Source organism: Glycine max, chromosome 9 (assembly GCF_000004515.6).
Source record: "Glycine max cultivar Williams 82 chromosome 9, Glycine_max_v4.0, whole genome shotgun sequence".
In the NCBI taxonomy this organism is placed as follows: domain Eukaryota; kingdom Viridiplantae; phylum Streptophyta; class Magnoliopsida; order Fabales; family Fabaceae; genus Glycine; species Glycine max.
In genome coordinates, this window is record NC_038245.2 from 45189101 (window position 1) to 45255493 (window position 66393).

Genomic DNA, 66393 nt, shown 5'->3' on the forward strand with positions numbered 1-66393 from the left:
ACTTGAAAGTACTTAACCATTTATTCAGAAGTAAGAAAACATAGTAAAATGTCATTATCAAGAAATATTCAGAGCGGGACATACTCTAATTAATCGTCATTCTTTTTCAGGTAATTCATCAAACAGTACAAAGACATCTCCCATTAATTAAAAACATAAAGTCATAGAGCATGAAATAATTACTAGTGTGTTCAAATTTTCGGAAGTAGATAAAATCATGACTAGAAGTACTAAAGAAGAGAAATATGGCACATGAAAGCTACGCCACCAAAAAATGAAAATGAGTTGTAGAAGGATGAGAAGGCAAGTGCTTTGCTGCTTTGATTGCATACTCAATGAGAGAGAAACAAACAAAGTGGAAACGAGTGCCTGCTGTAATTTGTGAGCTATTCTTAAGATTGGCAAGAACCTAACAAGAGACTCGGTCACATTTAGGTATAACAGAGCCTATTATTATTAATTTTAAAAGATACACGTCATACAAAAGAACTTGTTTCTCTCTGATTCCTAAATTCCAACACTCACATTAACATACAACATTCCATGCAAGAGTAGTGGTTACCGAGGTGTCACCAAAGAAGGCACAAACCAATTAATCACCAAAAAAGCTTGGTGGCTACGTCAACCAAATTGAAACAGAAACTGAGCTTATCACATTCCATCTTCTTCACTCTCATATCAGACCAAAGAAAATAACAGTTCAGCATGTTTTCTTCTCCCCCAAACATTCATCCTACAAAATTTATCCTAAATAAGACAAAACTAAAAACAAAAGAAAACAATAGACTATAGACTCTATCCTTCCAGAGCAAAAAATCGTTAGTTATGACCAAGGTTTTATTAATTGTAATTGCAGTAGCAGTCCAATTGCAATCGCGAGAAATCACAGACAAATATAGCCACGACACAAATCTTAACGCTGAGGCTGATGTCACGATCCATCCTATCTGTCTTTTTAAAACCTTGGACTTGTAACTGATAAGCAGCAAATCTAAGGCTGTTGGGAAATGGCAGTAGTATCAGCAACAGACGACACAACGAAAACTCTCCTGGCAGGAGGACGAGTAGACTTTATCACATAAGATGAATTCCACTCCCCACCATCTTGAGCATAGTAATCCATGGGATAATCTCCACCAAAATCTTCTCCTCCTCCCTTTGCATCCCCACAACAAGAGCCACTCTTATTGCAACAAACCACCTCATTATTCTTCTCCCACCACCCAGGTATCACTCCCAGCGCAATATCGGCCTCAAAAGGAGTAAGCACCGGTTTCACAAAAGCCTCCCCCCAGTCGATGGACAACCTAGGACACGCAATCTGAATCCAAGCATCGATAGAATCCTCAAAGAGAGCAATCCTGGCAGGACTCATCTCCGACATCAAAACCACAGTATAATCAAAGCCTCTATCCCTCATCATCTTCTCCAACCTCTCCAAAATCCTTGGATTCCCTTGCCTCCCCAGCGTCCCCAAAACCAGACCCCAACTCCGAGCCTCCTCCCTGGCTTTAAAAATCGCATTTTTCCTGGACCTCTTCATACCCAAATGATCATATTCCTCCAGAAACAACTTCCCCATGTAAGGGTCATACCTGAATGCCCTAATCCCCGGATTCGCAATCATGAACGCCTCCAAGTGAAACCTTCCATCCGCCACAAAAACCAAAACACTACTCTCACCATCATCACCGAGCAATTTCGACGATACCTTGGGCGCAGTGCAACCCAGAACCTCGCCTGCGGAGAGCGGCTTGGACTGAGGAATCAAAACCCTAAACCCTAGTTCCTCCAATTGGGGCTTGGCGGTGCGAATTGCGGAGGCGAATTGAATGGTTCCGGCGATGACGAGCGTTTTGGCTTTGTGGAGGTTTAAGATGAGGGTATCGACGAAGTGGGGGACGTCGATTTTGATGTCGACGAAGATGTAGAGGCAGGGGATTGTGGTGGAGTCGATGGGGACGAGGCAGCTGTGGCCGTAGTGGATGAGAAGGTCGGCGCCGAGGGCGGAGGCAGCGAGGTCGTCGACGCAGCAAGCGCCGTAGGTAACGTCGCCGAGGACGTAGCAGTGGGTGACGGCGGCGAAGGAGGTGAGGATGTCGGAGAGGGGGAGCGAGTACATGAGGAGGCCCTCAGGGAACTGGAGTGCCACGCGCTTTGCTCCGCTGGAGAGTACACGCCAAACGCACTTGTGGACCTCGAAGTTGTAGTTCGAAGGGAGCACGGAGATTGCGGCGTTCAGAACAGGATCGTTAAGGATTGACTCCGGGATTTGGTTTTTCACGAAACGCTTTGGCTTTGGCTTTGGCCTATTGTTGTTGTTGTTGTCGTCGTTGTCGGGTTGTTTATGAGGGGGAAGGACCAGAACGTTCTCTGCTTCAGCTGGCTTCTCCATAGCAAACCCTTTTCTCTTCTCTTCTATGCTACTGACTTCCTTTCAACCGCCGCTGTTGTTGGGTTTATGAGGGGGAACAACACTTGCTTCCTGTCTAACTTGTTGGAAATCCTCTGTCATCGTGTTGAATTCTCATGCATAACATATTTAATATCTCTTGAAAGAGAAATTTGATTTATTTTTATTTTAAAAAGCAAAATTAGGTTATTTAGTTTGGATTTTTTTTAAATAGATCAAAGTAAATTAATAGATTTTTTTTATCCAATCCATTTATTTTGTCACCATTAATTATAGGGTGCTCTTCTCCCTAACCAACACTAATGCTGTTTGTACAGGCAAGCTATGCTGTTTGTACTAATGCTTTTGGAAATGCTCATCAAGCACATTAAATCCATTGTACTAATGCTGTTTGAATATGCTCAGGCAAGCGATACAACATTTTTATGGCTTTGTTTGGAGGAGTCCTTCCTCGTGCTTTTCATGAATGAATTAGTTGCAAAAATGTGGAGGTTGTGAAGAGATTTTTAAAAATTCGCTTGTTATTCAGCTGAACTTTATTTGAGGAAACTGCAAATTCCCATTCGAGTAGCGCATAGAAGCACAACACTGATCAGTTTTAACTTTTAAACATAGTATTTGGCAAGCTAGTACTATTGTCCACAAACAAATGTGGAGAAAGCTAACGACTATACAACACAGGTGAAAGTGAAACATTTTATACTGAACAGCTACAATTGAACGGTCAACAATACCAAATCAACATAGACTTGAAACTCGAGTTTAAAGGTCAAATTTGGGGTGATATGTAGATGAAATATCTCACTCTTTGAACCATATAAATTATGGAAACCAAACATGACGTAATTTGTTGTGTAATATATTCTTAAAACCTGAATTGGTACAAAACAGGAAATGGAAATGAAAGAAAAAGGGAGAAAAAGAATAGAGAGAACGAACACAACCAAACACAATTCAGGTTTTGTGATTTGTTCGAACTGGCGGGACTTCATTATCCCCTCCTTCCTCTCATTTCTAACTCTCTAGAACCCTTGCGTCAGTTACAGTCATGAGTTCTGCAACTCATTCCTTTATATATATGCGACTCTATATGGAACTAAGAGAGATGCTAAGGATGAGGAAACCCTTGGGAATTGATTTTATATTTGGTGGGTCCAACATAACTATTTCCATCTCCCTTCCTATTTCAGCTCTAACCAAACACATGAAATGCATCATGTACTCCTTTCAATTTAAGAATAAAATGGAAATTTCATAATTCATAATTCATAATTAAGAAGCAAATGTTGCAACCAAGACATAGCAGGCAATTTGATATATAAACATGGAACTCAAAAGAAGACATGGTATTCATTATTTAAACAAGGCAAAATCTTGAACATTTTCAGCGCACTAAACTCGATGCTCCAAGATTATCCAAAGCTTAAACCAGAGAAGAAAAAAAAAATGGGAGAAAACATGATACAGTTCCTTGTAATGAATTATTTCAGTATTCTACTCCATCAATGGACAGATAATAACACCGGGGATCTCTCATTGCTTTCAATGATGAGCCTTCTCCTGAGCTTTTTGATGAGATTTGGCTTTTGCCTGAAAGTAAAACAAACATGATAAGAGAATTAAAAACCAATGCTTACACAGCAAAAAGCAACGAAATTCTACAAAGTGCACTACAACATTAAGATATGTAGAAGCAAGGTAAAGCATCCCAAATTTCCTACATAATCAAGAAATAACAAACAAATGTTAAAATGGGAGCCATTCGGCACTATCAGACTATGAAACCAACGCATTAAAAACATAACACATGGCACATTGGCACAGCACAACAATGCATGCCATTTAATTAAACAGAGATTACAAAATTATGTATAACAAAATTCAGAACAGATTTAAACCATCAAAGCTTTAGTATATAGCACACGTTATATAAGCATTTTTTTTTCCCAACATCAGGGGACTATTTAACACTCATTTTAAAGTCGTTATGAAAATATCGGTAAACCACTCAACAACAAATTGACCTGGCAAAAGGGCTTCTAATCTATGAAGCACGGACACCCCAGCCCTTTGCTGTGTCTGGGTGTTCGACACGCACCCGCACCCGACACCGACACCCGGTACGACAGGTGTCCATGTGTCCGGCGTCCGTGTCGTGTCCGGCGTCCGTGCTTCATAGCTTCTAATTCAAGCTAAGGCTGTAGATATAGCCTAAAAGTAGAATCAGTCACGAAAGGATCGGCAAGCTGAGGCTTTGATTAACCAATCCAACTACAATAAATTTGTGTTCATCAGTCAAAGAATCAAAATCCGTAAAACATAATCCACACTACGTTGACGGAGTGAGAACCCGAATGAAAAGAAGGTTATCAATCTAGTTGTAGGATAGGTAGCGAAACCCCCCAAGAAAAGAAAGCAGTGCTAAAATCATTTCGACAATCAAAATTGAGCACCATTGCACCTAAAAACTGATTCACCCAACTCAACATGAATGTAGTGATAATTAAGGCGTGAACAGCAGCAATTCAGATCAACATTGATTTATTAATATTTTCTATAAAAAAAAACCCATCTAGATCGTTAAATTACAAGTCAGAAAAGGGAGTCAAAGATCGTATGAATAAATAAAAAAAGAGGGATTGGTTATATACAGTACCTTGAGGTACTTGAGCTTAATGGTTCCATAAACAAGGCCAAAGGAGAAAGCGGAAGCTCGAGCGACCTGTGAATGAATGGTGTGAGTACCTCGAGAAAAAAGAAAGAAAGAAACGAGAAAGGGTAATTGGGAGCGTACCAAAGCGAGGGTGCTGGTACCAGAATAAGGTCCCGGTGGTGGTGCCATTACGAGCGAGAGTAGTTGTCGGCGCAGGAAGAGAGGAAGGGAGGAAAAAATGGACGAACAAAACGGTGTGCTTCACAATTGTCGATTATCGAACCCTAGCCAGCAAGGTGGGACCGCAGTGAGAGGGTGACTCGCTAACTGCATGCACTCTGTAGTTTAATAGATTGATACTGAAGCCCAATAGGCCCACAAACACTGTCATTTGGATACAGGATTGAGATTTGTTCCCTAGAAGAAAAATTTTATTATCAAAGAAATTTAAACCCAAAAAGAATCCCAGTAATTTTATTATCTTCATCAGAAGTAATCATGTTCGAGTGGAACAGGACTTTTATGGACAACAAAAAATATTTTTCAAATATTTAATACAATTACATATTCAGAATTCTAACTTGAAAACCTGTAATTAAACTGAAACAATCAAATGTTAGTTGATCCGCGAGTTTTGTAGTTAGTTTTAAGGAAATAATAATGGCATACATTAATCTCTAATTGTATATGCAGGATACTTTGCAGGCTTTGAGTGACCGAACTAATCATGAGTTTAAATTTTTATTTTTATCTTGACAAAATCATAAGAGTTTAAATATGCATATATTGTTACAACTTATAATAAAGATTTATGCCTTCTTAATTAATTCAAAATTATTACAGTTGTGATGGTATTTATTAATTAATTATTATAAATGTTAGGAAATTTGTTACATATCTGTCAAGAAAAAAACATATTGCATGTTTACATATAAGGCCTTGAAAGCGTAAAGCCCAAAACTCTAGACCAATAACCAGGTCGATTGGCCCTTAATAATGACATGCCTGCCATATAAGGTTGTTAGAGTCTTTGTTTTTCAGTTTGAAATTTTCATATAGGTAAAAGTAGGTTTATTGAACTTTTATTTAAATAAATCACGATGTAGGGGCTTTTCTAACTTAAATAAAAGCTCATACTTCATCATGTTTACCTATTTTGCATTCTCAAAGCTCAAAAGTGCTTATTCATTATTTTAGTTTGTGGGTCCAGTCTACAACCTTATCCAACTTGAAAACGAGTTTCAATTTCACAATTCTGTATCTCTTCCAATCCGCTTTGTTGATTCCTTTCCCTCTTGTCTCACGATATGTACAAGGAGAAAGTTGACGTAGATTGTATTATGGAGTTCAGCGTTTAAATATATTTTAAAGGCCAATATTTTCCTTGCATTGATTTGGCTTATCCTTTTGCTTTGTCATTGCAGACAGCATTGTTGATTTCGCCGAAAGCTACAAAGTATATAATTGTTGTTAATACAACATTCTGCATTGATAAAAATATATTTAAAGGAAAAGGAAAAGAAAAAGAACAATTTAGGATAAGTAATGATCATGGGTGTGGGTGTGGGTGTGGTATTATACTATATTTTTTCTTGTCTAGACGCGGTTGCGCTCCACCTTCTGCGTTATCTTGGCGAGTGGCCACATTTAGGGACAAAATCCATTTTTTTTTCCCGTATGAGCAATTATAGGGCAATAAGAAACTATTTGAAGCAAAAACAAAAATCTTCGCCAGCTTGAAATTATTCAATCTTCATCTAATCCCAGTGTCTCTCAATTATAGTATTTTATTTTTTCGGATTAATTCTTTTGTTTCTTGGTATCGTAATTAAAGGGATAACTAGCTATTCAGTTACAATTCTTTCATAAGCCAAAAAAAACTATTCGTGTCTTCACTTGCTCTTATCTGTGACCGAAGAGCGAAGAGGAAGGTATCAGATTTACATAAGAATAAATTATAGTGTTACTTGACGCAACGGAATCTCAAGTCTTATCTCTCGTAAGTTGGAAATAAATATTAAAAAAACATGGAGAGGGAGAGAGAAAGAGAAGTGGCCCAAAGTGATCCAAAATCAATTTCAATAAATTCTCAACTCAAGCAAAAAAGATGTTCAGTTCACACTCAACTTAGCCAAGAAAAGTGTTAGCGACCCCCTAAAGCGAGAACTTTGATACAAATTACAAAATTATTAGTCACTTTCATCAACAAGGAGATTCCAAACATTGACATTGTTTTTTTATTCAAAGTATCAGTGCTGGCATGTTTGGTTTCTTATATGAAATTTGGTTATTTTTTCACATTTATTAAGTACTTGTCTGATATAGGACATAGAAAATTAAGTCAATAGGGAAGTTCTTCTTTATAATTTCACCTTTTTTTTTAATTGACGTGAAAATATAAAATATGTGATACAAATGAGAATTCAAACACGCTATAAAAACATAATAGTTATAATTTCTATATTCTAAATGTAATTTCTTAATTACCCTTTTCAACGACTTTGCAAACATACATTAAGAGGAGTTTCATATATTAGCCTTTAAGATTTACAGCTACGGAGCCATAAAACTGAGATTCATGCAGTATTGTTTTAATTATACAATTATTTTAATTTAAAATAAGAATAATTATCTTCTCTTTTCATAATATTTTTTTTTCTTTCTTTCAATTTTACACATATGCAAACAAATGAAAATAAATTATTCTATATCATTTTTTTCTAATTCTATCAATCCAAACAACAAAAATTTTACCAAAAACTCACTTCAATTAATATTCCTCTTTATAATTATTTTCTCTCAATTTCACTTTCTATTCAAACAAAATGTTAGTATGAGATAGAAGAAAAGATGAAAAAAAAGAAATTAGAAGATATGGGAATAAATAATATATGTGAATATTATTAATTTCTGTAGATTAGATAAAGCCCAATTTATTCAATGATCTATATATATTCAAAATTAAACACTAGATTAACTCAAAATTAAAAGTGTTGGTTGAGTTGAACATTAAGAACAGGAGCTAGAGCCTTAATATATACTTATGAGCAATGAATCATACATGGTCAAAGTGAAAAGTTTGTTGCTACATCAAAATATAATATTATTATTACTCATGAGTGGTGGCCTTGGGTTTTGTAGGGAAGAATTCAATTCATCTTAAACTCATTAAAATATCTCGAACGTCACTATAATAAGTAAATACTATATTTTAAGGAAATAATCATCCTTAATCTTATTCTCTCTCTCCCTCACACACACGTAGCAACCCTCCCCACTATCCAGTTCTCATTCACCAAGTCTCTATCCTTCCCTTTAAAAAAGTTGTCAAGCTTGTCCACGTCTAGGCAACATTTTGTCCCCGTTCATATCCAGTGACCACCACATCGATCAAAACTCAAAAGCTTGCCTGCACCATATGTTGTAAGGCTTGTGTATGTTAATCACCGCATCGAATATCGCATTCTTCATACCAAAGCTCGCAGTGCCTAACAAATACCACATTGCAATTCAACGATATTCCCACTGTCTTAGATATGATATTTGTTTCTTCCCTCTTCAACTGATCGATGCATATGGCTTCAGGAATTAGGATTAGGAAGATTTGAATAACTTAGTATATATAGTCTTTGTGTACCAATTTATATCTAGGTTCATTGTCTGCATTTCAACTAAATAAATCATGAGATTAATTAATGATTTTTTAATAAAAAGTATAAAATTTAACTAATTAAAGGAAACGACTAACATCATTTTAATCATAATTATAAAATATAATAAATATTTAATTTTGATTTCGGTTCAGTTTGATAACTTTTGAATGGTTCAGTTTTTCTTTTTTTTTTCTTTTTATAAAAGATTTAGGCTTCTAGAGATAACAAATACGTCAGCAAACGAGTTATAGATCAAATTGATTGGTCAATTTTTAGAACTATTAAATATATTTTTTACAGTCTATTAAATAAGTATACTTGAATACAAATATTAAAGTAAAAATTATATATATAGTATTAAATATTAATTACTTCTTAATATAATATAATATAATACAATATATTAAGCAAAGAAAAAGAAAATATTCCTTTATATATATATATATATATATATATATATATATATATATATTATTTTTTTTACACTCCTATATTCAATCAAATTTAGCACGTGTATTATACAGAATGAGTAATTATTCTTACAATTAAAATTTATAATAAAATATTTTAAATTTATAAATTATAATAAATAAATAGTATATAAATTATATTTTAGATATATGATAGTAATATGCTGTGATATACTGTTATTTTTAATTTTGATAATTTCTTTAAAAATATATTTAAATTTAAGTTAGATCTAAAAATATTAAAAATAATAAATTAAAAGAGATAAAAACTTAAATTATATCGTTTAGTTAATATTAAAAATAGAAAAGATATATAATACCCATGTTAAGAATATATTTGAATTTTAAAAAATATAAATATTTACTTATAGCTTATTATATACTTAACATGATAAATTTATCATATCTTATAAACACAAAAGCAACAAATTATAAGATAATTATTCTATCTATCGTATTCTAATAGATTTAAACGTAAACGTTTATATATATATATATATATATATATATATATATATATATATATATCTTTAGTTATAATTTATCATTATTAATATCTTTAGTTATAATTTATCTCTTATCTCTTTCACTTTTCTTTCTATTTGATTGATTATTGCTGCAATTAACTTAAACCTCACCATTCTCTCTCTTGCTAATTTCCTCAGAGCCCAAACTCCTCCGTGATAATGGCCTTAGCAGTAGCAGCACCCACTCTATCATCTTTCCTTTCCAAACCGTCTTCACTCCTTTTCTACACTCACCCTTTCCCCAAAACCCCCACTCTCCCTCTCCAGCTCGTTTTCTCCAAAAACCCGATTTCCGATACTGTGGGAAGCTACGACGATGATAAGCCGCGCGAGGAATGCGGCGTGGTTGGCATATACGGTGACCCGGAGGCCTCGCGGCTCTGCTACCTTGCCCTGCATGCGCTCCAGCATCGCGGCCAAGAAGGCGCCGGAATCGTAACCGTCCACAACAATGTCCTCCAACCACCCATCACTGGCATGGGCCTGGTCTCCGAAGTTTTCAACCAATCAAAGCTTGACCAGCTCCCTGGCAACCTCGCCATCGGCCACGTCCGCTACTCCACCGCCGGCCAGTCCATGCTCAAAAACGTCCAGCCCTTCGTCGCCGGCTACCGCTTCGGCTCCGTCGGCCTGGCCCACAACGGCAACCTCGTCAACTATAAGACTCTCCGAACCAACCTCGAGGACAGCGGCTCCATCTTCAACACCTCCTCCGACACCGAGGTTGTCCTCCACCTCATCGCCACCTCCAAACACGGACCCTTCATTCTGCGAGTTGTTGACGCCTGTGAAAAGCTAAAAGGGGCTTATTCTTTTGTCTTCGTCACCGAGGACAAACTTGTCGCCGTGCGCGACCCTTTCGGGTTCAGGCCTTTGGTTATGGGAAGGAGGAGAAGCAACGGTGCCGTAGTTTTCACTTCTGAAACTTGTGCTCTTGACCTAATTGAAGCGACTTATGAGAGGGAGGTTTACCCTGGTGAGGTTATCGTGGTGGATAAAAACGGTATTCAGAGTATGCAGCTCATGTCGTCTTCTCATCCGAAACAACAGTGCATATTTGAACATGTTTACTTTTCGCGGCCGAATTCAGTTGTCTTTGGGAGGTCTGTGTATGAGACTCGTAGAAAATTCGGGGAGATTTTGGCTACTGAGAGTCCCGTGGAAGAGTGTGATGTTGTGATTGCTGTGCCTGATTCTGGTGTTGTGTCAGCGATTGGTTTTGCTGCAAAAGCTGGAGTTCCCTACGAGGTGGGTTTGATTAGGTCACAAAATGTGGCGAGGACTTTCATTGCCCCATCACAGGAGATTAGGGACATTGGTGTGAAGCTGAAGCTATGGCCAGTTCGTGCAGTGCTAGAAGGTAAAAGTGTTACGGTTGTGGATGATTCCATTGTGAGAGGAACAACCTCGTCCAAGATTGTTAGGTTGTTGAGAGAGGCAGGTGCTAAGGAAGTTCACATGAGGATTGCGAGTCCTCCCATAATTGCTTCCTGTTATTATGGAGTGGATACTCCCAATTCTCAAGAGCTCATATCGAGTAAGATGAGTGTGGAGGAGATAAGAGACTTTATTGGGGCGGATTCACTTGCCTTTTTGTCCTTTGATAGCTTGAAGACCTTGTTGGGAACTCAGAGTCCCAATTTTTGTTATGCTTGTTTCTCTGGGAATTACCCTCTGGATCCTAGTGAGACTTAAGCCACCCTTCAGTGGGCTGGGGACGGGAACTTACAACAATCATTTATTCATATCGCTAATTAGTATACTTAATCAGCTGAAAATACTTACTAATAATCACCACTCAATTACTCATTTTCAATTTTATTTGTTAAATTGTTCACCATTCATGCTACTGAATACGTTTTATTGATTTTTTTTTTAATTTGGTTCGTATTTATAGAATTTATTATTTAAATTAATAAAGGAAATTTGTTTCCTTTTGCGGTGTGTAATATTTTGTTCAAAATATAGTAGTAATATGTTTTTATTTTTTTTCTGAATTAGAAACTATAAGTGTTTTCAAACCATTGAGTCTATGATCGACTACTGTTATTGGCTAAAAGAAATTGGCATAAAAAAAAATCGAAATGACAAACATTTTTTTTATCAGAGCATTCTTTTATTAATCAATGAGAAGATAATAAAATAGAAACTATTTTTTGAGGAATAAAATGAATATGCATGATCACCATATATATAATGTATTTTTTTAAAAAAAATTATTATTATTGATATATTTATTAATTATTAATGTATTAGATTAATTTATTTAATTTGATTTAACACACAATAAATTATATTATAATGGATGATTTACTTACAGTTTATTTAGATTTTTCATTTCATAACTAATTAATTTTTTTGCAAGCATTATAATTTGTTTATGATATATTGGTTAGGGATTAAAATACATCCAAGCAAGAAATCAAAAGTCATCACATACTGAGGTGTGAAACAATTGCGAATGAAGATTGCTATGGTGCAGAGAAAATCGCGATTGTAGATTGCTAGGATGTGAAGAAAAATACGAATGAAGATTGTTATGTTGCGACAGAAAAACGCGAATTGAAGATGTTTAACATGAAACTTTATTTTTATAGCATAATAGTAGTTTGTTTTATTCTTAGGTCAAAATTCACTTTTAATTAGTTGAATTACGTAGAAATAATATTAACATGCAAACATTACATGTTGATTCAGTAAAAAAAAATATTAATTTTATTTAAAATAAATGAATGTTATTATTGAAATATACCATTTTCTAATTAAGCATAAAATGTGTATGAAAGACTCAATCACCATGCAAATATCTCGTAACAGCTTCCGCAACAACAAATATATGACTTTTTTCTATGAAACTAGGTGATTTCGCAAATTTGTATATCAAACTAGGTAGTTTTAAAAATTATTTAGTATAAAATTCATTATTCTTAAAGTAAATTAAAAAATAGTTTTTTTTATGAGATGAAGATATATAATTCACATTGAAAAAAAATCCTACATGCTGGGTATCTATTTGAAAAATATGCATGAATTTTCTTGACACTCGCGGATATCTATGGGTATCTCAAAATTTAAAATAAAGAATGTTTTTCCATAGAAAAGGTTGTGGTTCGTGCTTCATGTCATGATTGAAGAAGGGAGGAACATAACATAACAAAAAGGGTGAGAGGCGTAATAAATTATAATTGGATGAGTGTGTAAACTTTTTTACACTTTTTCTCGTTTTTAATTAATGATTAAGAGTCATAATAAATGTGTTTATATTGACTAATTTTTATCTCTTAAAAGTGATCTGACTTCCATTCCATTGGAGGAAGAGGCAAATTAAAAATTATTCTAAATACATTCACATGACCAGGCTTGTTTGAGACGGCGTAAATGCCTGCAATTTCCCATTAGAAGAAATCACTACCTATATAAAGAGGAAAAATAAAAGAATTACATTTGAGGAGAAAAAGTAAAGTGATTTGAGTTGGTTTTAGTCAGCAGCCATAACTACCAAAACCTAGAACAAACATTGGTTGTGTTCCCCCGTTTTCTCAGTCACCATGGCCGCAGCAGCAGCAGCCACTCTCTCCTCTTCCTTCTCCAAACCCTCCTCTCTTCCTTTTCACACCCACTCTTACTCTTTCCCCACAACCCTACCAACAGTCCCCACTCCCCCTCGCGCCGCCGTCGTCAAAACCCCTCTCATCGTTTACTCCAAAAACCCCATTTCCGACATCGTCTCCTCCACCGAGTCACGCTCCGGAGGCGCCTGGGACGACGAGAAGCCGCGCGAGGAGTGCGGCGTGGTGGGCATATACGGCGACCCTGAGGCCTCGCGCCTTTGCTACCTCGCCCTCCACGCGCTTCAGCACCGCGGCCAGGAAGGCGCCGGAATCGTTACGGTTCACAACAACGTCCTCCAATCCATCACCGGCGTTGGTCTCGTTTCCGACGTGTTCAACCAGTCGAAGCTGGACCAGCTCCCCGGCAGCCTCGCCATCGGCCACGTCCGCTACTCCACCGCCGGCCAATCCATGCTCAAAAACGTGCAACCCTTCGTTGCCGGCTACCGCTTCGGCTCCGTCGGCGTGGCCCACAACGGCAACCTCGTCAACTACCGCACCCTCCGAACCAACCTCGAGGACAGCGGGTCCATCTTCAACACTACCTCCGACACCGAGGTTGTTCTCCACCTCATCGCCACTTCCAAACACAGACCCTTCATTTTGAGAATCGTTGACGCCTGTGAAAAGCTCGAAGGGGCTTATTCAATTGTCTTCGTCACCGAGGACAAGCTTGTCGCCGTTCGCGACCCCTTCGGATTCAGACCTTTGGTTATGGGAAGGAGAAGTAACGGGTCTGTGGTTTTCGCTTCTGAAACCTGCGCTCTTGACCTTATTGAAGCGACTTATGAGAGAGAGGTTTACCCTGGTGAGGTTCTTGTTGTGGATAAAAACGGTATTCAGAGTCTATGCCTCATGTCTCATCCTCAACCCAAACAATGCATTTTTGAACATATTTACTTTGCACTTCCCAATTCGGTTGTTTTTGGGAGGTCTGTGTATGAGTCTCGGAGACAATTTGGGGAGATTTTGGCTACTGAGAGTCCTGTGGACTGTGATGTTGTGATTGCTGTGCCTGATTCTGGTGTTGTGGCTGCGCTTGGTTATGCCGCCAAAGCTGGGGTTCCGTTTCAGCAGGGTTTGATTAGGTCACACTATGTTGGGAGGACTTTCATTGAGCCCTCTCAGAAAATTAGGGACTTTGGTGTGAAGCTGAAGCTATCGCCCGTTCGTGCCGTGCTTGAAGGTAAACGTGTTGTGGTTGTGGATGATTCCATTGTGAGAGGAACCACGTCGTCCAAGATTGTTAGGCTGCTGAAGGAGGCCGGTGCTAAGGAGGTTCACATGAGGATTGCGAGTCCTCCCATTATTGGTTCTTGTTACTATGGTGTGGATACTCCTAGCTCCGAGGAGTTGATTTCCAATAGGATGAGTGTGGAGGAGATAAGAGACTTTATCGGGTCGGATTCACTGGCCTTTTTGCCTTTTGATAGCTTGAAGAGGTTGTTGGGGGGTGAAAGTCCGAATTTTTGTTATGCTTGTTTCTCTGGGAATTACCCTGTGGAGCCCAGAGAGCTTAAGGTGAAGAGGGTTGGGGACTTTGTTGATGATGGCTTGAATGGGAGCTTGGAGTCTATTGATGGTGGTTGGGTTCAGGCAAACCAAAATCAAATCAAGCTTGGTACTGGTACTAGTACTAGTACTAGTATTTCACAATAATCCTCTATTTCTATTTCTGGTTTTTGCAGCATAAGGCATCTCTCAGTGGACAAAAATCAGATGCAGTTCTTCAGGTGTTTTTGGTGTTGTTCTTCATTTCAATTGAAGTTTTACCTTGATGATTCGCACAATAATATTGTTTTACATTATAGGTCAATATAAATTCTCGAAGTAAAACTCTAATTCTGACTCAAGAAAGTACTAGAAGTACTTAAGAAACTGTATCTAAATCTTGTCCCATTTGATAGTTTAAGCCTAACCGTACTACTACCTATGTTGTGATGTGATGATGTGATGCGGGGAGGGGAAATACTGTCAAAGCATCCAGCTCCACTGGTGAGCTTCATTGGTTCATTTGGATTCTGAAGGCCGGTGATGCTTTTGTCATCTGATATATGGAACTTTTGTTATTTAGAATTTAGAACAAACCATGGTATAAGAACTTTGGATGTTTTTCTTTACTCTTTTTTTTTAATATATATAGAGTTTTCTTCGAATACACCTTGGAATTTTCTTGGATGGCTGATCTCCATCTCCTTTTTTGTATATATTTGTTCGTGTGGGTGAAAGAAAGAGAAGTAAACATTTTAACATAAAAATGTAGAACGGTTGAAAAATAGTACCACTGCTTTACTTGAAGATCAATTAGAAGTGGTATTATGTTTTATACTCTGTAAACATTTTTATGTTGCAGTACGGTTGTTTTAATCTTGTACCTTCCTAGTTTTCTCCCTTTTAAGGATACATTGATTTGTTGCAAATTCCAACTTCTCACTTCTCAAAATAAACACGTTGTCCCTTTTTTCTATTGGTGTTGCTATAGTTTTTCTTTAATGTTAAACAAACAAAAGTGCTAACCAAAATTAGCACACTAGTACTAGTGTTGAGATTAAGGGTGTGTTTATCCTAAAAATGGGGGTGTGTTTGATTTTTATTTAAGAAATTGCTTTTAGTTTCTAAAATGCAATCACGCAAAGTTATGTAGACAGCTTGAAATTGGCGCAAGGCACAAAAGAGTGTGGAATTCGGGGGAAAAGTTGAACAAGACAAACAGAGGATGATGGGAAAGCATCTTTTAACTGCTTTTTGTTTTTGTAGTTTTTAAAAAATTGTTTTAAAATAAATTTCAAAACTTAATAGTGGTTTTTAAATGTGGAATCGATTGATAAACAGTAATGTGGAATTGTATCAGAAAACAATTATTAAAATCAGAAATTGAGAATGATTTAAACTGGGCTTGAATTTCCAATTGTCATGATAGTTGAAGGGTTTCAATCTATTGGCAAATTAAATTCTTGACGTTCTTGTGTTACATTTTTAGGCGACAATCCTTATTGGCTGTTGTTAAGAACATCTGTTATATCAAGAAATAATGTGATCAAATTTGTGGGGGGATGGATTTTGCGATGTGAGGACGCAATGCTGTGCTCGATGAAGACAACATACGAAATAAAAACAATATCTTGTTTTAGACATTCATTTCTTGACTAATTCCTAACGGTTTAAATGGTACATGGCAACAAGTTTAATTCTGTGAAAAAAATTGACTTCAAGTCTTGTAAATGAAAATAATAATAATAAACATTAAAAAGTTATGCTTCTTCTAAGTATTTTTTTAAAATTCAATTTAAAGCAATTATGAGATGTTATTCTCCAATTGACTCTTATCAGTAACTACTAACTATTATATAATGTTTTCTAAGAAAATTCAATTTATTTCAGATCCTTATTTACTCACGTTAGGAAATTTAATTTATTTCAGACCCTCATTTATTCACGCTAGGGAATTCAATGCTTCAAATTCTAATCCTAGGTCACAATCCCTTAAACCTTGACCCCTATATATAGAACTCATATCCATCTTCGTTGAACACATCCACACAACACTTCTTTGCTCTTTTACTTTCTTCCAAGTTTGAAAACACAAATCATGTGTCACATGCGTTTCTTTTTTCTTTGTCTATTGCACAATATGTCTTCCTTATCTGTCAAATAATTAGTGCACTACGATGGTCAAATCATCAAAATAGATGAAGAGGATACTTTTCAAAACCTCAACCCATTGTTCTTTGAAACAAAGCGAAGCCTCACACTTGAGGTCTTGAAAACAAAAATCCACCAACACCCCTGTCTTCAACCATTGGATCAAGTATGCAATATTTCATTCCAATACTCATAAGTAGTGGGGCGTAGAATGCTGAAATTTACAGCAGTCCAACTTGTTAACAACGAAGACATGAAAGATATGATTTTAGTTATTCACCAAACTAAGATTCTTCAGTGTTACGAATTGTATACAAACATCGAGTGCAATACAGTTTCCATCCCAAACCCTAAATTAGTACCTTATCAACCACAATATTATCCTCAGTCCCATTACTTACAATTATTTGATGCAACCCAAGACACTTTATCTTTATCTCAACAAGAACAAAATATATTTGAACCAAACGCATCTTCTTTTACCCAACTTCTTTTTGCACCATTTTTCACCAAATTTTTTTACCCACAACCATTTAATGCTACTAAGGATCATCTTCACTCATACTTCAGTACCTCTGCAGTATAGTCTTCCTCATCAACCCGGCCAAATGAGCTTGAGTTCATAGCAGAGCCAAGCTTACTTAACGAAGAACTCGATCCCTTTAGTGAGGACGAAGACAAAGTTCTTTACAATCAACCTTGGGAGGAAGATGATGAGGAAGAAGCCCGACCTGTTTCACTAATCACAATTGTACCACCCCGTTTGCAAAATTTTGAAGAATCTTATTTTCAAGAATTGGAATACAAGCATAGCTTGGATCACAAAGAAGTCAAACGTCCGGTGAGGACTTTCTTTGAAGGGATACGTTTCCTGACAAAACAAGATGTACAAAATGCTTTGCAACTGTATCACGTGAGCAAATGAGCTAAATATTAGACATAACTATCGAACCCAACAAAGCTAATCGTCATTTGTAGTGATGATAGTTGTGCTTGGAGGTGCAGGGCACCATACATCCTTGCATCCAAGCAGTGGAAAATAAGAAAGCTTCATAAAGCCAACACATGTTCAAATCCTTCAATCTCACAAGATCATGCAAAGCTCTTGTATTTGTTGATCAGTAAAAGCATCCATAACTTCATCGAAAACGATCCATCAACTTGAGTGCCAACCTTGATAGCAAACATCAAAAGTATTGAAGGATACACCACCATGTACCGCAATGCGTGGTTGGCTAAACAAAAGGTTGTTGAAGACATCTACGACAACTGGAAAATATCGTACCACGATCTACCGAGATTTTTGCAAGCAATGCAACAATATCTTCTTTGTATGTTGATGAAGAAGGAAACACTGCTAATGCCACCACAAGGAGGTCAACTGATAGAGGATTTTGTCATTTTCCATTGACTTTTTTGGAGTTTTAGACCATGTATTGATGGGTTTTAATATTGCAAGCCCATAGTTTAAGTCAATGGAACATGATTGTACAATAAGTATAGGGGGACCTTCCTTGTGACAGTTGCACAAGATGACAACAATAAAATCCTTCCAATAGTCTTTGTTGTTGTCAAGAGTGAAACAACGAGAACATGGTTGTTCGTTCTCCGAAATCTAAAAAGACATATCACCCCACAGTATGGTCTGTGTTTGATTTCAAACAAGCACAGGTCAATCAAAAGTGTCTACTCAAGACGTGATAGTGGGTGGATGACACATAATTTTGTGCATGTGTTCTATATTCGACACATTGCACAAAATTATATGAGGAGGCACAAGAACAACCTTATCAAAAAATTAATTATCAATATAGGTGAGTGTCAAACTTTTTTCTCTTCATATTAAATGTCACTTCATTTTGTATTTTTCATAATAATGAAATTGTATGTATATAACTACTCAACATATGTAAAGACGAAGTCCATGTTCAATTACTACTACAACATGATGAGGGAGGAAGCGGATGTTGATCGAGAAATTAATTGGCTCAGCAAGATTCCGCAAGAAAAATGGGCTTTTGCATGGGATAGTGGCCGACGATGGAGGCATATGACCACCAATCATGTTGAGTCAATTAATTATGTACTCAAGAAAATTGTCAATAGATGCACTAGTAAAATCTACATATGTAAGGTGTAATGGATTGTTCAACAAAAGAGAGAGAAGCCACAACAATACTTGCATCTGACCAAGTTTATACAGAAGTACTAAACAAGGTCATCGAAGACGCACTTAGAAAGGCAAATACTTACAATGTTCTTGAGTTCAATTGACACAACACACGATTCTTGATCCAAGAGACAATAAACCCAAGAGAGGTTTGGTCCGCTGCAGATTTCACGACCAGACTAGATGAAAGGTGGTGTGACTGTGGAAAATTCCAAAAGTTGCACATACCTTGTTCTCATGTTGCTGCTTGTAAGCATGCTTATCATTAATACAGAAATTACATACATTTCGTGTATACATTGGAAAGTGTCTCCAACTTATATAGATGATTGTTTAGAGAATTGTCCGACAAAGCCTATTGGCCACCTTGTCACGAGTCAATGATCTCCCCCAACCTATAATAGAAAATAAGTACTAAGAGCCATCTTGTCTCCACTCGTATCCACATCGAAATGAATATCCGAGAATTGGGTCTACCAAAGTGATGTTCCGTGTGTCGTATCGCAGGTCATAAAAAGAAAAAAAATTGTCTTCATCGTGTAAGCTTAAGCCAACAACGTTGAATGTATGTCCTATTGTTTGTATTTGTAAATTTTTGTTGTATTAATTCAAATTTAAATATTTTACTTCAATTGAATTTGTTTTTATATTTTTAATCTTCTTTTGATTGTTTGCTACATGCTTCTTTTCTTTTTATTATCATTTATATTTTTTTCACTTATTTTTAATAAGTTAAATGTTTTTATCAAACTAAAATTTTAAAATCAAATAAAATTAATTTTATCATTAACTTCATTATTTTTTCTAATTTTAAAAGTGACTTTTAAATTTTTATTCAATGTTACACTCTTCTTAGTAATTCAAAACATTTTATATGTATAAATATCATAAGTGATATCATTTCATAGAAAAAATATTTGATGAACATTCACAATGTTATTATCAAATATCTAGGGAGAAAGAAAAAAATAATTATAAAAAATATAACTTTGATATGATTTATGATATGATAACAAAATAAACATATAAAAAAATAAAATATGTTAATAAGTAGGTAAAAAAATATAGGGATTGAATTTGGTCTATAATCGATTATGGATTTTATTTTTAGTTTTAATTTAATCAATTCAAAAGTTTAACTTGTTCTATTAATCAATTTAAACATGTATTTTATATTCAAGTTTTTACATAAGTGTAGATAAATTATATTTTTTTAAATTAATATATATATATAAATTAGTAAACTAAAATAATTTAAACAAATTAAAACAAAAGAACACTCACTTTTTAAAAAAAAAAGTTGTAAAAAAATAAAAAAATTAAACAAAAACAAAATCAAACACGTAATTTTTTTTAAAAAAATATAGGGTAACAAGAAATAGAAAACTATTTTTAAAAAACTCTGAAAATAAAACTCAAATAAGTAACAAAAGAATTTTAAAAAAAGTGTTTTTTTGCTATAAAAAAATCTTACCACATCGGTTTCCTAAGAATTAATGTAGTGAGTTCTTTAGGAAAAATAAAATAAAATACCGTTAGAAACCGATCTCACAAACTAAAAAAAATGGGGGTGAGAACCAATTTCTCACTTATAAACAACTATTCATATTATAGAGATAAATAATTATTGGACTTATATTATTTCTGTAAATATTATTTTTATTTTTATTATTGGATTAGTTAAAACACCTATGCTGACAGGATAGTAAACCAATACAAGACGTGTCTATAAAAAGTTAACATGACCTGTTCCAATGAGCAACAAAGAGAGCAAGGAGAGAGGAGATGTCGGTGGAGCAGAAAGCAGCAGGGAAGGAGGAGGAGGGAAAACTGCAGAAGGGAATTGCAGAGTTCTACGACGAGTCGTCTGGCATATGGGAGAACATTTGGGGCGATCACATGCACCACGGCTTTTATGACCCGGATTCCACCGTTTCTGTTTCTGATCATCGCGCTGCTCAGATCCGAATGATCCAAGAATCTCTTCGTTTTGCCTCTCTGCTTTCTGGTATGTGCGATTCTTTGCAATTTCACTAAAATTAAATGTACTCTACTAGATTTAACTTAACAACACATATACATCAATAACAATAAAATCTTACCCCACCAGCACCACATGAAATGGACTACATGATACACCGTACGCGACCTCATTGCTATAGTTAATTACAAATCTTTAAAGAATACTATTATTATTTTGCATGAGGTCTTGACGACTTCTTCAAAACTTACTCTTTTTTCGCCTCTCTCATTCATTTTACTGAACTAAAAAAATCATACTATTTTTTTTTCTAACTTGTGCTCCTCGTGGACCTTTTTTTTTTTTGTGCGTGTACAAACCATCTATAGTTACATTAAATATTTTATAGAATAGTGTGTGTATACATACACACAAGCAGTATGGGTACACTGTCATGATTTTTTTATTTTTTTTGGATGCAGATACTGTCATGTTTTGTTAATCAATAATAATCGTTGTAAATTGAATTTTGATTTTAAGATATGAATTTGATATACTTTTTTTTAGTGATTTGAAAGTGGATGCAACTGACTAGGAGTATTTTGTTTTTGTTTGTGAATGGTCAGAGAACCCTTCTAAATGGCCCAAGAGTATAGTTGATGTTGGGTGTGGCATAGGGGGCAGCTCCAGATACCTGGCCAAGAAATTTGGAGCAACGAGCGTAGGCATTACTCTGAGTCCTGTTCAAGCTCAAAGAGCAAATTCTCTTGCTGCTGCTCAAGGATTGGCTGACAAGGTCTTCATTTCTCGAAATGCATGTTTTTCATTTCTAGTACCGAGGTTATTAATAACATGCTACAGAATCTCTGCACATGTAGCTAGTAGTACTTTAAGGTTTTTAATTTCTAGTATCTATTTTACACATGTTTTTAATTTCCAGTATTTGCTTTCATGTGTACGTACGTCTGTAATTGCAGGTTTCCTTTGAGGTTGCTGACGCCCTAAAGCAACCATTCCCTGACGGGAAGTTTGATCTGGTATGGTCCATGGAGAGTGGAGAGCATATGCCTGACAAAGCTAAGGTTTCATGAATTTTAATTTCTCTTGCAATTAATGTTAGTTGTGGTTGGCCCCCATTATTTCTATTCTCTAACACCAGATTGATTTATTCCCTTAATTTGCTTTAAACACTTATTAAGTAATTACCTTACAGTTGAAATATCTCTTTCTATGATCTGTACTATACTACTATTAATCTCACCTCAGCTTAATTTCCACTTAATGCAACCGACAGTTTGTTGGAGAATTAGCTCGGGTAGCAGCACCAGGTGGCACCATAATAATAGTAACATGGTGCCACAGGGATCTTGGCCCTGATGAACAATCCCTACTTCCATGGGAGCAAGATCTCTTGAAGAAGATTTGCGATTCATATTACCTTCCAGCTTGGTGCTCAACTTCTGATTATGTTAAGTTGCTGGAATCCCTGTCCCTTCAGGTACTTAATTAGCACAATTTTTTTTACCTATAAATATTACTTGTTAATTTATTATTTTTTTAGTAAAAAAAATTCAAACTCACCACCTCTATATATAGTTCAAGTTGTGTACGTTGCTACTATAACATGCATGGTTGCTATGTAGGACATTAAATCAGCAGATTGGTCTCCCTTTGTTGCTCCATTTTGGCCAGCAGTGATACGCACCGCCCTGACCTGGAATGGCCTCACTTCACTCTTGCGCAGTGGTAAGCTCATATTGAATTTCATCTCCTATCTCAAGTCTTGTACTGTCATTGTCGTTGATAATTACTTCCATATACACAGTAACTTTTATATAGCTAATTAAGAAGTAGTAAGAACATTACTATTTGTATTATGTTCAATGTAATAAATCAAAATACATATATGACTCATTGCGTGATGTTCACAAGAAAATTATCTTATTAGAATACAAATGGCCTGTCCAGCATAAAAAGCTTTAACCCAATTTACGTACGTACGTGAGTACGTCCATCTTAAAAGCTTCAGCCTTCAGCCCCTTACACAACTCAATTTACAATCACCACTAGGCACGTGCTATTCCTCCTAGCTATACTCACACCACTTTTCACGTTAACTACCAGTTTATTAAATATAGCACATGCACATCCACTCTGTTCATTTGACGAGGTTGGCCACCAGAACCCATAATAGACCCCTCATTAAATATGTTCTGAAGTACTGAAAAATAAAATGCCACCTACCCGTCATTAACTTTGATCCACTACTTCTGAAATTATTTGAAGAGAACTAAGACGAAAAAAGGGAAGAAGATCTGAAAAAATTTAAAAAGATCTAGCAATTATATTTGAATACACATTTTCTTTCAACACTACATTAACACTTTTATTTTATTTTTTTCTATCTTCTTATCATATCATATCACTTATAATACTTATATTTTTATCTCTTTTTAGTAATGATACGTGAACACTCATGTATTATAAATACCTATAAATAATTAACACTTTTTTCTTATCTATCTTTTCCTATCAAATTAATCATATCACCTATTATATCTATATTTCACTCTCTTTCTCTTTCAAGATATCTACTAACATATGGGTTTCCATTAATCTTTATTAATCTTTTTTATCTCTCTCAACTAAGTTTCTAGTGACACAATGAGTGGTCATGAATATTTTTCCAATTGAAAAATATCTACCATATACACTTGCTTTATCTTTTATTTCAATTTTTTACTTCTATTTTTCTTCTGATCTCTCTCATACCTTGTCATATCATTTATCACTTTTTTTTTCACTTTCTCTCTCTTTCTTAATTGTTTTTTCTGTACCTCTTTTTTCTTTTTTCTTTTCACCAATACACCCAAAAATGAAATACAGGTTTATTATTACTCTAAAAAATTTACCCTTCATTTGACGTCTATATTTCAATATGTTGACTTGTTTTTTTTTTAAAGGAAATATCAATATATTGTCTAGGCTCCATCATTGAGTAAACATAAAAAAATGCTTAATCTTCAAGTGTGAATCAATTAGTACAAAATATTTCAACTTAATTAATATTTTTGAGTTTGGATTTTAAGTATGCAGCTTCATTTTGTTATGAGAATACTTATGATATCAACGGGAAAATAAAATAAAAAATACCTAATCACAGAAAAAAAAAAACTCATGCTTCATCTTTGATGCAAGGATTGATTTCTTAAATACTGATTTCTAGCAACTTTGGAAGCTTGGAAAATTTATAAGTAGTTAGCAATTTTTGTTATATGAGTATTTTTAAAATGTAAGTGAAATATAAACAAATAAATTTTAAAAACTGTTCAATCGATGCAAAATTATTTATTGTAAAAAATAAATTAAAATAAAATATAGACATTTGAAAGTTGAAACTTCTCATTTTGAATTTTTTAATGCTTAATTTAAATTATAATGATTATTTAAAAATATAATTCTTTCTCTTCAATCAAACAAATCAAAATCAACGTTGCTGTTTGTGTTTTTTTTTTTTTTGTTATTCATCTTTTCTGTCACCCAAATATATGGTAACCCAGAAGTGTGCATGCATATATGACGTGACTAATATTATATAGAAGAAAAAGGAAAATCATTATGGTAAAAGAATAATAAAGAGCAATTATAATTATAAAAAACTATTATTTATCTCACTATATTGTTCGTATATATACTATATACAGACTATCTTTTTCATTATATATCTATCTGCTGCCAGAGGCGGACTTCGGATTTCCTTGCAGAGTTTCTTGAATGTGTTTTCATTATTATTTTTTGGCCTGACCTAGGAACTTCTTGTTGAACTGATTAGTATTTTAATTTGATACTTTTTAATTTTTTTTTTGTCCAGGACTTAAAACCATAAAGGGAGCTTTGGCTATGCCATTGATGATAAAAGGATACAAGAAGGATCTGATTAAGTTTAGCATCATTACATGTCGGAAGCCTGAATAATAAGCGGAGGCAGGACATGTTGTTTTCATAGAATCTAGCGCATGTTCTCGTGTGAATGTATAAGAGTATGTGGTTGTTTAAGTGGATTATTTATTTTAATTTTATGAGTTTTATAATTTTACAAAAAAATATTTTATATAAAAATTTATTTCAATGCTGTTAAAATAAGTGTTTAATTTAATTTTGTGAATCTTAAATTTAAATAATAATATTCATATAAGTAATTTTATGTTATTTGTTCTAATAAAAAAAGTTAAACAATATTATTTAAAGTTAAATATCTCATATAAATATTTCTAAGATGCTCTAACAAGATTCTAATATGTCATTTATTTTTTATAGTTGGATAATAAGAAAAAACAAACGAATTAACTGCGGTATAACTTATCATTTTCTCAGCAACAAATTAAAAAAAAAAACTTAAATCTATTTTTGGTTCCTATAATTTAATATTTTTTTATTTTTATTCCGATAATTTTTTGTTGTTTTAATTCTTACAAAATATGTTTATTTATTTTTTATCTTTAAAATATTTTAAATAGCTCTTGGAACAGTAAAAAAAGTGTTTTGAACATAAAAAAATATTATGTAAAATATTTTAAGGATAAAAAACAAAATAAAATGAAAAAAAATCAGGATCGAAAATAAATAAACGTTAACTTAAATGGATAAAAATGTATTTATTCAATAAAAAGAAAACATAGCGCAAATGACAGTCGTCCACATAATAAGTATTAACTACTAAAAGTAAGATTTTCTCTTGAAAGAAAATAAAAGGGGACATGCTAGGTGTACCCAGCAACATTGTTGGTGCACCCAATAATTAGATGAATAGACAAAATTGTCCTTGTGTTAAAGTTTGAAAATAAAACTAATTTTTAAAAAAATAATTCCTCTTCTGAAAAAAGAAGATTCTTCCAGTAGAACAATTTGTTCTATGGAAAGAAGGTTCTTCCGGAAGAACAAAGCTACCAGAATAAGTTTTTCTGGTAGCTTCTCCGAAAGAAGGTTCTTTCGATAGAATAAATTGTTCATCCGGAAAAACCTTCTTTCGAATAAATTACCAAAAAAACTTCTTTCAGAAGAAAAAATTATTATTTTTAAAATTAGTTTTATTTTCAAATTTTGGTACAAGGATAATTTTGTCCATTCACCTAATTACTGGGTGCACCAACAATGCTAGGTGCATGTCCCAAATAAAAGTAAGATTTTGTTTTAAGCCGGTGGATGGTCATGTAGCCCAATGAGATTGGATCTCCTCGTTCCCCATTTCCTCAGTTGGGTCTCTTACCTATATACCTTTTTCTTGGGCTGATTGTTTGCGACTCAATTTTCTTGCTGGCTTTTATTTTTGCAGAGTTCTCAGAAATATTTTGGCTATCTGAATTGGATGAATGAATGAATATCTTATTGCATTTGTTTTCTCTTCTGTTTCAGAACTTAATAGAGAAATTCTTATTGAGCATGAGACCTTGTTTTTTCGTCTGGCAAAATTTCTCCTTGTTTGAATTTTATTGTATGCTCGTTAAAATTATGTTTCAAGTTCAGGTTCAATCCGAAAATAATCCTAATTTACACTTTATTAACTATAATTATTAAAAGGGAATATTTAATTGTCATAAAGTATAAATAAGTACTCCACAAAAAAAGTATAAATAAGTTTTTTATGCTCGTTTAAAATTTTTATGTGAATACTCTTAATTTTCACCTTATTTAATAAGTTTATATATATTTGATCAATAATTAATAATATTAAAGAAAATTTATTGTTAATCTTTCTTAGACTACTGCTATTTATACATGACATGCGGATATGTTTAGAGTAGTATGATAGGAGTAGTTTATATTAATAAACTATTGCATGTTTAAAATAATTTATTTATATTCAAAATAAAAATATTCAATTATTAATTAAAAACAAAAGAAGCTTATCTAAGAAATAATCACACTGCTATTTATAGATGACATGCGGATAGGTTTACAGTAGTGCATTAACTTTACCCTTATTATTCATCTTTTTGGCAGTTGCAGTTAGAGTCTTATCAAAGATTGTCTGCTCCTTTTATAAAAAAATTTCTTATTTTTTTAACGTACAATAGAGGTGTTTTTAAACTTAGATGAAATTTCTCCTAAATTTAAATTTTCATTAAAACAAGTATAACTTCTATTAATAAAATACGTTTTTGTGGATAGATTGATTTAAATTTTACTTAAACATGTTATGATTTGTGGCTCTGTAAATGCAATTTTTTTTTATCAAGAGAGATACAGATTATTTTGATGATCTCTACAAGTTAAAAAGAATTATAGTATCCAAAACTCCATTAAGAAATATCCTTAGTGTAAACCAAAAATTTAAAATCAAGCCATCAACAAATTTTATGAAAATTAAATAAATTAGCACGCATTTATTTTTATTCGGTTATAAAACTGTCATTACGTTTTTTTATACATAAATTGTCATTATTGTTTGATACATCAGTGGCCAAATTATTGTTTGGTCCATCAGTAGCCAAAATTTTGTGCATAGATTATAGAAGTATTTTTTTTTTTTTTAAAAAAAAAGTTATTAACTTATTATAAAAATGTGTGTAGAGTGTGGCACAGCGAATAAAGTATGATGTTGTGTATTATGTTTGTGTTGAGGTTGTTCGAAGCGTGGAAGCGATAACCATATTCTTCTTTTTCGCATCTTTATAGACTATAGTATTGATTATTTTGTTTTTTGTTTTTTCTTTTTTTACCAGTCAAATATTTCTTTTTCTGAAACCCATTCTCATTCTCTCTCTTTCTCAGCCACTGTAGTGTGTCTCTTGACACAGTTCGTTAGCCGCAACCCTTTGGCTCCTCCTTCCACTCTCACTCTCACTCTGTTTTCATCGTCCTCAACCAACGCCATGTGCTCTTAGTTAGACCTCCCAGAGGTACTCTCTTTTTCTATTCTTCTACTTTCCCTTCTCTTTGTGTTTTTCGTTTCTTCTCCTTCTTCTTATTGTCATCGCTTTTTCTTTATGTATTTGCTTATGGAAAACTGGCACTGCTTTCCGATGGAACATTTCCTGATTGGGTGACGATAATGTTTTGATCTAAGGCTGGAAATGGGGGGGAAAAAGACGATAAGGGTTTAAGGAATGGAAATGGTTTAGATCTTTGTGGGAACTGCATGTTCTGTTTTTTTTTCTAATATGCCAATGTATCTAATGCTTTAATTTTAGCAGAAAATTATAATCTATTTTTTGAAGTTTAATAAGGGGAAACGGTGGCGGTGGATAGAGCCCCAAATAGGGGGAAAGGAGGGTTTTCCACTTTATAGGAGTGGGATTAATATTTTCAGATGAGGAAATATCAATATTAATGAACATATATATCATCATAACTATGGATAGGTAAATTTGTTTTTTATGGTGAATATTAGAAGGTTATAGTAATGAAAAATTTGGAATCTATTCTGTGCATGTGTGTCTTATGGAGGCAATAAGATTTTGGTAATTGTTTGTGTAGGTTCTTCGTAGACAACACAGAAGAACGATTTGTTCCGTTGTTTTAGTAGCTCTTGAAATGAAACCACAAACCAATGGGATGTCTAGAGCTCATAAGGCAAATAATAATACACAGTTTGAAGGGCCTAACTGGCTTATTTTTGCTGCTGGTGCTTTGTTGAGTACCCTATCCATTCGCCTCGGTTACAAGTTAAAGCAGGCAGTCGACTCCAAGCCGAAGCAAAATGCAACTACTGGTCAGAAAGGTCCTTATGTACTGTTTGGGGGACACCATTCTCCCCCTTCTGCGTTTAATTTTTTTATCCTAAGTGGGAAAATAAACTCAACTTAATAGTCAAAATGGTTTAGTGCCTTTGTCTATTGTGGATTCTTACTTCATATTATTTGTTACTACAGGAAATGGAAAATCCACCCACACAAAAAACTCCACAGATTGCTTTATGCAGTCTAATGGATATTCCCAAACGCAAGATAATCATGGATGCTTCAGTTGCATTTCAGGTTTACTATCTGCTTCCAAGACAATTTTTATTTGCTGAGTTTTGATGACTGGTTGTAGTATTTTTTTCTTGTACTTTTCTTTCTTCTTATTTAGAAAATTTCTTTTTCTGGCAAGATTTTGTTTCTGAATTTTGAATTATGTTGGATGTGTATTAATGTTTGCTTGTAGGATGTTATGCTGTTTTATTTTGTTATTTGTTAAGACTTGTTAACTGCATTCCTTATCATGGTCTATCTGTTCTATACTGAGTGTTACTGTGTTAGTGGAGCATCTTCCACTCATCTGTATACCTGATGTGTTATGATGTTTATTGCTCATCAAATATCTCTGTACTCATCTTTGTTTCTTTAGTGTTATTCTCATCTTATTTATTTATCGTCTCTGCTCCCAGTTCTACATTACTAGCACTACTATTGAATGCCATTGTTGCATGTGCTAATAATAATAATGTACAGAATTTCCTCGTGAAGTTGGTAATTATGAAGTGGTGAGCAGATGCAACTTATTTACCTGCACTCATAAGATAGGGTGGGAATGGACACAGCCATGTTCTAATTAAGCAGATGAGCTGAACATTCTGAATCAAATTTTAGCTCAGTGGTCTATGGCACTTGATATTTGATCTTGCCTGCTGCTGAACATTTGCAATTATGGAGATAAAACTTTTTATTTGGTATTGGCAGATTTTCTTCTCTTTACGAGAAAAGAGATGCAAACTACACAAATAGCTCAGATATTTAAAGCAAACCTGGATTTACATGTTCTTAAATGTGTACAAGTTGATGGGCTTCCATTCGAAGTTGACTGCAGTCTGAGAAATGCTGTCAACTTTGTAGATGAGTCATTTGCAAATAATTGGTGATAGTAGTTTGTGAATCTGATTCTGCATTCTCTATGATATTATTCACCTAATTTCTTTAATTTATGGCTTGTTTTACAGGGATGCTCCTGAGCCCTAAATATTGAAGCTTTTTGTTCTGTTTTGCTTTTCATCTGAGTTAGATTTTGAGTATCAATTTGACAATGTTTTGGACAGGAACTGGAGGTACCATGGAGCTAAAGTGCCCACCAAATGGCCAAATGCAGATGCTGAATGAGTTTGATGGGGCTCTCCCTTTGGTAACAGTTCCTGCTGTTGCTGAATTTAGCAAGGAAAATGGTGTTGTCTGGGCATGCTCTCCTGATCGTCTCGAACTGCCTTCAAAGCCATTCCACCATTCAAACTGCTCAGATTCACCATGCGTATCAGAATCTGGTTCTGATATTTTTAGTAAGCGGGAAGTCATACAGAAACTGCGGCAACAGTTGAAGAGAAGAGATGATATGATACTAGAAATGCAAGATCAAATGGCTGAATTGCAAAATTCACTCAATGCTCAGATGGGACTTTCTTCTCATTTGCAATTGCAGCTTGATGCTACAAACAGTGACTTATTTGACTCCGAGAGAGAGATCCAACGGCTAAGGAAAGCAATTGCAGATCACTGTGTTGGATTTGTTCACCATGACAAATCTTCCAAGGTGACAGTTTTTCCTGCTGAGATTAGAAATGACCTTTCAAATGGGCATCTTGATGGGGAGAATAATTGTGAATCCCCTGAAAAACTAAGGGATGAGGAGGAGAGAATTGAGTTGCTGAAAAGGCAAGTAGGAGAGTTGAAAGAGGTAATAGAAGGAAAAGAATACTTGCTCCAGAACTACAAGGAGCAAAAGGCAGAACTGTCTCTGAAGATTAGGGAATTGCAGCAGAGATTGGATTCTCAGCTGCCTAATATTTTGTAGAAGCTATCAAGTTTGTGAATACTTTGGTTCTTTACATTTGACAAATCTTCACTGTCTTCCTCATTCTTTATTTTCTCTGTAATTAGCTCAATATATTTCGAGTTTGTGCAATGTGTGCCTACTAAGGAGTGAACGAGGGCCTGGGTATTTAAAATGAGATGAATGCATATGGTCTTAGAAATAGAAAATATTACTCTTGGTTCTTTATATTTCAAGTAAAATTTATATTTGTCACTGTATATATTTGGCAAAATAACACTTTTCCTATCAATAGGCTGTTTCGAGACAACTTGACCATGCAATCGGTTGGAGGGGGCTGTGGTACCAAGAAAATAATTTTGACTCCTAAGTTAGTTTCAAATGCTATAACTAATACTATAATTAATTAATACATGTTAAAATGTTACTAATTGATTAGTTATTATATATAAATAATAAATAAAATAAAATGGCATATTTGGGTTTAGTTTGGCATTATTTATTATATAGTAAAAAATATTTTGAAGAGACTAAAGAAAATAATCTTGTTTAAATCAAATAGAATTATTATAAATAATAAAGCTTTATCTTCTTCTTTTTTGTTTGTTTAGATCAATTAATACACGTGCTCGCGCTTAATAGTTGTAATATAATATTAATGTAAAAGTTACTTGTGTAAGATCATTTTAACTTTTACCATTGAATTCTAAATATGGTGAAAATACAAATTTTATTACTGTTCTATCAGTTTGAGCAGAATTACATCACTTAAAAAGATATAAATAGTCTTAATAAAAAAATATAAATGTTAAGATTATTTTAAAATCATAATGTGGAGACATAAAGTGTTTTCCAGGAGGAGCATTCATGGTAGCAAATTCATAGTCCCTCAAAACCTGACTGAGTGTGATGGACGCCAGGATGTCTCCGTATCATCATCAAGATGCGTAAAACAAATCGGTCCCAACCCAACGAACATTTATACATATCCAACGCATTTAACCATTATTTTTTTTAACTTATAATAATAATACAACTTTTTTAGCTATCTTAATTCCCCACTCTCCCACGTGGAAATCGGGGCATGAGCATTATCAACCTATAGATGGTGCTGTTACACTGCACAGGATCTTCTGTATTGTGTTGTTGACGGTCATTTTTTGTCAATGAGAATTTACCTTTCGAAGACTTACCAATTTGTTTGTGATAAATTTTGTTGAAGAGATTGAAATTTTTGTACCCTTGTGATTTATTTTACGTAATCTCAAGTTATACGATAATTTTATAGTTTTGAAAAATTATCGAATTGTTGGTTTGACGACAAAATATTTGATAAATAGAGAGAGGTTGACCAGGAGATTAAATTAATAAGAAATTAAAGAGCAAAGCAAAAATAAAGTGCTAAAAATAAATGACCTTGTAAAAGATAAAACGAAAATGGAAAAATATGCGATGAAAGTAAAATAAGAGAAACATAAAGAGTGTTAAAGAATAAAGTGCCAAAGATGATGTTTTTTGAAATTAAAAGAACAAGAAACTAAATGATCAAAAATAATATTTTTGCAAAGAGGCAAAGCGCTGAAATAAAAATAGAAAGGAAAACCCAAATGCAAGAAAATTAAAATACTTGGAAGATAAAGATGTAAAAAATGTAAAGAATTTTAAGTTTAAATTGAAATAACAAAAAAAAAAGAAGTAAAATGGAAGATATGTTTGATGAATTCCTTCTTTGAAATCAGTACGGATGTGAGGAAATATTTCTTAAAAAAAAAAAACTGCTATAGGACGAAAATCGTTTCGTACGAAAAATTATTAGAAAACTACATTCGAGCAAGTATTATATGAAGAACCATAATCTGCTAAAGCCATCTTTATGAAAACATCAAACATTTATGGAACAAATAAATTGATTTTGTTGGTTGTATCAATTTGCTAATGTGCTTATTACAACATGGCTACTCTTTTACACCGATCCTATGAATAAAATAAAATAAAATAATTAAGAACTGACAAACTAATTAACCTAATCTTGATTTTGTTGACTTGAAAACTGACAAAATATTACTACGAATTTATCCAATCAATTAGATTTATTTATCATTGTATTGTCACCGATCCGCTACTATCATTATGAATCTTCAATTAATAAATCTGTTCCACATTTGTCTTTGTATTGTCAACAACTAATTTCCACTTGACAAATTTGTCTCATGTTTTCGGCAGCAAATCTTTAGCCGATAACTTTTTTTTTTAAAAGACTTTATTTAGCCAATAATTTTATTTCATATTATCAATGAAAAATATTTACTTGATAAATGTCTTACATATTTTTACAACAATTGCTAATAAACAAATTTTTCTTGTCCTCAACAACAAATCATTCAACAAATTTATCTCACATGAATCTATTTTTTCTTATCATGTTATCCCAATTTTTAGGGTCCCGCCGTATTTAACATTACATCCCGAAACAACCTCTTCGACTTAATGCATCTCTATCAACAAATTAAGTTGCACTTAAGAAATGTCTTTGTTAAAATTTAATAATGACCCCGACACGTATAAATCAAGTTGTAATATACATACGAGTATCTGAAAAAGAAGAGTTCTGTTACTTACAGAATATTTTAAGTTTTGATACTTCACTTTTATTTATATTTTCTTTCTTTCTTCTACCACATCCCAAGGCTAGTTCGTTCCCAAAACATGTTCGAACATTTTCGTTGACAACAATAGTCAGATCTTACCCCTACTTAGCTCGCACCGAAATCCACACTATCAAAAATACATTTTTTTTTCTTTCTTTTATAATGGTAGTAAAGATAGCAAAGATTTGACAGCAACCTGAAAAATCAGATGCCAAAACGATGAAACAAGAGTTTCCCTGAAAACTAAGGATATACATTTGTCAGAATTTGTATGCTTATATAACACTCAAGAGGACCTAGTGATCCAACCATGTGCACTACACTAGTGTAAGAGCATAAACTTTGATATTCATCCAATCTAGTACTGGTTCAATAGTTTTCCTTGCGCTCTTGTGAAATAGATTTTGATCTTGAAAGTAATCTAAGATACTAACTTCAAGACAATGGTTGATACCCAAGATAATGACTTTTTTTAAAATGGATATTAATCCCTTACACGTAATTAAAACTCTCCCAAAAGGTTTCATTCAATCACTGTCGAGAATCACCTAGCATTCAAATCAAATTCACCAACTTCACGCCAGCCATCCTGGGTCCCAGTATCTCCATTTTCGGCTTCATCATTCAAGAAATCTTCAGATGGCTCCTTCTCATCTCTCTGTGTATTGTTTCCCCATCCATTAATCATCTCACCGGGGTTACCTGCCTGATCCTGCTCTCCCATGTCGTGGCCAATCACAATGTCATTGCCTTGGGACCCTAGTGCACTCCCTCTCATGGGTGCTCGAGACATCATTTCAGCATGAGACTGTAAATCTGCCCGAGCCTGCTCTGCTTGAAACATTGCTGCCATCCGTAATTTAGCCTCATGGGCTTCACGACCAGCCTTCTCCCTGGACTCTATTTCTGCTCTTAATTCATAGTTAGCCCGTTTTTCTTCTTGGAGAAGTGCCTGCTCAATCATCAGTCTCTCCTCAGATCGGAACTCCCCCAAACCTCTCTTTTGGGTTATTATGTTGAAGGCAAGTGCTTGTTTCTCGAAAGTTGCAGTGAACTCAGCAATTTTAGCAGTAATATTATTATCCCACTGCTGGGACCGTGAAAGCATCTGGCCAGTAGTGTCAGAATCAAGAATCCTATCATCCTCTTCTTCTTCATAGTCTGCCACAACATGATAAGGCAATAACCTGCAAGAGGAAAATTTAGGGAAATTCTGAAACATAAGAAATCCATGAAAGAGAAATTTTCAATTGTATAGACTTAAAATATAGGACGTGCTCATTTGGGTTTTCTCTTGTTTTTTTTTTGGGAGTTACAATGGTACCAGCATTATTCATTCTTTTTAACAAAAAATAAATACTGCTTACTGGCTAAAGAAAAAAAAATCAATTGAGAACTATTATGTTTAGATTGGTAGATCACATTTCAAAGAAATGCAATCAGGACCAAAAAGAATTTAATGCTATGATAAAATACATCAAAGCAAGTAATAGGAAGTTCCACACCAGTGACTGTTGTTTTAATTTACAATATCAGACCATTAAAAAACTAATTTGTGGACAGCAAAAAACTGAATCGCTAATGTGTGCATTTTAATTTTAGTGAGGCCATCATGAATGTCATTTCAAGCATATCAAGGCCTCCCATGAAATCATGTTGCCAGATTTACTAAAAGGGAAAACATCACACATTTGCAGGTAATAGTAATAAACAAGTAGAGTTCTCAGTTGATTTCTACATTGCAATAAATCAACTGTCAGTTCCGTTGCTCTTGATTGAAGTAAATTGGCACATATCAATTGCCATATGACAGAACAAGGGTTAAATTTGATAGAATCAAAATGTTATAGGTTCTGCAGAACTATATGTAAATAAAATATGCATATAGTGAAATTACAAATAAGGATATGGTAATAGATAACAATTTAATTATATGGCCCCAAACATAAATAAATAGATAAACTTTGATATGTTATTAGAATCAGGGACAATGACAAGGAAAATGAATTTGGGATAGTGGATGACAATATGGCATGCTAAACAATTCTAAAAGCAGAGGAACAAAACATGACATGGAGTCAAATATCACAGAAGATCAAAGATTACTCAAACTAAGACCAAAATGACAATTTAGAATTTAACTTCAAATCAATTAAAAAGGAGAAAGCAACATGAGAGTATTCTGTAGCTGCATAGCAATCTACATAAGGAGAAGGTTGCAGTGAGAGAAGAGAAATTGCAAGTGAAGAGATAGAATCAGTATTCAGACCAGAAAACCGGTGCCAATTAATCTTTATCCATATAGAGCCTATAAACATATAACATAAACATTGATTAGATTTTTGGCCTACAACTGCTTAAATGAATGAAAGAGACCAAGCTGCATCAGCAATGATCAACATTACTTTCATTATCTTTGTAATCCCATCTAAAAAATGATCAACATCTCCTACTTTCGTTGTTACCCAGAAATTAGTATCATGAAGAAAAAGATTGAAAATTGGAAATCAATTCATAAAAAATTAACAGTTCTAAAAAGATTAAAACATTTTTTTTTGGGTGGGGTAGAGCAATGCAGAAATCTTATTCAGGAACATGCACTTGTCAACACAGAAACAATGATTGCAAGTAAGCTGAGTCACCCTGTGATCAGTGTGAGACACTTAGCCACCAGCAGATGCCTACTGACAGCTACACATAGCCCAAAAACTAACAAAATACAATTAACAATTTTGGCTTTTGCCTTTTAACTTCATGAAATGAAACCCATTCCCTACTAAACATTAGAAAACTCATTAAGAAAAAAGATGGAGAAAAGTACAAAATATAGTTGAAACTTGGAAAGGTTGTAATATTGAAGGCCACCTTTAAAATACACAGTAACATGAATCTCTCCAATGGTTCATCAATCAAATAACAGGCATGCCAATGAAATCTACTACTACTCTTCACAAGCATATCCCATCTGATTCTCCTAAGGTTACTCCAGAAATTCCACAAGTTAGTCTGTGTTTTGGTTTAATTTATCTTGAAGAAATAATTGCTTACTTTACCAACTTCCAGAGAGAACTTTTAAAAAATGAGTTAATACTTACATCCTATTTTCACACAATGAAAACAGAAACATCACTGAAATTAGTTTATCTATGATGATAGGACAAGAATGTGCCGATCAAAAAAAAAAAATAGGACAAGAATGTATCATGCAAAGGACTTACTTATATCATTGCAAGTTGCAACAGATTAAGTAATATACCAATATTTGTCTAATAATCCCAGTATTTTATCATACCTCTCATATGTAATGGATTGAGGAATTAAGCTTCCTCTATATATCAATCTAAATTAACATATACTCATCTCTGTGTGATTACTTCTTTATGAAGATTCCCTGACATACTCAAATCTAAACTATCCCAACACAGTATGATTAATAGCTTCATTTAACAGCAAAGACTTTTTTTCTGATTCAAAAACTATTGACTTAATGGTAAAAGCACAAACAAAAATCACAAAACAGGGAGCTTGAGAAAAATAAGACTCTGAATTAAGTCCAAAAATAATTCTGAATTATCTGCAATAAAGTGATTGCAAGGCCACGAACATAGTTCCTGAGCTAAACCACAGTGAAGATAGTATCATAAATGCCAACATATGCAATCACAAATTATACATCCATATAATAGCACCAAAAAGGCTATTATATCTCCAATTTTTCAATCTCTTATACACAACATAATGAGCCTCTATATTTACTGTTTACATGGGTGGCTCGTCTTCTCAACTCTTCCTAATGCTTTTAGCTGTCAACAAGCAAACCATTTACAGCACTGGCACCCCAGAAAATTCTGTCCTAAAGCTTCAATAACAATCTCAATCATACAAATTTACAGTTCAAGAAGAGTTTCATGGTATGTCAGATAAATCCAAAAGTTATTTGCCATTAACATCAGTGTGATCTTTCCAACCTTCATGGAAAGACATTAAATGATTAAACAAGCCTCTTCAACAACCGCTTGTCTCTCATACAATTACGTTGGAAATAGCCAAGTCTTGTGAGATATCCCTTCTTCTTCCATCCTAATGTGAATTAATTATTACTAATAAAGCACACATAAAGCATGATAGATATCATCAGCATTTGAGGAAAGAAGAGTGTGCATGTGAGAGAGAGTCTTATTTCTTTCTATACTAAACTTGACGCAACTCATCTAAAGTTATTAAGAAAACCAGCAGGCAAATCGCAGTTAGCAAGGTTAGAAAAAAGAAAATTATAGTAGCACAAGTCAGAACAACAAAAAGGAATATAAAAAATTGAAATTCAAACACACACACAAAAAAAAAAACATCATTGTTTACACAGTGAACAAAAAAGAAAAACAGAAAGCAACGATGTTGGTAGGATTAAAGAACAAACCTCTCGCAGGCATCTTCAAGAGAAGAGAAGGGTCTCTTGAAGTCCGGGTGGCAGACCCGCCACGCGTCTTGGTACGCCATCTGGAGCTCCATCTGGTTCCCGGGTCGAACAATCTTCTGCTGCTGCTGCTGTTGCTGTTGCGGCGGTTGCTGCTGCGGTGGTAGATGGTTGGAATTAGGGTTCTGATGCAAATTGAGAATGGGATTAGGGTTAGGGTTGGGAGCGGGATTGAGGTTAGGGTTAGGGTTAGGGTTTTGTTGGAGATTGAGGGGTCTGATAGGACGCAAGTGAGCGTCAATGTTGGAAGGGAAACGAGAAATGGCGGCAGCTTGTTGTTGATGTTGCTGCTGCTGCTTTTGCAATTGCTGTAAGAGCAGATAATGTTGTTGATGTTGTTGTTGTTGCTGTTGTTGTAACAGAAGTTGTTGTTGTTGTTGTTGTTGTTGCTGCTGCTGCTGTTGCTGTTGCTGGTGCAATGCCTTTGCCTCTTCCATTTTTTCGCAAAGTAAGAGTAGAAGAAAAATATAATCTCTGAAATCCGCTCAATTTGGAAGCCGAATTTATGGGTTTGAAATTGAACCCGGAGACAGAGAAGGAGGAGGGAGTGCGTCTTTCTTTTTTTTCTCTCCAAAATCTAAATTCCCCGTTTGATGATCTTTGATAAACGAAGAACAAACACAATCCTGTTCCCGTCCACACTCTCACCCCGTGCGGAATGCAGTGTGACCCAGATGTCTCTGTTTTTACTTTATTATTATTATTATTTTACTTTTGTTTAGTTTTTTCACGATCAATCACTCGGGTCGGACTCGCCAATCAATAGCAAAACGGGATTATCCTCGACCAAATTGCAGAAAAATAAATACAAATTTAAACTTTTTTTATACATAAAATCCAAATTTAAGTTGACACTTCAAAAAAAATTAAAGAATAAAACATGTTTTAAGTGATTTAATATTAATTAAAATTTAAGTTTTAAGTTTACTAATAAAAAAAATATTTATTTTTAATTTTTATAAAATAGAAAAGATAATATTTATTAGAAATTTTTTTTTTGCATATGTTAAAAAAAGTTCCAATTTTTTACATTTAAATTAAAATATATATTTTTAATTTGTTTTATATCACATTTGTGATTGAATATTTATCTTTTAACATAATTTAAACTATAAATCATTTAATTAAGAGATACAAATTGTTATCATTTATGTCTATTATTGATAATAACTAAGTTGATCTTTAAAATAACTTAAAATTTCACAAAGGCTTGAATTATAATTTTTTAAATATATAGATTTATTTAAAAAAAACTCAAAATAGTTAAAAAATTGAAGAAAAAAAGTTTAGAAACCTATAAATTAGTAGTCATAGTAGTAGTACTTGATGTTTATGTTCTTAGATTTAGTTGATCAGCCTTTGTCCTTAATTCATTTTTTGGTTTGATTTCTAGTTCTTACCATCAAGTTTCTTCATGAAATAATGATGTAATAATTAATATTTATTTTTTAAAAATTTTATGGCACCTTTGTTTTTTAGCTTAAAAAACTTCGAAATTTTGTGAATTATTTAAAATGTGTTAATTCAAAATATCGTAAATCAAAATATATTAACACAAATGGTAAGATCTTTCCCAAAGATACTAAAATATACATGTAGATATAAAAGTGATAAAATGATAAAGATGGGAAATTATATTTTTAGTTCTTAAAGTTCAGACACGTCTTGTTCATCTCTCATACGTAATAATTATAAAGTTCGTTGCTTAAGTTGAAAAAATTTGAAATTGTTTAATATTTAAATATATTTAAAAATAATATATTTAGCATACAAAGAAGTTGAGTCCATACCTCGTTAATTCCCTCATCCATGCGTCTGGACCGGCAAGGTAGTCGATGACCTTTGTTACCAAGAAGATGACTGTTTCCTATGTTGTTAATGAAGAAATGGATGCTTACGTGAGACACATGCTACTTAGAGATCGAACCAAAGGGTGGCGTGTTTTCGTCTTTAATAGTCTCGGCTGTGGAGATAGCCCTGTTACTACTCCTCAGGTGAATACTGTTGCAACTCTATATGTATATGAACAGGTTCTGGTTAGTTTGTTTAGGAGAAATTTATCCAAACAAAACATTTCTATTTGTGACACTGATGTGCAGTTCTATTTGGCTTCGTTTTTGGGAGATATGCGAGAGGTTGTTTCCCATGTCACCGGTAGATACCCCAATGCTAATGTATATTCCGTAGGATGGTCAGTTGCGGCCAACATTCTTGTGCGTTACTTGGGTCAGGTAGCATCATTGCTCATTCCTGCAAAAGTGTTAATTTAATTTTGGTCTGAGGATTTGATTTTTGAAGTTTATATCTGTTCATTAGGCTAGTGATTTCTATATTTGGTGTAAAAACTAAAATGTTGTTTTGAAAGGTATATAGCTAGTGATCAACAGTCTGTTGACTTGTTTGAAAGGAATAAACCACCAATTTCACGCTCGAGCTATTACCCTCTATCAGTTTAGTTCACAAGTTGATGTATTTTAGTTAAGTTCAGGGTCCAGTTAGATGGTTTTTTTAATATCTAAGGTTCTACTTAGCATGATTTGTAATACTTCTTGGATTATTTAAGTAATTTGTTTTAGTTTAAGGACAATTTAAGGTATTACTTTAAGGATCAAATTGCTTGTTTGAGTGATGAGATTCACCTCAGTTGTTTGTTTGAAAAAAATTAGGGAATGGACATTGAATTTGAAATTATACTTTATTCTCACTAAGTAAATAATTAGAAGTGATTGTAGGTGTATCATCTTTGCCTTTATCCATTGAATACCGTTTCTGCCATGCTATTTATGTTTTTTCATTTGTTACTTTCAGGAATCGCACAATTGTCCACTTTCTGGTGCCGTGTCATTGTGTAATCCTTTCAATTTGGTTATGGCAGATGAGGACTTCCGCAAGGGCTTCAACATTATTTATGACAAGGCCCTTTCAAAGGCTCTTCGCAAGATTTTCAACAAGTGACTAATTTATATGTTATTGTGGCTATTCTAGCTATACTTATTAATGAATCCATTTGCTGGACATGATGTATCTATCTATCAATAACATCTTGTATTTTTCTCTTTTTGAGTAAAGGCATGTTTTACTCTTCGAAGATATTGGTGCTGAATATAACATTCCACTGGCAGCCAATGCCAAGTCTGTTAGGGAGTTTGATGATGCACTGACCCGTGGTATGTGCCCCTACTTAATGGAAGCTTGATTGATAGATCACAATTGTGATTTCTGTCTGCTCAGATACTCATCTATGAGGCTTCGCAGTTTCTTTTGGATTCAAGTCTATGGATGAATACTACTCTAATTCCAGCAGTTCAGACTCCATAAAACATGTTAAAACCCCTTTGCTTTGCATCCAGGTAATTTTTTTGACTCAAAATAATTTTATCTGTTTCTTTTGGTTTGTAGTTGTGTAAAATTGAAATGAAAACCTACTTTCTGCAGTGTTGTTTTCTTGATTAATTATTTTTGTCAATTATGATTTTTGACATAATGCATCCCTTGTATTACAAAAAAAGTAGAAAGTATATAGGAATTGCCAAATGAATCTTCAATCTAGACTGACTTTTATTATTATAATTTATAAATCAAGCCGTTGGGCTTGTAACCCAAGTGGCACTAGCGCTGATCTCTAGAACTGGGACTGCTTTAGATTTTGCACCTTCTGTTGTGAATAAATATATTACTTTTTTCAGGCAGCCAATGATCCGATTGCTCCTAATAGGGGAATCCCTGGTGAAGATATCGAGGTATGTAATTGAGAGGTGGGAATTGGGATTATGAAATTTAGTCTTACCATTCCATTCTTGACTTATGTGTGTTTGATAATGGCTTAAGGGAGATGAAAAATACTAAAGGGAGAATGGATAGTTTAGTAATCTCTTAAGTGATGACAAGATTTTAATTTAATTATATGTTGATGTTGAGTGATTAAGTTTGATGATGTGATATTATGAGACTAACAACAAGTGTTGAAATATAATTTTTTTTTATAATTAACCAAAAATAAATTCGAGATAATAATATGAAATTGATTTATTTTTTATATATGAAAAACATATTTAAGTCAAAGAAAAACCAACTAAGTTAACATATTTTTAAGTTAAGCTAAATGATCTATTTGATCTTTTATCTTATTTTATTTTTGTTCAATTTGATTATTTATCTTATTTTTTGTTTTGTTTAGTCTAGTCTTTTATCTTTTAAAAAGTTCATTTTAATCATTTATTTTATTTTTTGTTTAATTTAAACTTTTATCTTATTTTTTTGTTTAATTTAGTCTTTCATTTTTTTAAAAGTTCAATTTATTCATTTATCTTATTTTTTTGTTGTATTTAATCCTTCAGTTTAGTTAAAATTAATGTTCTTAATCATTTAAAAATAAACTTTTTTTGTTATATTTTCTCTTTTTCCTCCACTTTTTTGGATCGAATTGAACAAAAAAAAGAAATAAATGACCCAATAAATTTTAAAAAAAAATAAAAGACTAAAAAGAAATAAATGACCCAATAATTTAAAAAAATAAATAAAAGACTAAACCGAACAAAACAAATATTGGTCCAAATTGAATTTTTTTAAAGATAAATGAACAAATAAAAAATAAATAAATAACCAAATACTACCTACTAGAAAAAAGACACACACTAAGACACCTTAAAGAAAAAAGAAAAGAGTTTTGAACTAAAAGCCACTGATAATTGATGATAAGTATTGCCTAGGTAATACATGAAGCTGCAAAGGATTCTTCATTACGGTTGTGAATTTCAGCTTCTCTGACAGATCAACATCATCGATCTCCATTCCCAACCTTCCACGCAAAATACCAAACAAAATTGGCCACAAAGTACTCTAAGTGCAAAATTTCCAAAGCATAGCCAGGACACATTCTCCTCCCTGCCCCAAACGGCATCATCTTGATCTCTTTACTTCCCATTATGTCAAAATTTGTGCCTCCATTTTGTTCACCATTGTTCATGAACCTCTCTGGCTTAAAGGCCAAAGGATCATCCCAAGCTGTTGGGTCCCTCCCGATCTCAGCTACCAGGAAATTCACAGAGGCATAAGTAGCAACCAAATAACCATCTAAGGCGTTGCAGGAGCATGTGAATAGGACTTAACCTGTGAGGGGTGAAGGATTCTTGAAGTGAGGTTACGCCGAAGGAGGCGCCATTTGGGGCCATAGAAGCTGAAAAGAATGTCATGTTGGTTGCTACTAATAATCTTGTTGGTGGGATTGGCCTTAGGGCGATCAGCGAAGACGGTGCCATGTTGGATCAAAGCTTGGTGTGCAAGAAAGCGATCTGCAATGAAAATGTCTGTGCGAGAATAACCAACGTGAACAGTGAAGATTGAACCATATTTTGCATGAAGCTTTTGAAGAATGGTCTTTGGATCGGTGAGGTATTGTGGTAGCAATCTAAAGCTGCATTTGTGAGGCCCTGGAGGGAGGGGAGAAAAGAAAACGTTGCGTATTGCTTTGAGAATCACTGAAAGGCAAAGGCACAGAATAGTGGCAACGAACCACGTTTCCATGTATGAGAATGAGTGAGTGAGTGATGTTTTTGCACGTTGTTAACGAGGAACCAAAGCGAACAGAGGAAACTTAAAGGGTGGGTTACTGGAATTGGAGTGTTACTTTTTTCATGTGTAGTACTTGTAATTTTTAAGAGCCCTAACTAAACTCATAACGCATGCGTTAATTTTAGGCTTGTAGTGTAGTATTGAATGCTATTTTGCTCATTTATGTTTAATTTGTAGGAATTTGGAAAGATTTTTTTCGGTAGAGCTATTTAATTTTGGCATTTGGCAATACTGAGTCTGAGATTAACTACTGTCACGTAAGTGGATGTTACCTAATAACACATTTATAACTTTTCCGTCGCTGATTTTTTTAATTCATAAAAAACAATTATAATTTATAGTAATTAAGATTATTATAATTAATATATATTATGATTTGAATTAATTGATATAATTACGTATAATATATTTTCATGTTTTAGTTAAGGTAATTCTGAATTAAGAATATTTTAAATAAATTAAATAATATAGGTAATTTTGATTGTGTTAGCAACTTTCGTGTACTTCTAAAAATTATAATTTGCTCTGCATGTTTATAACTTCAAAATTATATTTTAAATAAAAATAACATTATGATTATAATTCACTTTCAACATATCACGAACCGTATTATCTTCACGAGACTGGGAAACAAATATGATTTCAATGTTATAAATTCAAAGAACAAAATGGTTTATCCCATTATAAAATATAAAAATAATAAGGATGATCTAACTCGATCAATTCAACAATATAGAATGTTATAAATTTTCTCATATCATGTTTAATTCTTATGGTTATAAAAAAATAAAATATCAAGTATATCCCATGTGACTTGTTCTTCTACGGTTTCCCACGGGACATAATCATAAACAAAACCAAATAAAAATTTTTTTAAAAAAAGACTACATAGGAACAGTATAAATACATTATGGTTTTATTCTAATTCATAATATATGATAAATTTATTGTTGATTTTTATATTAACTACTTATAAGTTATATTAACAATGAATTAAAACTCAAAAAAATATATGAATTAAAAAATCTTCATCCCCAATTATATATAAAAAAACATCGAATTAAAACTCTAGTTAATCTTGAAAATCCATTTTGTCAATGTGAATTCGAAAGAAATTTTCCTTTTCGGCTTTTCTAACAAACTGGCTCATGTTAGACTGTGAGACTATCTTACTAGTTACCAAAATGTGTTTTCAAGATTTCAAAGTCCTCAATTCGAGATTTCAATGACGTTCAATTCTTTTAGTCTGGCACCAGAAGGTTGCTATTTCCTTTAACGAAAGAGGAATCAAATTCACACAAACTAAGATTTAATTCTTACTTTTTTGAGAATAAGATTTAATTTAATCCTTATTGAAAGAACATGCATTTGTAATTTTTCTAACCATTGAATGATCCATTGTTTATCTGAAACACCAACCATTTTGTTCTTAAACTACAAATTTGTAATTAAAGGGAAATCTACCCCGAGATAGAAACAAGTACCAATCAAAACAATAAAATTAAAATAATGAACGAAACTTTACCTCATTTTCCACGTTTGTATCACATTAAAATCATATGAATGGTTAACAGCTTAAGTATAAAACTGGTCAATGAAGGGGAAACTCACCCCATAATTAGGTTAGATGGACTTACAACATCAATTTCCGCTAAAATTGACGAAACAAAAAAAATCTTATAGAAAAGAAATAAGTAAAAAAGAAATGTTTTTCCCCACCCATCATAACATGGCTCCATTCTATAGATCTCAGAATCTGAAGTCAGGATCCACATCCATTGCCCAACAGAATTTCGCCAGCAGAGACTTGTTGAAAATCTGTAACATTTGAAGCAAGTGGCACAGATAAGTGACAAAATGAGAGTAAGGAAGGCCTATAACCAATCAAGCATCACATAAGAGCCATGTCAGTTTGACCACACAAGAGCATGAATGAAAATGATGCAGCATCCACAGCCCATGGAGCTATCCCTCACTAATGGGGCAACGATATTTATACTAGTCCGATTCTGGTAAGAAACCACATGCCTCCAGCCATTGTTAATAAAGCACAGAAAGGGTCTCTTGGACCTCCAGCTCTACAATACTTTAATTTGTTTTTATCAGTTGCAGAGAAATATATACACACTTCTAGACGGGGGAAGTCAAAACATTAGCTTAAGAGGGGCCAAGAATTAAAAAATAACTTAATAAAGAAAAATTAAATTTCCGCATGCATAATATAAGAATTTTAGTATTTCCACATGCATAATATATAACTAATATTTCATTATCAATAAAAGTACATAATTGTATGACAAAAAAACTATGCGCTAACAGTATAAAATAGTTTTATATTATCATCTAATTACATATCACAATGTATGATAAATTTGTTGACCTTTCCAGTAACTACATCAAAAGTTATACCAATGATAATTTATAATTAGATGATCGTCTAAAATTATTATACATTGTGGGTGCATCACCATTAAACTAAAATAGTATATAAGAACTTAAATACATTATATGGATCAAGTAAAAAACTTTTTATATATTTTAGAGGGACAATTTTATTTTTTTTGTAATTATTTAAATAAACTTCAGAAAAATTGGGAGTGAACATGGCCATAACAGATCACCCCAGCTTCTAGAAATTGAAGAAAACAACGTGATTAATAACTTAATCTGAACAAAGAAAGAAGCCAGCACCTTTTCAATAGGAACTTCATGCCGCTTGCACCAGGCAACTGTAATCCTAGGGTCAAGGTAGTTTATCTTGGATGTGCCCAATGCCACAGTTTTCAGATCTTCTTTTGTCTTCATATCACGTTGCATTTTCTCAATTTTTGCATTGGTTTGAGATATCTTTTTCTCTAGCCTGCAGATTACATAAACCACAATCATACATCATGTTTAAACATGCAATGGTTAAAGATGTTATGAAAAGCTAAATTACATTTCGGGACCCAAGTTCTTTTTTCTCTTTCCATCTGAACTCTTCGAAGGGGGCTTTCCTTTCCTTGCCCTGTCTAAGTCCGTTTTCAGTTCTTTCAGAACAGCCTACAAGTAAAGATAAGCATAAGCCACTTTCAATTATATGTCAATGGGTCACACAAACCAAGTCTACTCTAAATTCAAGAAATATAATGCAGTCCCAGGTTCACAATTTTCAGATATTCTCTTTATACATACCTGAAGTTCATCAATTTTTTCAGTTAACTTTGACATTTGTGCAGTATGAGATTTTGAAACACTGCGTTGATGATTACAAATGATAGCAACCTGTTATGGGAAACACAAGTCATGACAACTTAAATATGAAATATTAAAATACTAAAATGCAATATCATAGGTATAATAAAGCAACATTTTTTAGCCAATTCACCTGTTTATTTGCATGCTGATAAACAACAATCTTTTCCCCAACTTCTCCATCTTTAGTTTCCTTATTCAACTGTGCTCACATAATTCCACAAAAATCAAGTATGTAAGTCTATAATATACAACCCAACAGTAGAAATCATAGTATATACATGATCCAATAAACGTTTTGACTTAGGGTATATTGATAGCATAAGTTTTTCTAAAGCATTTAAGGGATGCATAACAATTTCAAGAGAAGTGAATATTTCACAATGGAGTGCAGTTTTTTAAACCATTTCATATATTGCATATGAAATGAGTACAAAAGTTTTGATATGGCCCTGCACACAGATAAATCTAAAGCCTTTGAAACGAGTGAGGCTTTGGTATATTAATTTAGGAGAAAGTGCATAGAGCAGGACTTGAAGTCTTAAATTTTCAAATTAATGATGTTGAAAAATTCAAATCTAATGAAAGATAACATTGCTCTCTAAGATGTTAATTTCAACATCAAGCATACAATCAAATAACAGTGTATACTGAGACTGAGGGTGTATAAGAACAGAAGATAACAGAACAAGGTAATGATCTTTTTCCTTTTTCTATGTATTATATCTTCAAGGAACACACAATTTCAGGAATTTTGTGTCAAATCAATTTATACCATAACATCCAATGTGATCGATGCATTGAATGTACGGAAGACTTTTGCTGTTAGACCGGGCATGAGTTCCTTCAGATGAGCATTTAATTTACTTGTATCCAGCTGATCGAAAAGATCATCACCAGGCTTTTTATCTGAAAATTACAGGGGGGAAAAATACTTAAGTGCTTCAGCCTCATGCTTGAAACATAAAAAAATCAATAGCCAGTTTCCCACCTTTTTGGAACTTCAAAATTGCATTATAAACAGGAAGCTCAACCTCAACTGTATTTTCATACTTGATAGAATCTTTACCAAGGAAGTTAAACTGCATTAAAACAGAAAGGAAACAAGGTTACTAACATTAAAACAAGGTTACCACAGCTCATCTGCATTAAAACCAGGTTACATATAAGTAGTAAGGGAGGCTACCATTAAAACAATTTGAGAACTACTACTAAACTTAGAAAACCCCCTGAAGGACTTAAAACTCATCAATCCCAACATAAAGTACAGTGAAAATAATTAGAAATCCCAATACCTTCAGTTTGTTGGGGGGTTCTCTAGTCACATTCTCTACTTTTAACGTGCAGCAACCAACAGTATCAGCTTCATCGTCATCCTGAGCAAATACAATTCAGAAATAACCAAATTTAACAATTAAAAATCAAAGAAACTATCGGCTATAAATGCAATCAAACAAACTATTAAAGCTGCATGCCAGGACCAAGTTATTTCAATAAATTCAAAGAATATATACATTTATTGACCGCTTGGACTGCACTATCAAAAGTATATGATATTAATATAGTTCAAAGCAGATTTACGCATAAGAGTAGTTGGAGCTAGGAATACCTCCTTGCTATTTACTAACAAAGAGTTACATGCAAATAATTTCTTCAGAAAATTTTATTCAAAAATCAAGATGATGCCATCTAACAACCAGAACTTTATAGTGAGTAAGTGACACTGACAACTTAACTCGGGCTGCCTTCCTTTGCCTAGTTACATTCTCTATAAACACAATTGTAAAAGCAAAATATTCACGAGGAAGTAGTACATGATTAACTGAATCTTTAGATATTTGGGCAATTTAAATGAAATTAGCAAATGCTTAATAGTCCAATTGACAAAACATATTTAATTCACTTTCCTAACAAAATAAGCATTTGCATGTGTCCAAATCTTGACATCTTGTATATATATCTATGCTTTGGTGAAGAGGGAAACTTGCAGTTACAACAAATGAGAGTTTGCAAGTGCATATACCAACATAATACCTTCTCATTGCCAGCCCTCAGAGCTAATTTATCAATAAGATAAGTAGCAACAGCAATTTGCTGCTTTGTAATATCTTTACTGGTAAAATCTTTTGTGTATGCAGACCTAATATTCCCTATATAATTCTGCACCAAGATATAAAGAACTTCCATAATTAGACAGGTTTTTAAATGTCATCCAAAAATATCATATGAAAAACATAAAATTAATAAAGGCTAACAAAAAAAGCATGAAAGCACCTTTAACATCCTAGCTTTCTCATACTTTTCCTTGTCGCTTTGCCCCTTCAAGGAACTACTAGCAGCCAGAAATACATATTTGAATAACTTGGGATTGATAGGGTCACTCCAATAGGCTAACCAAGTAACTGTATTATCATTTCTTATCTCCTTCCAGCTGCAAAGGTTACAAAATTCAATGATTAGAAAAATGGGCTTTCAACTTGGTGGCATATACAATTCTTTTGCTTTTTAAATTTCTTCTCCAAGTGAAATAAGATTTGGAAGAGTAATACCTTTCACCAGGAATAGGACATTCAGGAATTGGGGCATCCTTTCCAATATTAATTGTGATATCACCTGGACGAATGCGTCTTTTCAATTTTCCCATCTAGTAACATAAATTACAGTCAATAAGTATACATTATAAATTGTAGAAGCCAGTCAAAATTCTGAAGATGAAGCCGCTGTATATGAAAATGAAACCACTGTATCTAAATATATAAATGTATCTAGTTCCAGTAACAACTATCATAACCACCTTGGGGTGCTCTCCTCGGCCTCGGAACAATCCTGGTGGTTCAACTCTAAAATTTCCAACCTAAAAAAAGATTTAATAAAAATTAGACATAAGTTAAAATGTTTCCTAATGAATAAATTTGAAAAAAGTTTGTATATAGAATGCCACGGAATTAAATAGGAGAAGAAAGTGCAGCTTAGTCAGAAAATAACAACTTCCTTAAAAGCAACCATTATCTAAATGTTGTAAATAATAGAGACACACAATTGTATGGAAAGAATGATATCATGTATCCTAACAGTGCCAATTATTCAGCAAAATGAAGTTTACTACTATGGCAGAAGTGAAAATTAAATTTACATGAAAAATAAGTGTAAATTGTAAATTAAGCTCTTTAACTTTAGACCATGCACAGATTAAACCTTTAGGGTTTTAACAAGTGCAACTAATCCATTGAAATTCAAAATGTATGCACAAAACGCCTTTCGTCAAGCAAACCATTCAAATACTAGAAGAAATATCATATGACTTGCTTATAACACCATTAAAATATGTTAAACCTCTAATAATACAACTATTTTGTGAGAAAAGCAGATTATCTTAGTTTTTTCATCTAAATCTGGATTGTGTAATTAATAATGGTATTTTCAGGTTAAAACATATTTTAATGTAGGGTCAGTCACATGATATTCCCCTAACAGGGGGTTTATGCACAAAATTTGAACCCTAAGGTCTAATATACGCATGGCCCAAAGTTGAAGGGTGTAAGGCACAAATTACTCAAAATTGAATGAAGAATAGACACTGATCCATATTAAATTGGTAGCATGATGGTGATTGATGCTCTTCTGTTCAGCATTAATAACTTCACAAAGCAATCTAGCTTTAAATTTGATAGAGATATCAAGGGTAAGTGAAAATCCAACTATGATAAAATAACTCATAACAACTTCAAGAAAATGCAACACCAATACTTCTCCCATTACAAAATATAAAGGCCCAGTTATAGTTCATAAAGTCTGTAGCAAATTGGTATGAAAGAGATCTACACGAATTAGAGAGAGAGAATATTAAACCTTCTCTTTAACACCATCAACAATAGCCCACATGTATTTCTCCTCTAGTTTCATTTTCTCTTCCTTCAAAGCCTTCTTCTCCTGCATAAAGAGGATACAAATGGGGTTGAATACAAAAATAATAGAAGACATGAATTAACCTATCAAGCTAACTCGGCACAAACTTGGAATAATTCAAATACATATACATAGAGATATGGATATGGAAATCAAAGTAGGCATATAATATTTCTGCATGTTTTTTAACACACTCTTCTTTCCTTGACTGATAACAAGAACAGTATCAGCCCCAGGAGAAGTGCTTACAGAAAACAACTTTCTGAATAAAGGGAGAAAATAAATACAGACACAATCCTCACAAAACTTTCCACTCAACTACTATCTACCTCCCTCACAATCCACTCCTTTCAATCATTTCTTTCTAACAGAAATCACTTTCCCCCTAATTTTGCCATGTATGAATTATGTTATTCCTGTAGAGAGATTTCTCTGGTACTCTCAACTGCCCCATGTGAGCTGTGCCTCTCTTGTTGTGATTTTGATTTCCCATTCTAGGGCACACCTTAATTGGGCATTATATATGTGTATTTCATAAGATAAATTAAAACTGCAGTATGATCAACAGCATGAAGTACTTCAAAACTATACTAGTTAAAGTCAAAATTATATATCACATCACAAAAGGCAAATATGTTGGAAATAAATCCACTTAAAAAAGCAAACAATGCTCTAATATATAAATTTCTACAATTGTCAAATGAAATGTATACTGAATTGCCAACTTACTTCTGTAGTCATTTGTTTCTTCTTTTCCTTCTCACTTTGGTACCAGTCATAGATTGGAGTAAAATCACAATCTTTCAAGTTCTGGATTACATGATTTCTTCCAAGCAACTTTCGCCAGTCATTCCAGAAATTTTCCTTGAACCTATCTTTCTGCATGTACTCTGTATCTCGCATGACTGCATACATTGTAGCAACCTGCAAAATAATTTTGAAGTTTATAATATTGTCAACAACTCAAAAGAGACTTTAGAAAGAAGCTTTTACATGAAAGTACTTAAATGATCCCAACTCATCAAAATAGAAAAGGAACAAGAGCAAACAGTCACCCAAAATCTAAAGAGCATAGTCTTCTGAGATAAAATCCCACCTCCTCTAGCTCAGGAGTCAAATCAACTGGTCTCCCCTTATATAACATCTTTACCCCATGCGGCTGGTATGGAGGAGGGAAAATGACACCATTGTGAACCAAAGTAGTCCATTTTTTCTGCCCATCACCAGAGCTAGGAAGAAGCTTTGTAGATTTGGAATATTCTGAACCACTGCCTGATTTTTTAACTGTCTTCTTTATCTGTTTCTTAAAAGGTTTTGAACCAGACTTATTAACTTTAGTAACCTTTGTCAGCAACTTCTTTGTGGCAGATGATTTATCACCTGACATGGCTGATTTCTTTATTCTCTGGGAAATAGGAATATCATCATCATCATCCTCTACCTTCAGCTCATGTTTCACCGAGACTGGCTTAGTTTTGATAGATGCAACTGGATCTGAGACCTTTGGCTTCTTAACAGAGGCATGCAAGGAATCACTATTATCTAGGGGTCTTTTAGCTGGCAATGGAGATGGCCTATCTTTTTTATTACTCAAGCCAGCACCATTTTGCCGCTCTTTCTGAATTTTAGAAATAGGCTTCTTCTGATCAGAGTCGTCACGGTTACTGCTAGTTGTTCCCAAATTGGGATTACGGTATAACTTTTTTGCCAAAGGGACATCATCATCAGAGTCTTCAGAAGATTTTTTGACAACAACAGGGGTCGCTTTGTTATCATGGTTAGAATTCTTCAATCTAAAACTCAATGGTTTATTATCCTCATCATCTTCTGAATCTTCAACAAAATTTTTAGCACAGCGTTCAATATATTTTGGTTCCACCTTAACATCAACGGACATTTTCTGTTTATCTCCCAAAGAAGGTGCTTTTGAGTTTGCTACTGGCAACTTCGTAGAGGAGGTGTTGACAAGAGATTTTGAAGCTTTAGAGATAGCTACAGAAGGCTTCACGGGTGACGGCTTAGGAGAAGGGACAGTACTACCTTTCTGCATGCTAAAAGTTTGGCCATTCAAAGAAGGTGCATCAGAAATCTGTCTATATGACTGTCCAGCATGACTGTGAGAACTTGACTTCCTTACTTCTGAATGCAATTGATTTTTCTTAGATGATGAGTACCTTTTGTAAATTACTGGCCCATCATCATCATCATCAAAATCATGAGGTAAATTTGGTTTATCAGAAGTCTCAACAGCCATTATTCAACTATTGAAAGTTTTGGAATGTACGTCACACACAAATCCTGGGAAAGAAAACGAAGTTTCAATTAATCATCAAACATCAAGTTATAAATTTCAAAAGCAAACTTCAAGTGACAACACCAAGATAACATCATTTGTACAGCACTATATGACAGGGGATTTCAATTGCAACAAAAGGGAAAAATACCTCATCAATTCTAGATCAAATGAAAATATTATCAGAAACGAACCAAAAAACTATTTAAATCACAATCAGCTGAAAGTGTTAATCTAAAACCCATCCCAGAACTTTTTCAAACTTTTGACAATATATGTACTAAAATATTGATAAAAATTCATGATGACCTATGCCCTGGGGATATAGCATTAGCATATGCAGCCTCGCTGAACCAAGAAGAATGCCCAATTAGTCATTGTTGCTCTCACACACTTAAACATAAAATTAAAAAACACCACATCATCATATGCATGAAGCAAAACAAATGGATTGCTGAGGCTTGCATTAAAACAATAAAAAGGTTGGATTAATAGGCCACTAACATGATACTAACCAAACCTAGGCTATTTCAGTTCCAAAAAAATAAATCAGTTTAAAATCAAAACGAAGAAAAAATGAAACACATTAACCCGCTGGCACCAAAGGACAATCACGAATTAATACTATCATCTAACTCGTAGAAGCCTATTGTTCTCCGCAACAGTTGAGAATAAGAGGGTTTTAAGGCTTGGCTTAGAGCCTACACCAATCTATTTAATCTATCTGTAATAGTTCGATCTATCTTCCTGAGATGAGAATTTGTTTTGAAATAGCTAGATTAGAACTGACCGCCTTGCCTTGGCTTATTGTGTGATTTTTGAGCAGGTTCACAAAATTCTTGAATAAGCACGCAGGCACGCACATGTCAAACACCTCAAACTGCAATATCAAATAAAATAGAAGCAGCGAAGCACCGAGAGCTAAGGTTGAGGTGATATTGTGATGTGAGGAGAGAAAAAAGTAAAAAAGAATAAGAAAAAGGGAAAATGGTGGGAGAAGAGAGATGGAGGAATTGGAGCAAGTGAAAGGGAATATTGATATTGATTACCGAATGGCGGTGGAGGCGAGAGATTGGATGAGATAGGGATGGAGGAGAAAGGGTGAGCGAGCACAGATACAACCAAACGCGAAAGCAAGAAAGAGAACGAGTTAGGGCGGGTGAGTTTTAACTCGACTCGGCGAATTTCATTCGGATGAGATGAGATACAATACAATACAATACGATACGATACAATACAATACCAAGTTTTCTTTACTTACACAACACAGATCTTGTCACGGACTCACGGTTTGGTTTGGTTTGCTTTGCTTTGCCCTCTCGTTTTCACTCTTCCCTTCCCTTCCTTTATAATTTCTCCAACCAATGGGCCCAATGTCTCAGGCCCTGTCCTTTCAGCCCATATTTCCAAATTGACCCAAACTATAACAACACGTGTTTCTTCTCCTTCTTCTTTTCGTTAGTTTGAAATGGTGTTAGTTTAGGATCCCGTCATTATTTCTTTAAGCTTGTCGTTTTTAATTCGGACCAAAGTTCTCACCCTTCAAATAAACTAAAGGAAATTGTTGAAGGAACATGAGTTAATTCTTTTTTTTTTTTGGCTGAATATATTATGTCATATTGTGATCAAAGCTTTGAAATATATATATATATATATATATATATATATATATATATATAAACTCGTTGGCAAGTGTATCAAATCGTCACAAGTAGTAAAGTACTCGAAAGTTCGAGTGTCGAATCTTTCGTACTTAGATTAATGTAAATTCAATTTAAAAGCAAGACATAAGAATTTAAAATAAAAGATAAAGGAAGCTAGTAGATAAGATAAAGTAAAGATAAAAGATTTAAAGATAAATTAGAAGATAAGGGAAAAGATAAAAGAATTAAAGATAAAATTAAAAGATAAAGAAAAAAAATAAAAGATTTAGATAAAAAAGATAAGATAAATTCAAGATACTTCAAACAATAAAATAGGGAATAGAATCTCTATAGTAAAATTGTTAAAACCTGACCAATCTAATTACCTATATACATGGATTCTGGACTTGTCTGTTATTAATACCAACGAATTAATTCTGCCCCATATTTATCCATCTACTTGCCTCTGATGCCTCAAGATGACACGTCTACCTTAATTACCTATCTTCCAAATGCCCTTTGCAAAGACTCAATAACTAAGATGCATTAGGATTACATTCTAGATGTTTGCTAAAGCATGGGCATTGGGACATTAAGTCATGCTAACCCTCTAAAAGCGTTACCCTTAAAACAGATTCAAGTATTCATTCCTTACCCCTAATTAGGCTTTACCCTCTCCTGAGTGGACTAAACCCTAACAGAAAGCAAGTTCCGAGATACAAGATGTAAAAAGAAAGAACGGTAAATAAATAAAAGAACCTGGAGGGAATCCCTCTTTTTATTGATAACTCTTGAAATGCTTCATACATCATTGATTTTTTAGACCTATCAGACCCTAACTAGGGGATTAGCCACTCATGGCAATTGAGGGCTTTACAACTGGGGTGAAAGAAAGAATAGGGGTGATAAAAACAAAGAATATAGAGAGAGAAGGGAGAGCTCAGGCTTAGAGTGCTGAGAGAATTGCTCTGAGCCGAGATGTCCTGTTTCCCTAGGACTGGCTCTCTATTTATAGATGCTAAAGTGAGCTTTGAGCCTTCATATACTCGCTTAGCGCGACACCTCACGTTTAGCGCGTTCGGATCGCGCTTAGCACGCGCTGCAGGCTTAACCTGTGCTTCTGTTGGATTGCGCACTTAGCGCGTGGCTGGGGCTTAACGTGTGTAACGGATTCTGCATCTTCGAGCTCAACGCTTCGCTTAGCGCCTATCTGCTTTCCTCGCTTAGCGCGTGGCGCGCGCTTAGCGCGAGTGTTGGGCTAAGTCTGCTTCAGACTTTCTTCCTTTTTCTTCATTTCTGTTGCCTTTTTGCTTAATGTAACTTCAATTTTTGTATATGCAACCAGAAATTCAATTTAATTAATTTTCCAACTTTTAATCACAAATAACTGCTAAATAATTAATTCTAAGCCAAAATTTGATTAATTCACTACTATTAATTCACAATTATTTAGCAGTCATCAAAATATATATATATATATATATATATATATATATTTATACTCAAACAAACCAGTTTACATTGTATTAGAAAAAAAATCATATTTAAAAGCAATGGGCCCGTCATTACTTCTCTTCAGGCCCAATTTATTGTCCAGCTCATCTCGTCTTTCTTTTATTTATATTAGAAATGTATTAAAAAATCACAGTAAATGCGTATTAATGCTAATTTTTAATGATTTTTTTATTACTTAATCAGTGTCCTAAGCTACTGGCCTTATTTTTCTGGAGTTAATACGAATTGGAGTTGCCATGGAAATAATGATGATATCGTAGATAAATTTGAACAGCAAAACACCATGAAAATGCGATAAGTTAAAGAAACTTGAACAGGGAAAGGGAGAATTAAACTTTCGATTTTTTTCGTGACAAATTAATATGTCGTTTCATTAAAAAGTCGATTAAAATATACATAAATTGTATTCCCTATTAGCTGAAAGAAAGGTTAATTAATTTTTTAATTCATTAACTTTTTTAAATTATAATTTTTAATTCCTCAATTTTTTACGACCTTTAATCCTTCATTAATTTTTTGTTAACATATTCAGTGCCTCGTTGATTTGGTTGCTCAAGATTAATCTTTGTTTTACTCATTTTTAATCTCTCGATTATTCTATAATGGGACAAATTTGGCAAATAACATATAAATAGAAAAAAAAATCTCTTAAAAAATCCCACTATTAAAAAAGAACGGAAGTAGTAATAACTTTTTTTCTAAAATACAATATCATAAATTTAACGGTAAATCACGTAATATCAAGCTAATACGTATTAAATTTTAGATAAAGTATTAAATATTTTTAAAATAATATACAATTTTGTAAACCTAATTCATTTAATAAAAATTCTCAAAACAATTATTAGATTAATGAAATTCAATATTTATAGGGCTATTAAGTGAAATAAGTTAGACAAGACTTAAGTCATGTTTGGATTATTAATTTATTAGTTTTGTTAAAAAAAATTAATAGAAAGAATTTAAACTCATGACTTCTTATTTTCCCCCTTCTCACCCTTAATACCCCTTCTAACCATTAACTCAATCTTATATTTTCGAAAAAGAAGGAGGAATTCTAGTATATCGTTTGCTCTAAACTTAATTTTGGATGGGCCCAAATGGTACCCCAATCATGCACTTACTCTTCATTGCAAGTGGATTCCTTACCATGATATTCTAAAAATGACAACTACAAAATGTAGGAGTATGTAAACAATTAAGAGGGATAAGTTTCACCTTGAACATTACATGATTACAAACATATCTTCTAAGTTCAATCCAGTCCTATAGGCTATATCACAGCTTGTATGAGAAACCACTTAAAACACGTATTAGTTACAACAACAGCGTAGTCATTTTCAACCCCATGATGTGCGAAGTGGTATTGACTACGAATTTATGATTCACTGTACTATATATTAATCCCAAGGTAGAATATATGTTGTACTGTAGTTGCAGTGACAATCAAGCATAACTATTTCGGCAGAAAGGACCGGACCGGGTAACTGAGCTTCAGTGCAGCATCGCAGGCTTTAATTTCACGATCCAAAAACCAAGTCACGTAAGGAAGCCAAAGGTGAGCTATAACCATGGACTACGCTGTCTCTCCAGAAAGCCGTTCATGTCACAAGGAGGAAAAAAAGTTATGGTTGTTACAAACTTACAACGGGACAAAAGAAGGTTAAGTAATTTTGTATTAATTTCTTATAAGCTACTGTTGCGTGAAATAGTTATAACAACCTTATGTTTGATTATGATTTACGAAAACAAAAATATATAACTACATTGAAAATGGGCTATTTATTACAATCACTCGACAACCAATTAATTTTTTAAAAATAAAGTACTTTTAATACCTAAAGAATCACATTTTTGCGGAATGTATGCAGCTATATTCCCAACAGGAATACCTTATTTTATATATTTAACAATATGGTTGCTCAAGACATGGCACACCAATGAGTAATGCATCATCAGCAGTAGCGGTAAATCATATTGCATAACAATAAGAGAAATTGAGATATTGTGCATCAACCTGTGAGGACATGGCCCAGATATGACATAAGTTAACACAGCCTAGGAATGGCAACAGATATATGTGACAGTGTGTTTATGAGTGCTATAGGGTTAAGAGAGTAACCTATCCACGAAATCAGACCAACAGTTGCTGATAAGAAGAATTCCTTGCTGATAATGTTTAAACTGCAAAAAGAGCAATATTAGTCTATAGCTGATTCTATATTTTACTCAAAAGAGCACCAGAAAGAAAAGTAAATAAGCAGACTGGACATAAAACTCACAAGTATAGGCATGCAATATTCCCATATCCGTAAAAAAGGGTAGCCCACACTGAACCGGTGAACCTACCATCACAGTTAATTGAATTGATAGAGTTAATATATGCAGAAGCAGCTTCACAAGATTACAACAAATGCAGCACTCAAAATGGAAAATCACAGGTAATGGTAAAGTTGGACGTATGAGATACATACAATTGATGAATTTCTGCCGAAGTGTGTATCATTAGAGGCAAGCAAATAAAAGTAATACTCAGTATAAAAGTTGACAAGCCTTTCATGTTCTCAGGATTAGAGGCAGCAAAATAATTACCACATGAAATCGCGAATCAAGAGAGCACGTGGAAGCATAAGCCCATTTCCAAGCATGGCAAGCAGCATAGAAAAAGCTGACAAGCCTTTCATGTTCTCAGGATTGAGATAATTTGTCCACTATGGCAGAACAAAAAGGTTAATAAAAATGCATAGGAGATAGAAGTTGAATTACAATGCTCTTAAAGCAATTAAGATTCTCATATATATAGTTTACCATTTGAGAAACTGGCATCCACATGAAGAGTAATGTAGCTGTCCATCCAGATATTCCTCCAACAAATTTGACACCTTTCTCAGAAAGTTTTCCAGTTCTTGCCTGCAAATCTTAGAGCAAAGCGTTTAAAATGACAATGAAACTGAAAGCCTATTTACAATTCCATAGGTCTCAATCTAGAAACAAGACCCTGAATTCAAATTTCCTGGTTTCAGTTAACACCCTCTTTTTCATGGATTGGTGAAATAAGTACTTATATGAAATTTCAAGAAATATATGGGGTTCTGTGTTGCACTGATAAGAGTATGATGGTATGTGATGCAAGCTCCATTGGAGCTTGTAGGCCTAGGATCTTCTTCATCAATGGATCCCTTTGCTTCTTGGAATATGAATGGCAGCGGAATGGAGAAAGGGAGAGAGAGAGGAGACGCCACTTCAAGGAGAAGATGAGTCTAGAAGAAGCTCACCACCATAGGAGGCCATGGATAAGAGCTTGGAGGAAGAAGGAGATGAATGAAGGGAGAGGGAGAGAAGAGCACGAAATTTTGTGCTCTAAATGAGCTTTGAAATCTGAAGTTTAATATTCAAATGATCAAAGTTGAAAAAAATGCACACACATGACCTCTATTTATAGCCTAAGTGTCACACAATTGGAGGGAAATTCAAATTTCACTTGAATTTGAAATTGAATTTGTGGAGCCAAACTTTGGAGCCAAAATTTCACTAATTATGATTAGTGAATTTTAGTTATGGTTCAGCCCACTAATCCAAGATCAATTCCAAGATTCTCCACTAAGTGTGCTTAGGTGTCATGAGGCATGAAAAGCATAAAGGACATGCACAAAGTGTGACTATATGATGTGGCAATGGGGTGTAGTAAGCAAATGCTCACCTCCCCCTCTAAAATTTAATTGGATTGGGCTTCTACCAATTCAATTAAATTTATTTCCAACCACACACATCAAATATCCACTTAGTGCATGTGAAATTACAAAACTACCCCTAATACAAAAACTAGTCTAGGTGCCCTAAAATACAAGGGCTGAAAAATCCTATATTTCTAGAGTACCCTACCTACATTATGGAGCCCTAAATACAAGGCCCAAAAATAATGAAACCTTAATCTAATATTTACAAAGATAAGCGGGCTCGTACTTAGCCCATGGGCCCGAAATCTACCCTAAGGCTCATAAGAACCCTAGGGCCTTCTCTTGCATCTCTGGCCCAATCTACTTGGAGTTTTTCTATCCAATGCCCTTGCGGAGTAGGATTGCATCATTCCCTCCCCCTTGAAAAGGATTTGACCTCAAATCCCGAGGTTCTTGAAACTCTGGGCTTTTTTCCTCAACACCTGTAAAAAGAACAAAAACATATGTATTAGTGGTGTTTAGTATGTTGAAGTAAGGTAAGGTCTGAAAAATTATTTCCTGGGCATCTTCCCATAAAGGAACATGGTTCCTCACCAACTCAATGAGTGGTGCTACAAGTATAGAAAAATATGGGGCAAACCTTTTGTAAAAGTTTGTTAAGTCTTGGAAGCCCCAAATTTTTCTTACACTTGGTGGAGCGGGCCACTCAGGAATGACCTTTATTCTCTTAGGGTTCATGGGAACCCTTTGATCACAATTTAAAAAATTAAGAAAAGTAAAGCAATAGAACATACCTTTTTCTGTATTTTCATGTTGATTATTCCTACCAAAAAGTATGACAAACCTAAGGTGTCCCATATGAGTGCCTAAGTTTGTATTGAAACTAAAAATAAGAACAAACCTACCTAATGAGTCCCTATGTACACAAATCATGAAGATGTTGGGTGCATGAGTGATTTTACAAAAGAGTGTTGCACCACCCAAAGCATTCATCACACCACCTATTTTAGGGATTTGGTGCCTAATAATACCTATTTTGGGCACCAACAAAGCACAAGGATTTAATCTCTTGCGAACCAAACCCTCATCCAACAACTCCTTTACTTGAGGAATAAAATCAAGCCTAAGAGATGTGGCAATGCTAAGAAGTGTCTTTTTACAAAGGAGAAAATGTGGAGGTTGTCTAAGAAGGGAAATTTCTTTAATATTTGTCTTTATTTCAAAATGTCTTTCTTTCTTAGCTAACCTCTTGGAGGAGACACTTACCTCCTTACACTCCTCCTTAACCATTAAAGGTTGTCCTTCTTCTTGGGGGTAGATCTCTTCACTAGATTCTTCCCCTTTTGCTTCTTCACTTTTACTAGAGGAAGGTGAAGTAGTAGCCTCATCTTGGCTACTATAAATGTCTTGGCCCCTCATAATCATGGTTTTCTTGGTGGGGCATTGAGAAGTAATATGTCCTCTTCCAAGACATTTAAAGCACTTCATGGAGCTAGTCTTTTCTTGCATACTAGCCTTAAGGGGTTGCTTTTCTATTGTCTTCCCCTTATCATCTTTGGGCTTAGAAGGTCTCACCCCTAAGATTCCTTGACCTTGGTCTTTCTTTGGATAAGAGTGAGAGCCATAAGATTTTGAAGTAGACTTCCTTTTAAGTTGTTTCTCTACCCTTATTTCCCAATCTAAATTAGCCTCTACATTGTCCTTCCCATGGAAGTATGGGAGTTTAATGTTAACCTCTTGAGGCTTTCTTTCATTTTCTATCCTATGGGAGTGAGGTCTAAGATGTGACCTATGCCTTCCTTCATAATAGTCACGAAGTTCTTCACTTAGGCTCTTGCAAGAGTTATGACTACTATAGGAGACATGTTTTTCTCTTTTCATTTCTTTCATTATTTTTCTTCTTTCTTCCTCTCTTATTTTCTCTCTTTCATCTTGACTTATTTCTTCCACTCTTTTTTTACCTTTTTCTTTTCTCTCTTGTTTTTCTTTCCACAACTTAAGGGATCTCAACTCATCTAATATCTTATACAAGGGGTCCTTAGGAGTAGAACCCTCACCATTAACACTAGATGAAGAATGAAGACTCATGTTGGTTCCTAAGTTATGGTTCTTTCTTGTTGGGGGTTTGAAAACAAAAGGTAAAATAAACTATGGTTGAAACTAGCCAAAATAAACACTAAAAGAGGTGTGAAAGATAAGGTAAAAACTAATTAGTAAAAGCCAAGCTATCTAGGTGGTTTGACAATGGAGGGTAAAGGAAATAAGCTATGAAAATAAGCAAGAAATTAAAGTGCAAGAAATGCAAACTAGGCGGATCCTAAGAGTGTTTGGATGACCTCATTTAAGGTTCCCAACAAAACACTCACTGTCCTAAGGGGAAATTGCCTAAAATTATTACACACAAATGGAAGTAGGGTGACCTAGCGGAGGCTCCCAACTTGCTTCCAATGAAAGACCTTTTTGTTACAAAATTTGAAAGCAAAGCAAATTGCCAATTACAAAATTACAAAGAAAAAAGTCCTCAATTGTGGAGGCTATTCTCTCTTTAGTGTTTCACTCAATTTGGAGTGCTTCTTAGTCCAATAGCTCTTAAGGTGGTTGGCCCCTTGCTTCTTGACTCAAATTCTTCAAGATATGGCACCAATCCTCCTTTCCAATTCCCTATATGGCAACTCACAAGCAAGGAAACAAAGAGACAAGCAATAACCAAAGACCAAAAAAGAATGAAATGAAAGATAAACCAATAGAGTTTTAACAAGACAAATTTCCAAGGATTATTCAACAATTAAAGCAATGAAAAGCACTAAAAGCAAGCTAGGACTCAAAGAGAAACCTAGAATGGCTCTAGAGTAGAGTATAAAAACTCTAAAAAAAAAGACTCAAGAAACCTCTAGTTTTGGCACTTGTTTTCACAATAATGTTCAATTGAAATTTCAGAACTAGGATTGGTATAAAATAGGCACCAATTATAGAACAAATTTTGAGCCAAAACAACAAGCACACTTTCCTTTCACTTTTCTTTTTTTTCCTGGACACTGATTTTCTGCCAACTTGTGAGATTTTTATTATTTTTTTCTTTAATCCAAATCGCTTGGTTCTTTTTTTATAATTTTGGTCCAGATGTCTAGAAAATTCAGTAAAAGTTTCAGCTCAAAAAACGTAGTGAAAAATTCCCAGTAATTTATACAAGTTCGTATGTTCAAGCTGCCAGCACCAGCGATTTCAACCTAGAAATCAAGAGTAGTGTTTATGTTGCTTAAGGCTTGGATAGTTACAATTTGTGTTTGCTTATGCTCAATTATCTTGAATAAAAAAATTCAAGAGAGCTTAAGACTTATTTGATTCACAAATCAAGCCACAACTCAGCACCACAACTCAACTTCATCATAGGCATCATGTAGGAAACTTAGAAAGCAAAAAAAAAGTTCAAGAACAAGACTACTTCTAGGAATTGATTTAGAACATGTTATGAACTAAATAACATGCATGAATTAGACTCAAAATTCAAAAGATAGGCTAAGAATGACAAGAATACATGAACAAATGTATCTAGAATTCAATCAACAAAATAAAATTCAACACAAACTTAGAACATAATGTGACAATTACTATGACTAAACATGACTCTAAGACAACATGGATTAAGTGATTTACACTTAGATTTTTGTGTTTTTTTTCTAATCAATATTTTGGAACAAAATTTAGATCTAAAGGTTCAGCACAAGAATATTATGAATTAAAATTGATAGAACCTAAAATCAACACAAAAACAAGATTCAAGAGTAGATCTACAAAATTTGAACCAAAGAAATGCAAGAACAAGTGTAGATCTAAGATTTAATCGGTTTATTTTTTAATCTACTCTAAACAGCACCAAACCACAAGACAATGGAGGATATACATGGAGAATAAGATGAAGAACAAGGAATTAAAGAGAATTCACCGAACAAAAAGATAGAGGAAGCAAAAGAAACATCACCTAGATGAAGATGCTCTTGATACCACATGATGCAAGCTCCATTGGAGCTTGTAGGCCTAGGATCTTCTTCATCAATGGATCCCTTTGCTTCTTGGAATATGAATGGCAGCGGAATGGAGAAAGGGAGAGAGAGAGGAGACGCCACTTCAAGGAGAAGATGAGTCTAGAAGAAGCTCACCACCATAGGAGGCCATGGATAAGAGCTTGGAGGAAGAAGGAGATGAATGAAGGGAGAGGGAGAGAAGAGCACGAAATTTTGTGCTCTAAATGAGCTTTGAAATCTGAAGTTTAATATTCAAATGATCAAAGTTGAAAAAAATGCACACACATGACCTCTATTTATAGCCTAAGTGTCACACAATTGGAGGGAAATTCAAATTTCACTTGAATTTGAAATTGAATTTGTGGAGCCAAACTTTGGAGCCAAAATTTCACTAATTATGATTAGTGAATTTTAGTTATGGTTCAGCCCACTAATCCAAGATCAATTCCAAGATTCTCCACTAAGTGTGCTTAGGTGTCATGAGGCATGAAAAGCATAAAGGACATGCACAAAGTGTGACTATATGATGTGGCAATGGGTGTAGTAAGCAAATGCTCACCTCCCCTCTAAAATTTAATTGGATTGGGCTTCTACCAATTCAATTAAATTTATTTCCAACACACACATCAAATATCCACTTAGTGCATGTGAAATTACAAAACTACCCCTAATACAAAAACTAGTCTAGGTGCCCTAAAATACAAGGGCTGAAAAATCCTATATTTCTAGAGTACCCTACCTACATTATGGAGCCCTAAATACAAGGCCCAAAAATAATGAAACCTTAATCTAATATTTACAAAGATAAGCGGGCTCGTACTTAGCCCATGGGCCCGAAATCTACCCTAAGGCTCATAAGAACCCTAGGCCTTCTCTTGCATCTCTGGCCCAATCTACTTGGAGTTTTTCTATCCAATGCCCTTGCGGAGTAGGATTGCATCAGTATGAGCACCAGATATGATATGGCTAATGACATATAGCAACTTTTACGTTGGGGAGAAGGGGCAAATTTAAATAAAGTCTAACTTAAGTATTATGCCACTCATGACAAACAAATATAAACATATTTGATACCATATGGCTCATTTCATTTTTTTTCTTATTATTTACTTAAATTATTGTTGATTTATTCACAACAGTTCAAGTTATAGTGGGGTAGGATACCCATATGCACTGGGTACATGACCACCTTTGGCATATCAATGCATCCTGGAAAGTGAAAAATATGTAAGTTAGACTTTTTTAGGTTTATTACAATATTAGAGTTGAATATTCATTAATTTTATTTATAATTAATATGTATATAAAAAGACTAGTTAGTCAATCTGATAGGATGAGCTTTAGAGACTCAAATATATTCGTAAGCCTACATGGCGAAAAGACTACTACATATTGGATGGTCTTAATATTTATTTATGTTTAAAATAATATGATGTTAACGCATGAATAATTAGTATCTATTGACTGACATCTATATAAATATATTCCTTTTACAAGAAAATCAATGAATGAAGAAATCAACGAATATTATATTACTTTCCTTTTTATCTTATTGCCAATATTAATGTCGTGACATGCATCTAAAAATGTCATGTGAGAATAAGCATTATATAATACTTCTAAATACATATAGTGTAACAATTTTTTTTTCTTTTGGTGTTAAGGAGGCAAAGCCCAAACAAACAAACTACAATGGAACTCTACGGATCATACGAAGACCCACAGCATCCTTAACTAACAAACCCAACTATCATGTAACATTTTTAAATACACATCATGTAACATTTTTAAATACACATCATGTAACATAAAAACCATTAATTAAAAAAATTATGAGAACTTAAAAGTAAAAATTTTATTTTTGGAGTATTAAAACAAAAATTACCCATATTTATTGGTACTAAAACCATATTTAAAGGGATTTACAAATCTCCAATGTTCCCTTATATAATTGTCCTCTTTTTGAATCAGGAAGTCAAATTTCTAGGTACATACTTCCTCTGTGTATATATACATTGTAACATATTTCTATGATGAGTCCAAATTTAATGTTTCAATAGCATGGCTTCCATTTGTCTCTTCCTCGCAGCATGTTTTAGTTTCTCCAATGCAACAAGTCCAACTTGCCTTACTCTTTCTCTTGACAAACCTATCCTGCAGAAAGAATACAACAAGAGTAATGGTCAGAATTTGAATTTCGAGGACAATAGAGACAGGGGAAGCCGTGCTGTTAGTGTGATATTTTCAAGCATCATTCCAACTTAACATAAGTATACTTAAGAAAAGAAGTAACAGGAGGAAACGTGGTTGAATTCACCGTTTACTAATGTCTTCCCATGTAAGACCTTCTTTATCCAATCCATAATAAAGTCGAATAATTTCTCTCTCTCGTTCCACAAGGGTCACATTAATGAGTTTGTTCACTTCGTCCTGTGAATGAATATTTACAAGTGGTATTAATCATTATGTAAGTTTATAACATGGATACTGATAATGTTAACAAGTGATCTTAGGTTATTGGTTAGGAAATCGGAAATAGAGCTTTTATGAAAAAAGAGTTTTGTTATCAATAC

The 66393-nt window shown here is 33.9% G+C and overlaps 11 protein-coding genes and 1 pseudogene across 19 annotated transcripts in view; 5 read left to right on the top strand and 7 right to left on the bottom strand.

Annotated features, from left to right (window-relative positions):
* Positions 1-430: 430 nt before the first annotated feature.
* Positions 431-2748, bottom strand: LOC100797181 (2-(3-amino-3-carboxypropyl)histidine synthase subunit 1). Its single transcript, XM_003533442.5, has one exon. The coding sequence runs from the start codon at positions 2393-2395 to the stop codon at positions 992-994; it is 1404 nt and encodes a 467-aa protein (XP_003533490.1). The 5' UTR covers positions 2396-2748; the 3' UTR covers positions 431-991.
* Positions 2749-3697: 949 nt separating this feature from the next.
* LOC100500400 (hypothetical protein) lies at positions 3698-5383 on the bottom strand. The gene is made up of 3 exons (NM_001349571.1): positions 5208-5383; positions 5070-5135; positions 3698-4003 (listed from the first exon to the last, which is right to left on the bottom strand). Exons 1-3 carry the CDS (start codon positions 5253-5255, stop codon positions 3956-3958), a joined length of 162 nt encoding a protein of 53 aa, NP_001336500.1. The 5' UTR covers positions 5256-5383; the 3' UTR covers positions 3698-3955.
* Positions 5384-9770: 4387 nt separating this feature from the next.
* LOC100797730 (amidophosphoribosyltransferase, chloroplastic) lies at positions 9771-11773 on the top strand. The gene has a single exon (XM_003533443.4). The coding sequence runs from the start codon at positions 9876-9878 to the stop codon at positions 11409-11411; it is 1536 nt and encodes a 511-aa protein (XP_003533491.1). The 5' UTR covers positions 9771-9875; the 3' UTR covers positions 11412-11773.
* Positions 11774-13030: 1257 nt separating this feature from the next.
* On the top strand, positions 13031-15485 carry LOC100791919 (amidophosphoribosyltransferase, chloroplastic). Its single transcript, XM_003534311.4, has one exon. It carries the CDS (start codon positions 13265-13267, stop codon positions 14984-14986), a length of 1722 nt encoding a protein of 573 aa, XP_003534359.1. The 5' UTR covers positions 13031-13264; the 3' UTR covers positions 14987-15485.
* Positions 15486-20895: 5410 nt separating this feature from the next.
* GAMMA-TMT (gamma-tocopherol methyltransferase) lies at positions 20896-25233 on the top strand. Its single transcript, NM_001253954.2, has 6 exons — positions 20896-21147; positions 21726-21895; positions 22077-22181; positions 22394-22597; positions 22743-22845; positions 24971-25233. The coding sequence occupies exons 1-6, from the start codon at positions 20925-20927 to the stop codon at positions 25072-25074; spliced, it is 909 nt and encodes a 302-aa protein (NP_001240883.1). The 5' UTR covers positions 20896-20924; the 3' UTR covers positions 25075-25233.
* Positions 25234-27711: 2478 nt separating this feature from the next.
* On the top strand, positions 27712-30969 carry LOC100792977 (uncharacterized). 2 transcript variants are annotated; one of them, XM_003534313.5, is made up of 4 exons: positions 27712-27998; positions 28576-28810; positions 28971-29075; positions 30113-30969. In XM_003534313.5, exons 2-4 carry the CDS (start codon positions 28633-28635, stop codon positions 30856-30858), a joined length of 1029 nt encoding a protein of 342 aa, XP_003534361.1. In that variant the 5' UTR covers positions 27712-27998; positions 28576-28632; the 3' UTR covers positions 30859-30969. The 2 variants fall into 2 exon arrangements, with proteins under 2 accessions (XP_003534361.1, XP_006587673.1); XM_006587610.4 differs by having other exon boundaries at positions 27717-27998; positions 28576-28819.
* A 2747-nt stretch (positions 30970-33716) lies between these two features.
* Positions 33717-38660, bottom strand: LOC100793492 (probable E3 ubiquitin-protein ligase bre1). The gene is made up of 2 exons (XM_003534314.5): positions 37903-38660; positions 33717-34672 (listed from the first exon to the last, which is right to left on the bottom strand). The coding sequence occupies exons 1-2, from the start codon at positions 38394-38396 to the stop codon at positions 34030-34032; spliced, it is 1137 nt and encodes a 378-aa protein (XP_003534362.1). The 5' UTR covers positions 38397-38660; the 3' UTR covers positions 33717-34029.
* A 1134-nt stretch (positions 38661-39794) lies between these two features.
* LOC100798258 (embryogenesis-associated protein EMB8) lies at positions 39795-42010 on the top strand. Its single transcript, XM_014761789.3, has 6 exons — positions 39795-39953; positions 40059-40190; positions 40768-40910; positions 41029-41126; positions 41215-41309; positions 41646-42010. Exons 1-6 carry the CDS (start codon positions 39795-39797, stop codon positions 41709-41711), a joined length of 693 nt encoding a protein of 230 aa, XP_014617275.1. The 3' UTR covers positions 41712-42010.
* Positions 42011-42623: 613 nt separating this feature from the next.
* LOC106794657 (cytochrome P450 89A9-like) lies at positions 42624-43799 on the bottom strand (annotated as a pseudogene).
* Positions 43800-45050: 1251 nt separating this feature from the next.
* Positions 45051-54357, bottom strand: LOC100799837 (DNA topoisomerase 1 beta). Of its 7 annotated transcripts, none has more exons than XM_014762333.2 (17): positions 54013-54176; positions 53762-53843; positions 51767-52968; positions 51400-51594; positions 50614-50694; positions 49559-49618; positions 49314-49408; positions 49039-49195; positions 48799-48924; positions 48060-48140; positions 47756-47846; positions 47540-47673; positions 46898-46966; positions 46705-46794; positions 46469-46572; positions 46222-46390; positions 45051-45348 (listed from the first exon to the last, which is right to left on the bottom strand). In XM_014762333.2, exons 3-17 carry the CDS (start codon positions 52922-52924, stop codon positions 45280-45282), a joined length of 2679 nt encoding a protein of 892 aa, XP_014617819.1. In that variant the 5' UTR covers positions 52925-52968; positions 53762-53843; positions 54013-54176; the 3' UTR covers positions 45051-45279. The 7 variants fall into 7 exon arrangements, with proteins under 7 accessions (XP_014617819.1, XP_014617818.1, XP_014617820.1 ...); XM_014762332.2 differs by having other exon boundaries at positions 53754-53843; XM_014762334.3 differs by lacking the exons at positions 53762-53843; positions 54013-54176 and adding an exon at positions 54225-54357.
* A 3014-nt stretch (positions 54358-57371) lies between these two features.
* LOC102668505 (maltose excess protein 1, chloroplastic) lies at positions 57372-59353 on the bottom strand. Its single transcript, XM_041005112.1, has 5 exons — positions 58930-59353; positions 58714-58832; positions 58404-58466; positions 58244-58305; positions 57372-57724 (listed from the first exon to the last, which is right to left on the bottom strand). Exons 1-5 carry the CDS (start codon positions 58951-58953, stop codon positions 57642-57644), a joined length of 351 nt encoding a protein of 116 aa, XP_040861046.1. The 5' UTR covers positions 58954-59353; the 3' UTR covers positions 57372-57641.
* A 6336-nt stretch (positions 59354-65689) lies between these two features.
* Positions 65690-66393, bottom strand: part of LOC100794548 (RNA polymerase sigma factor sigA) — a 4877-nt gene continuing 4173 nt past the window's right edge. For both annotated transcript variants that reach the window (XM_003534316.4, XM_006587613.4), the window contains exons 9-10: positions 66138-66250; positions 65690-65974 (exon numbers count right to left, since the gene is read on the bottom strand). In XM_003534316.4, coding sequence (XP_003534364.1) covers positions 65866-65974; positions 66138-66250 — 222 coding nt within the window. In that variant the 3' untranslated portion in view covers positions 65690-65865. The remainder of the gene's footprint in view (positions 65975-66137; positions 66251-66393) is intronic.

Excerpts from the sequence above, each read along its gene's own strand:
- LOC100797181 (XM_003533442.5), bottom strand. The coding sequence starts at position 2,395 with ATGGAGAAGCCAGCTGAAGCAGAGAACGTTCTGGTCCTTCCCCCTCAT.
- LOC100500400 (NM_001349571.1), bottom strand. The coding sequence starts at position 5,255 with ATGGCACCACCACCGGGACCTTATTCTGGTACCAGCACCCTCGCTTTG. Across the intron at positions 5,136-5,207 it reads GTACCAGCACCCTCGCTTTG|GTCGCTCGAGCTTCCGCTTT; the intron begins GTACGCTCCCAA and ends ATTCATTCACAG. Across the intron at positions 4,004-5,069 it reads TTAAGCTCAAGTACCTCAAG|GCAAAAGCCAAATCTCATCA; the intron begins GTACTGTATATA and ends TTTTACTTTCAG.
- LOC100797730 (XM_003533443.4), top strand. The coding sequence starts at position 9,876 with ATGGCCTTAGCAGTAGCAGCACCCACTCTATCATCTTTCCTTTCCAAA.
- LOC100791919 (XM_003534311.4), top strand. The coding sequence starts at position 13,265 with ATGGCCGCAGCAGCAGCAGCCACTCTCTCCTCTTCCTTCTCCAAACCC.
- GAMMA-TMT (NM_001253954.2), top strand. The coding sequence starts at position 20,925 with ATGTCGGTGGAGCAGAAAGCAGCAGGGAAGGAGGAGGAGGGAAAACTG. Across the intron at positions 22,182-22,393 it reads ATATGCCTGACAAAGCTAAG|TTTGTTGGAGAATTAGCTCG; the intron begins GTTTCATGAATT and ends TGCAACCGACAG. Across the intron at positions 22,846-24,970 it reads CACTTCACTCTTGCGCAGTG|GACTTAAAACCATAAAGGGA; the intron begins GTAAGCTCATAT and ends TTTTTTGTCCAG.
- LOC100792977 (XM_006587610.4), top strand. The coding sequence starts at position 28,633 with ATGAAACCACAAACCAATGGGATGTCTAGAGCTCATAAGGCAAATAAT. Across the intron at positions 28,820-28,970 it reads TGCAACTACTGGTCAGAAAG|GAAATGGAAAATCCACCCAC; the intron begins GTCCTTATGTAC and ends TTGTTACTACAG. Across the intron at positions 29,076-30,112 it reads ATGCTTCAGTTGCATTTCAG|GAACTGGAGGTACCATGGAG; the intron begins GTTTACTATCTG and ends TGTTTTGGACAG.
- LOC100793492 (XM_003534314.5), bottom strand. The coding sequence starts at position 38,396 with ATGGAAGAGGCAAAGGCATTGCACCAGCAACAGCAACAGCAGCAGCAG. Across the intron at positions 34,673-37,902 it reads CTTGAAGATGCCTGCGAGAG|GTTATTGCCTTATCATGTTG; the intron begins GTTTGTTCTTTA and ends TTCCTCTTGCAG.
- LOC100798258 (XM_014761789.3), top strand. The coding sequence starts at position 39,795 with ATGACCTTTGTTACCAAGAAGATGACTGTTTCCTATGTTGTTAATGAA. Across the intron at positions 41,127-41,214 it reads TGATGATGCACTGACCCGTG|TTTCTTTTGGATTCAAGTCT; the intron begins GTATGTGCCCCT and ends GAGGCTTCGCAG. Across the intron at positions 41,310-41,645 it reads CCCCTTTGCTTTGCATCCAG|GCAGCCAATGATCCGATTGC; the intron begins GTAATTTTTTTG and ends TACTTTTTTCAG.
- LOC100799837 (XM_014762334.3), bottom strand. The coding sequence starts at position 52,924 with ATGGCTGTTGAGACTTCTGATAAACCAAATTTACCTCATGATTTTGAT. Across the intron at positions 50,695-51,399 it reads AGAAACAAATGACTACAGAA|GAGAAGAAGGCTTTGAAGGA; the intron begins GTAAGTTGGCAA and ends CTCTTTATGCAG. Across the intron at positions 46,573-46,704 it reads AAAAAATTGATGAACTTCAG|GCTGTTCTGAAAGAACTGAA; the intron begins GTATGTATAAAG and ends CTTTACTTGTAG.
- LOC102668505 (XM_041005112.1), bottom strand. The coding sequence starts at position 58,953 with ATGTGGATGCCAGTTTCTCAAATG. Across the intron at positions 58,306-58,403 it reads AATATTGCATGCCTATACTT|TTTAAACATTATCAGCAAGG; the intron begins GTGAGTTTTATG and ends CTCTTTTTGCAG. Across the intron at positions 57,725-58,243 it reads TGGTCTGATTTCGTGGATAG|GAACGGCTTTCTGGAGAGAC; the intron begins GTTACTCTCTTA and ends TCCTTGTGACAT.